This window comes from Mustela nivalis (genome assembly GCF_964662115.1).
Source record: "Mustela nivalis genome assembly, chromosome: 1".
NCBI classification, from domain to species: Eukaryota; Metazoa; Chordata; class Mammalia; order Carnivora; family Mustelidae; genus Mustela; species Mustela nivalis.
Window position 1 is genome coordinate 108,330,253 of NC_139020.1, and position 60,948 is coordinate 108,391,200.

Here is a 60,948-nt window from a genome sequence, read left to right on the forward strand (position 1 = left end):
CTGGCATCACGTGTCGGCCTACCAATGCTGGTGGAATCTGAGAACATAGATGCAGAAAGCCAGCACTCAGCGGCCACCTTTTTTTTTTTTTTTTAAGATTTATTTATTTTTTATTTGAGAAAGAAAGAGATTGCAGGGTGGTAAGGAGAGGGATTCAGGAGTGTGGGGTTGTGGGGGGAAAGGGGTGAGTCTCCTCCTCAAGCAGACTCCCCACTGAGTGCAGAGCCTGACACAGGGCTTGATTTCAAGACCCTGAGAGACCATGACCTGAGCTGAAACCAAGAGTCAGACACTGTATCAACTGAGACACCTCGGCGCCCCAAGAGGACACCATTTTTAAAGGTGCCATACACAAGCTGGTTTTGAATAAGCAAATAATAATAGACAAATCACTGGGACTCAGGGCATACATAATTTCTTCCCAGAAAATTCTAAACAATCATAAACATGTAATCTTATCTTCCTTTTCCCTGTTTTTCTATTTCTCACTTTCTGTTCTTTGACTCTCTTCCACTCTCTGTATTTTAACGCTAGCAACACATACATTCGTTTGTCCTAGTCACAGGCTACGAGAGGATGAAGTCCTCTTAGAGCACTTGTACTCTGATCTTATGAGAGAACACCAAGTCCAGAGACATGAAGGGATTTACCTAAGGTCACAAAATAATTTAATTTCAAGGCTGGATCTTGAGTCCAATGCTATCATACTGATGACTTCAATAATGTGGAAGAAAGTGGGACAAGTGCTCTATCTATAATTTCCATTTCTATGAAAAAATAAAGATATTAGAAATAAATGAAAATGCAGAGGGCTCCATGTCCACAGACCCTAATTAGAGAAATTCCAAAATAAAATAAACCAAGGAGGAATATCAGTGATGCAAAAAGGGATGATGATGAGCAAAGAAAATGGCAGACATAGAGTTTAACCTCCAAAAGTCAGGTGTGTCCTAGGAATATGAGGACAGTGGAACACTAGAATATAATTTATAATATTTTTTGCAACTTGCACAGAACAAAATAGAAAAATCTTATGAACATATCTTAATAGATGCAGAAAAAAGATATAATAAAATAAAAATACAATTAAAAAAAAAAAACCCTTAGCAAACTAGGAGTAGAAATTCCTTAACTGAGTAAAGACTATCTATGCAAATTATCCCAGATAGTGAGACATTAGAAGTAATTATTCTAAATTATAAATAAGAGAAAGATAATTGCTATCACCACTTCTATTCAGTTTTGTACTGAGGACTCTAGTCAGTACAGTTATACTAGAAACCTAAATGAAATTTATAAAAAATGGAATGTAAGAAACCAAACCGTCACCAATCATAGATGATGTAACTATAAGAAATTGGAAAACCAAAATGGGCAAATAATTGGCTCCAGAAGTTTAACAAGTTTTCTAGCTATCATGTTAATATACAAAAAATGCATTTTATTTCTATGTAACAACCACAAAAAGTTTGATAATGTATTTTGAATAAACCATATAAAATATTAACAAAAAATGTAAACCACCTAAGAATCTTTTTAAATGTAGAAGACCTTAGTGGAGGAAATCATAAAATTTTACTGAAAGACATTAAAGTAGATCTAAAGAAGTGGAAAGATAGACCGTACTCGAAGATAGGAATATATTAGAAAAATATAAATTCTCGGGGCACCTGGGTGGCTCAGTGGATTAAGCCTCTGCCTTCAGCTCAGGTCATGATCCCAGGCTCCTGGGATGGAGCCCTGCATCAGGCTCTCTGCTCAGCAGGGAGCCTGCTTCCCCCACTCTCTGCCTACTTGTGATCTCTGTCAAATAAATAAATAAATAAATAAATCTCTCTCTCTCTCTCTCTCTCTCTATATATATATATATATATATTTTTTTTTCTCCTTAAACCAATCCATAGATTAAATGGAATTCTAATCTAAATTCCACCAAATTTTTCTATTGACTTTGATAAATTGATTACAAAATTTCCCTGGAAAAGCAAACTCTAAAATACCCAAGACTTTTTTGAAGAACAAGGATAATTTTGTTTTTCAGATAAAACCTTACATAAAGCTGTGGTCATTAAGGCAGTGTACTATTTGTATAAAACAACAAATATACAATTGGACCATAGTTGAGAACCCTAAAACAAAACCATCCATTTATGCTTTACTTAATATGGGACATGGATGATACTGCAAATCACTGTGGAAAAGGTAGATGCTGAGATAATTGGTTTTTCATGTGGCAAAAAAAAAATAACATCCCATGCCTACCTCATGCAGACAAAATTTTGAGACCTATTAAAAAATCTTTATGACTTTCAGGTTACAAGGATTTCTTGAGCAAAATTTAAAAAAAAACATTAAAACTACAAAGAACTGATAATTTAGACCTCACTAAAATTAAGAAATGTTGTTAATCAAAAGATTCATAACAGACTCAAGGTGAAAAAAACTATTTGCCAGACACGAAACAAACAAAGGGTTACTACTATCCAGAATCTACAAAGAATTCCTAAGAAAAAGAGTAGTAGTAGAAAAATGGGCACAAGAACAGATATTTCATGGAAGGGGAAACACACACGGCTAGCTGACATATGAAAGAACATTTAAGTTAGTCATTAGAGAAATGCAAATTAAAACCAATGTGAGTTACCATTTTATATCAACCAGATCAGCAAAAATCTAAAAGTCTGATAATGTCAAGTATTGGAGATAATGTGGAGTAATGGTTATTTATATGCAATACTGGTGGGAGTAGAAGCTGTTAAAATCATATTGGAAAGCAATTTAGTAGGTCCCTGGGCTTAGTCGGTTAAGCATCTGCCTTTGGCTTAGGTCATGATCTCAGGGTCCTGGACACCACACAACAGGCTCCCTACTTGGTGGGGAAGCCTGTCTCTCCCTCTCTCTCTGCTCCTGCCCCTTGCTTATTCTCTTTCTCTCTCTCTCAAATAAATAAAATCTTAAAAAAAAAAAAAGGAAAGCAATTTAGCATTATCTAATAAAGATTAAGATGTACAAATCCTATGACCAACAATTCCACTTCTGCCCACATATCCCAGAGGTAAGTACGAAGATACAAAGAGCGGTACGGTTTATTAATGAGAAAAGCTAAAGATAACACAAAGTCCATCTGAGGCTAATTGGTCAGTAAATCATAGCATATTCCTGCAATGGGGCACTGTATAACTGACCATTAGTGAGTATGCTCTAGGCTGAGTAACTTGATATGGTCAGTGCTCAAAAATATAATATTAGAAAACCATTAGAAGAAATGGTTTTAAAGGATAGATATATTTCTATCATTTGTCAAAAAATTAAGCAAAACTAATCATGCTAAGGATCTCTATATCCATATTCCTATATACATACTGGGGAACAAGATAAAAGGAGGAAGATGTGATTGGTGAAAGACATAGGGAACTTCAGTGTGTTATTAATACTAGATTTCTGTAGTTGGCTTGTGGGTTCATGGACACATTATACATTATACCATGTTCATGATACATTATACCATGTGCTCTCTGTGCGTCTTAACAGTTCATAATACAATCGTTAAAAGAGAAAGGAAGGGAAGAAGTGCTTCCTGGTAACTCCCCTTTCTACTCCAATACAGAGTCAAGTGCCTAATACATCCTAGTGACTGATGCATCTGAGATTAAGGCTGCCTTCGGAAAGGGGCTAAGAGAAGTCTCCTCTCAGCACTTTTTATACAAAATCCTAGAACCCACTTCTTTAGTTGAATGTAGATGAGGATGAATGGAAAATGGAACCTAGAGCAAAGCTCTCAGTGCAGGCCATGCAATTACAGGATACTTCCCTTCCCATACTTGCCCTGACATCTCCTACAAAGACTTCTACCATCAAGTCTCCACTACTTACTTTATTGAAACTGACTAGTCCCTCTTCCAAGTTCCCTTTACAGTGCAAACTAGCATACCACCCTCCCTCGGTTGTGTCCATATCCGCATACCCAAACAACTATGGGTTGTTTGTTGGTTTTTGTTGTGTTTTTGTTTTTGTTTCTGAGAAGGGAAAAGTCTTACTAATTTAGGGGCTCCCAAAATATCCAGCACAGCCTGGCACATCACAGATCCTAACTGAATGATTATCCAGTGGAATTAAATTGGTCCTGTTTCAACTCCACCTTAGATTCATGTTGAAACCAAAGCATTTCACCTCTTTCTGCCTTGGCTGTTATGCTCAGGAAGTAAGTAAACTATTCATTACTTTCCTATGATGAGATAAAAGTAACAATGGTAGAGAACTCTGCGTGAAGCATCCCAAACACGATTCCTGAATTCAGGTGGAAGGGTCTTCCTCTCAACTCTCTTATTAAGGGCATGAGTCCAGTAAATAGGAAGAAGGAAGAAACAAACACACTACAGTCATGTCAACAAAGTCTGCCATGTTCTTGGAGTCATGCAGAACCCAAACCTCAATTTGGTCCCCAAATCCCCCTCTCATTTGCGCATCTTAATATCTCCACAGTCCTGCCCCATCCTCTTAAAGCCATCTCCCTCACCTTGTCTGCCCTGTCACAATCCAGGCTTCCATTCCTTTAAGAAATCATTTCAGAGTCCACAGTTTTCTCCCTGTTTCAGTCTTTCTGAACCTATCACCTCACCGTCCCTCTAAACCATCCTCCACGATGGCCCCCTCATCTCTAATCTACAAATGGGTCACCTCGCTCACCTGTAATCTTGACGATCTCTTCCTTGCCCCAGAATACAACACAAACCCCTTGGCATGACCCTTCAGACTCTGTAAGTTACCTTTTCAGATTTATCTGCTCCCACTCCTTCCCCCCAACATACCCGCCATTAAACCAGACAACATTTCTAAACTAACCATGCCTTCTCACTTCTCCAAGCTTTTGTAGTCCCTTCTTTGAGATTAGACTACCCCTTCCTCTTCTTGGCTGGCACCCACTGAGAAATACAACAGGACTCCAGCCAAAGGCCTGCACTGGGCTTTGACCAACCCTGACAATAGGCCTCTGACCCCTCTTTCTTAGAACATTGACTTTAAAAAGCTTACAGTTATAAGTCTATCCTCTGTCCTTTTCAGGGACATATGCGCACGTATGCACGTGCGCGCACGCACACACACACACACACACACAAACACACACAGGTTTCTCCTGAAGCCCAGGAATATCTTTCTCAAGGAACTGAAAGCCACTGCTTTGACACACAATCATCAGAAAGGATAGGGCTTTTGTCTGCCAGTCTCCGGGAGGATAGAATCCTGACTTCATGATTGCCAGCTAGCAGACACAGCTGGGCTAATCACAGTCCTACTGACCAACTCTCTTGATGGCTTTTTGTAATTTTTCACTTCCTTGATTCCAGTTGAGCCTCTGACTACTCCCATCCTTAGTACCTTCTGCTCCCTTTAAAATGCCCAACAGCCTCTGCACAAATGGAAGTGGAGTTTAGCCCTTTCCCCTCCTGTCAGTAGTTACAGAATCAAGTGTTTTCTCCACTGGAACGAATGTCTAGCTTTGTTTCCCTTTGACACTACTCATTCTCCAAGGTCCAGCCCCCCACGTTACCCACTCCAGGAAATATTCTTTCCTTGACATCCAGCATGGTGGTTCTAACTCTTCTATACGTAAGCCCATACGAATTAGAGCAGACATATACTGGGATATATCTTATATTAAACTAAAGTTTATTTTTCTTTCAGTCAAACTTCTATCCCAGACTAAAACCCCGCCTATTGGGAGTTGTGTTCTGTTCCTCTATATATACACTGAGCCAAGTAGGTAACAAGCCTTGAATAAATGTGTATTAAGTAGACATTGAATACATGAATGAATGAATGAATGAATGAATGAATGGAAGGGCTGGTGCGCGGGATGGTAAGGGTTAAGATGTACTCTCTGTCTAGATTTGTCCACAAGGGAAATGGAGAGTGAGAGAGCTGGCTGCTGAGTAAGAGGAAGGCAATTACACTTTTCCAGGAGGAGAGGAAGATGAACCCGTATAGACTTGTTCTTTCATGCTGCTGAGATTTTCCACTCCATTTTTTTCCCTTCTCAAATCCTAAATTTTTATGTGAAACTTCTTCCCCTCAAGGGCTGTGAGGAACCATTTTGTAGTCTTTACTGTAATACAGAGGCGAAGGAGGACCCGAATCCCTTCAAACACTGGACAAAATCTGCCAACTGAAAGGGCTTCTTCTTGGGCCATAACCAGATGCAAATGTGTGAAGTCAAGCCAACCTAAACTATCCCATTGTTTTCAAGTGTGACTAAGTACTGACTAATATTACTTCCTCTGGCACTTTTTTTTTTTTGACTCAGTAGAATGGAAAAGTTCCAGGCCGTTGTTATACGTTGCTGTCTGGACAGAATGACTTCCTGCACATCATAACCACTTGAGAGAGGGGAAAAAAAAATGGAAGGGGGAAAAAAAAAAAAAGAAAGAAAACCTCTCAAGAGTTCCCTTAAGTTTAGCAATGTTTTTTGTTGTTGTTCTTGAATTTTATTGTTTTTGTTTTAGCTGTTCTGTGTTATTCACAAAAGCAAGAATATCAAAATCCACATTAGAAAAGACCTTGTCCAGGTCATCTAGTGAGGAGCCAACCCTTTCCCTGCCCTTCCTGAGATCTGCAGTGTCACCATGACATCCTCGCCAAGCTGTTCAAGCATGATGTAAACACTCTTTCTTCGGGAGCGCCGTCCCTTCCAAAACAAGTCCTCACACCTTTGGGCTGCCAACAGTTGCTTCTGCCTCCCTGTAGACTATTCCTCATAGTTCTGCCTTCTGGGAAACAAGTTATGTTTGCAGACAGTAAAGAGATTTCAGAGCCTTGTTCCATGTGGACTAGATCACTAGAGACAGGATTGGTAATGACTTCTCTCAGGGAGAAAATGGATAAATGAGCAGAACCGAAGCTCTGGGAATATCTTCAAAGACAGGAGAGAGAGAAGAAGGACACCCATTAAATATACCTGTGAAAGGTCAGAGAGCCCCTCCTCCCTCATCAGTAGCAGATGACAGCATATATTGTTTAACAGAAGGCTTTCAGACCCAACAGAATCCCCGTGTTTCCTCTGCTGCTTCTTCTCTTCCAAAATCTTAGAAAATGGCAGCCCCTGCCTTACCCAGCTTCTCTGGATATAGACCCCATTAGGTTCAGCCTTTGTTCTGAACAGTTACAGCCTCAGCTTCTCCTCTCTCGCAGCCAGTCTGGCGGCAGAAAGGAGTGACTGACCCATGCTACATTCCAGAGAAAGCCTGCCGGCCAGGGGCAATGAAGAAACTCTCCCCTCTCTGAAAAACCACTGCCAAGGTTTTGGTCACTTTTCCCAGGTTGTGAGTCATTTCTATAACCTCTGAGTTTCTACCAATTTTAGGGTCAGATGAAAAGCCAGTCCCCACAGGGCCTTTTAGTTCCCTGGGAATTGGGAAGAAGGATTCATTACATGGCAGAGATGATTGCTTTTTTCTTTTCAACTGCGATTGGTGGCCCTGAAACCACAGCCATCAAATGCAGAAGCTCTGCTAAATCATCACTATTTCAACTGCTAATTAGTTCTAATGTTCACAGCAGAGGAGTCTGTGGGGGCAATAAAGTGCTTTTTCAAGTGATTAAACTTCCAAGTGAACACACTTTGATTACCACAAGAACCATTCCTTTGCAAAGGTTCTCCAAGGCAACCAACTGCATCCCCAAGACACAGCTCAGTGAATGGAGGATTAGTAGCCTGGACCATGGGTGTGCATGGAACTTAAGCCTGTCTCCTCTGGCCAAATCCCTGCTCCACCTCTGGTTCTGGTGAGATGCCTCAGGGGACCACATGTGACAAAAATAAAGAAGTTTCAGGGAAGAGCAAGTTCACTGGGTTGGCTGTGAGATGACACTGCCCAAAGGCCTGGGCCATCAGAGGGAGAATGACTAGAAGCAGGATGGGGGAGACAGTCATCTTCTGTGTCTGGGGTATCAAGGCTCCTGACCCTTGGTCCCGATTTAAAGGTATGGATTTGGAGAAAGGCGCTGTTATGGTCAAGAAACCAGAGGCACTGTGCCAAGTGCTTTCCCATGTCTTGTCTCATAGGAAAAATGAAGGCATTTATTTGATGCAGCTCTTTTTCAGAGATATTCATTTAATGTGCTTTAAGAAATAAAAACCAACAACTACATGTGGACTATAGGCTCACTGTAGAAAAAGTAGAAAATACAAATAAGCAAAAAAGAAAGTTCTAATATTCTGTTAAGCTCATCATCTAGAGAAGCATTTTTCAACATCGGCACTACTGACATTTTTAGTTGAATAATCCCTTGTTGCGAGGGCTGTCCTGTGTATTGTAGGATGTTTAATAGCATCCCTGGCTTCTACCTATTAGATGCCATTAGACCACCATTCATTCCCCCACCTCCCCGCCATTGGAACAACCAAAAATGTCAGGAGACATTGCCATATGCCCCCTAGTGGTGAAATCACTCCCATTAAGAATCTCTGCTCTAAAGATTACTAGGAACACAGTTTTCCAGTCTTCTTTCTTGCATACCTGCTAGTAAATTCCTATTTTTAATGGAGTTATAGCATGTATATTGTTTCCTATTTTCATTTTCACTTAAACATAGTTTCTCAACGTGTTGGTAGCTGTTCTACGTCATCATAACCTCTTCACGGGCTCCATTGCGTGGTTGTGCATTGGTTTATTTCATCCTCAATTTGGGGACAATCAGATTATCCCCAAGGGTAGTAAGAGTATTAAAACAAAAACAAATCAAAATTATTGTGGCTCTTTTTCTTTCTAAAATGGGAAGAGTTTGACATAATCCATTTGAGCTGGGAAACGGATTCTTATGCTCTGTCCTTCTACTTATAGAAACCACTGGGAAAATGTGAGAAGGACAGAAATCTTAGGACTTATCCATGCTGGGGTACCTGGTTGGCTCAATTGGTTGAGCATCTGACTCGATTTGGGCTCAGGCCATGATCTCAGGGTCATGGGATTGAGCTCTATGTCCGGCTCTGCTGAGTGTGGAGCCTGCCTAAGGTTCTCTCCCTCATCCCCTTCCCCTCCCCCTCCCTCTCTCTCAAAACAAAAAAGACTCTTTCATGCTGTTAATGAGTAAGACCCTGCATGGAGTCCACTCTCTAGTTAGGATGGCATACAAGTTGAAAGTAGAGAGCCCGATGAATTTGAAAAATATACGGGAAAGGAAAGAGCTTAGGGGTGGGTAGACAAGGAAGGCAAGAATGAGGGCTCCTGGACAACAAAGAGTAGAACAGATAGAAAGAGGCTTAGAATGAGGGAGGGTGGTGCTGAGAAAGGTGGTGGTCTCCCCGGCATCAACCTCCCCACTTTCAAGCTCTTAGGAATATTTGACCACACTTCTTGCCTATGGCTAAGGTACCCAGAGCTGTAAACGGCACTTGGGCTAGATTATATCGCACAAAGTGGTACATTGAACTAAAAGGACAGCATAGGCCTATGTAAAATATAGAGTGGAGACGGAGAATTCGACAGAACTTGGAGGCAGAGGCAAGTAGGAGAATAAGAGTATCAAGAGATATTGGGATCGGGGCCACAGGGTTTTCCCTGTACATGGGATCGGTGCCTGAGCCAATTTTGTTTAAATATTAAAGACCAAATTTAACTCAACAGGATAAAAATTTAAGGAATAACCAGTCAGCACAGACCTTAATTATACTTTTTTTTTGGCTCTTATAAACAACACTACATTGAATACTACTATAGTTAAATATTTGCCAAAAAATACTTAATTTTTTCTTTAAGCTAAATATTAGAAACCGAATTGCTCAATCCGAGAGAATGCACATTCCTAAGGCTTCTGATACATATTGTCAAGCAGCCCTCCTAAGTTTTAACGATTACTGTTTACCATAGCACTAGCACGGTACAGCAGTCCTATTTTCCCCATTATTTCACCCACATGGGTATATGTTCTTCCCGTCTCACAGGAGAGCTGAATAAGGCTTGCTCAGGGTCACCCGGGAGTGGAGCTGGAACCAGAGCCCACAGCTTTTGGACTCCAAGTCCTGAGCTGGTCTTTATCTACTGTGGGGAGGGAGGGGCGTGGTGTTGAATCTGTAGAAAACTCAGCCTGCATCAGCGCCGACCCTGTTACTCTTCCGTTTAACTCACCCATCTTAACTTAATGTCCAAACTCTTTCAGTGGCTTGGAAGTCCTTGGAATTCTAATCCCTACTTACCTCTCTATCCTTTCCCTACCTTGAACTTTAAATCCCCACCATAGGAAATTTAAGTTCTCATTTCTACTTTGCTATCTATCTTGCCTTTGGACCTGTTCTCCCCTTTCTCTCCACCCATTTTTCCCTGGGTAACTTCTGCTCATCCTTCAGATGGAACTTAAACATCAAGCCCTTTATGACCTTTGAACTCTGGTTTATGTAACCCTATCACTCCCATGTGCTCCTATGGTACTTTTTACTTTCCCCTGATAATATCTATTAACCGTGTTGGAATTCTTGTCAAATTATTTGACTTCTCCATCAGTCTTTAAACTATATAGGACAAGATCCATGCCTATAAAACCCAAGATCGGCTTTTGCTAAGTAGTATAATCCCCTTTAGACTAGACAGATACACTCCAGGATAGCAGAACCCCAAACATTTTTGAGGGTTTCATGAACAGCCTGCCTCACTCCTCTATGTTCCCTGCTTGGCATCTGTAAGCATTCTGAGTACACTATTTTTGCAACAGAAGTATTCCCTGTTCATGCCAGGAAGAATCTTCCAATATTAGGAGTTGTCCAACAATAGGGTGGACCCTCTCTTCCTTCATGTTGTAAGACGAGCTTCTGCAAGTGCTTCTTAGTAACACCCAACCCTCCCAGCATGACTGGAAAAGCCAGAGGTCAGGAATGAGCCTGCTGCCCAGCTGACCACCCCACCTTGTGCCATTGGTCTCTGAATGTGTGCGGCGCCTAACTGAACTAAACAACTGTCTTGGCAACTGATAACTTTCTAAGACTCAACAACCTGCTTCCAGCCCAGCCAAAGGCTTGCCACTCTGAGGCAAATGTCACTGTGGTGGAATTGTCTTAATGAGAAGGCATGCTTGCTTCTCTTCTGGGGGAGTTTCCTAGAGCGATGCTCTTAGAAACTCCTTGGCAGGAATCCTGAGCCAGGCTTGGCATTGACAGCGTCCTCCTGCTGGCATTAACAAGCCTCTTATTTAAATGTAAATGAGCTCTCAGTGCCAGTTTGTGAGCGAAACACATCGCTTGTGTTAAACCAGAGCTGGGAATGCTACAACACACCAAATGTCGGCTTGGTTTCCACTTCCCCACCACATCCGCAGTTCTGAGTGGAGCTCTCTGTGCCTTGTCTTCTGCAAGGCTGGGAGTCCTCAGACAACAAAGAGAATTTGTGGAGGGAGTCCAGGGCCCTATTTATAGCCCGAAATACTCTTTGACATGACCTTGATCAAGTTACTTAGAGTTACCCCCCAAAAAACAGCACATTGTAAAGTTGGGGTCCCACATCAAATTCCACTCAGCAAAGGGCCCCACGAGGTCCAACAGGCCCGGGGGAGGGTCTGAGCTGCCCATTCTGTTTTGCTGGCTATGTCAGTTCTACTTGCCCGGGGCCTACCTATGTTTTTAGCTGCTCTGATACTTATGTACACTCTCTCTCCTGGCTTGCTTCTGTTTCCACCCAAATACATACCGTTTGGTGATCTTGCCTGATGTCTGGTCTTATTTAGCCATCTGCTTCCCCACTCTGTTTCCTGGCCTTATTTGTCCAATATTATATTCCATTTCCTGTTTTGGCATTTCCCTCTTTATTTCAGATCTTGCTGGAGTTGACTTGTGCTCCTCGGATTTCTGGATCCTAAGCATTTCTTCCCCAGAAGCCCCAGTGGCTGGTCTTTTTAGAGCACATGTTATGCTGCATGTGAGATTGTTTCTGCTTGCATGGGTCCACTGCAGCTGGTCCATGCATGCATCCTGAAGCCAAGGTTTGGGTCTTATCTATGTTGGTAGCCCCAGATCCTAGCCCAAATCCTAAAGAGTGAATAAACGAAGGAATGGAGGAGAGAGTAGGGAAACATGAAGGCCATGTAAGTCTTTGTTCCATTTTACCATCCTTGGAACTGGCATAAGATTTTTAGCCAAGTGATCATTTGGACAAAGTCCACGGCATCAAAACAATTGACTTAGTTTCTAGGGTGTGCTATAAACATAAAACATATGTATTATGGGGGCCTTCCACGAGAAACCCAGCGAGCTACATTCTGTGAGAGATGCAAAACGATATAAAGGAAGCCCCAGAAAATAGGCAGTTTTACCTGGGACGTTTTGAAATTAGCAAATGTGCCTCTTTTACAGAGAACCATGGTCATCAGCCTTGCTGTTTGAATGTGTAAGTGTGTGTGCTGCCTCAGCACAGGTACTCATGAAAAGTTACATTTCTGACTGCTGAGCCCAGACCCTGTGTAGGTAGCATGAGCCTGCATCCCACTCCCCCAGTGTCGGTCCCCACCAGTGTCCCTGCACAGACTTGGCTGGGGGCTTGTGTTGGGGAAGATGATTTAGAGTACCAATGGTACCTGCTGTCCCTAGCTATTCCTCGGGCAGATTTGTGGCTCTAGAGGAGAGAAGTCTTAGAGGCTGCTTGATCTGGAGGATTTGCACATACTTTCATGAGACCGAGCACAGACAACAGTACATAAGGCATGGGGGAGGGACAAGATGCTTTCCTTCCTTCTTCAAGAAATCAGTGATAGTCTTGTATTCGCAGACTGGAAACAGTCGAGACCAAGCTTGATATTCTCCTGATGGTGGATGGAAGCAGTGGGTCTCCCAAGTTGATTCTGCAGGAATCCGGTTATGGACAAGTGGGAAGAGAGGCCTAAGGTAAGAGCCGGTGAGTTGTGGCTATTGCTGATACTGTGCTTTGTGGGTCCATGTGGGTATCTTCCCTGGGGACTCCCAACTAGAGCTGGGAGACATCTTAAGGGAAACTAATTTCCTTGAGTCGTCACAGACTGGTAATGTCTGAGGCATTTCTCTTACCCTCCATTAGGAAAAGAACAGCATGGAAAGAGCCTGGATTCTTCCCCTGGAGTCAGCAAACCTGGTGTTTCATTCTGCCTCAGCCTCTTAGGCCAAGTGTGATGCTGAGCAAATTTTTTTCCCTCTGGAGTTCAGTTTTGCTCATCTGTAAAATGAGGCAATTGGGCTAAATAAGGCCCATGAAGAATATACCGAAGAGCAGAGTAGAAGCCAAGGGTTCATTAGTTCACTCCTGTAACCAATATTAATGCCTGCTCTGCACCAGGTAGTGTGCTGGGAGAGCAGACGTGAGGCTTGTCTATATGGAAGTTTCAGTCAAGCGGAGAAGACAACCATTAGTTCGAGGATTAAAATGAAGATAAAATTGTGACTGTGGTAATGCTAGAAAGGTGTGAGAAATGGCTCTCCAGGAGTATTAAACAGAAAAATGTAGGGGACTCCAAACAGCATGTGAACACCATAGTTCAGGGTAACAAGAATCTAAAGAATGGCATGAGGAAAGTGTTTAAGGGTGTGCCATAGAAGGTACGTGGGCAGCACTGGGGGAGCCCCAATCCCAGACACAGAAGGTGGCATCCCACAAGCCAAGAGAGGAGAGTTTTAGGGATTTTGTCATCCAGTAGGAACTTAGTAGAAAGGATTGTGTTTTGCTTATCTCCTTGCCCCTTTTTCCCCACACACGTGGTAGCTAGCAAGAAGCCTGGTATGGAGTGGGCACTCCATGTTTGCTTGTGGAGTAAATAAGTTTTTCTCAACTGTGCAGACAAGCAAGACTCAAGGAGTTACCTGGATCACACAAGGTCACCTAGCCAGCGGGTGGCCAGCGACAAGACGGAAAGCCAACTTGAAAATCATGCGCTATTGAAAACCAACCATTTTCATAGCTGCGACCTCAGAACAAACTCCTTAGCAACAAGTTAAAGTGTCAGTGAGGCACCAAGAGGAAGGGATCATCAGAAAGACAGTGCTCCAAGAGGGGTGCACATCCACAGGTGTGCACGCACACATTCCCCCCGCCTCCTACTCAGCCTCCCCCACCCCCCATCATCTTCTCATTGCTGTTAGGTTACAACTTTGCTTTGTTTGCAGAGACAGAGCAAAGCAAGAAAAGGACTTGCCTGAGACAGTCTCCCTCTCTCCCGTTGTGCACCTTTTTCTTCTCCTAAAGGGTCACTGGAGAGAAATGCTGTTGGGAAGGCTGACAGCCAAGTGGTCAGCAGATTTACTGTGGCAGTAGAAGAGGTCAGAGGCTAAGTGGAAAACTGTGTAGATGTAAAACATCCGCTTCCTTGAAATATCGTCTTCCTCTGTGAAGGGGACCTAGGAAGTGATCTATTGTTCTCTGGTTCTCTTCTTTCCAGGACTTTCTGCCTTATCTTCTAAGGGCAAGACCTCCACTCAAGACGCTGCAGACACTTGCCAGGCAAGCTGGTCTGGCCAAGGCCCTCAGCGCGCTCCTGTAAACAAGGGCAAGAGCAGGCCAGAGAACTCACCCCCACGGGCGTCTGAGTGCAGCTGGGGCTCAGGCTGCCCTGCGAGCCTTTGACCTGAGTGTTTGGAAACAGATTTCCCCCTGGTGGTGTGCAGGCTTGGAAGAATACAGGACAGCCTGGTGCCCGTTCCATGCCCTTGGAGCAGCTGATGCTTCTTGCACTTTTCAAGATCAGAGAAGAAGCACCTTTAACCTCACAGCTGAAAAATCTACCCCATAGTTAGCTATATTTTCCCGTGGCCTGCATGGCCCATCTTAGCCATGTAATACCTGTGGAGCATATGTGTGTCTGTAATGTGGCCATCCGTGACATGGGAGTGTTGGCCTACAGCGAGGCGGAGTCCCTCCCGCGGTGGACGTCTGTCTGCAGAGAGCTGGAAGCTCTAGGGGGTAGGTCAGCAGGTGAACTTTTTACGGTGGCGACTGAGAAACCTGCTAGAAGGGAACATTCCTGGGGGGCAAGAGAGAGTGGAGGCGTCTACCAAAGGTCCATAAAAAATGGCTTTGGGGAAAGGAGGAGAGCCATTCTCAAGATAATGTGCCTATTTTTGTCTTGGTCGGCCTGCTGTTTCTGTGGTTTTGTTGAAGTCTGTAAGGATTAGGAGCCCTTGGCAGCTTCACTTTGGGGCCCATGGAACATCAGAAAGGCAGCACAAGGTAGCTCTAATGCTTTGAGGGTGTGTCTGTGAGTTGGTGTCGGCACCTTTGACAGCCTCATGCCCTTCAGTTTGGGGCGGCAGCATGGAGGGTGTTTCTGTGGTCTGTTGCCAGAGTCAACAGAAGTAACTGGAAAGAGCAAAATGAAATATGCCAAATGATGCTCTGCATGGGAATGCACGTGAGTCACTCCCGTAAGCTGCTCAGAAATAGTCCGAAAGAACTTTGTAGGGAATTGTAGATGTACACGTGTGGACAAGGACCAGGGCAGGACTGCTTGGGGACTCAGATCATGTCCCCATGCTTTCTGCCAGATGAGTGTGGTATGTGGAAAACATGGGATTTGTTATTATTCTTATTATCATCATTAATACATAAAAACCTTCAGTATAGTGCCTAGTATAGAATAGTCAATAAATGTTATATATAAAAATTTCTCATACTGACCCCAAAACACTTGTAGATTGATTACTTTGTCTCAAACTATGAGGCGTTTTCTTCATTTAAGAACGATTTACCTTCTTTTCATATAAAATGTTCATATAAACATTCTCATGGATATCTCTCTACATATTTACACAGGCACATGTATGTAGAAATTCATATATCTATATATACTCTTATTGTTTCTGGAATGCATGTGTATATCCTCCAACTAGAACAGAAATCATGGCTCCTTCAGATGATCTACGAGGAAGATCAGACATGCTGTCTTGTATTTCCTTTTGGAAGAATGTGCCTGAGGCTCATAAACTAAAAACTGTTGAGCCTCATGGAATCACAGCTCTCCTGTGCCTCTGCCTGACATCCTTACACCATTTTTGCTTTAATAATATTTAGGGTAAAGAGCAAGAAAGGATGGTTTTCATGATAGCCATATGGTTTTCACCATTGAGGGGTATCGATCTCCTTTTACCCAACATCTGCCTCTGGTTTGGTAGAATGAAGAGGGGTATAAACCTTCCCCATACATCAGAGATAGCTTCTGCACATGATTAGAAAATTTTCTAACATCTTCCCTTCTATTTCCCACATATCAAAAAGAGTGGAAGGTCATGGGGTAGAACTATACAAGGAGTAGTGCCTGAGTATCACTCCAGAACCACCCTTTACAAACTCTGGCCACAGCCCCATCATTTAGCCTCTCCAAGCTTCAGTTTCTTCCCCGATAAGAGGAGGTAATGACCCCAGCCCCCACTACTTCCCTAGACTCTTGTAAAGACCAAACTCAATAGGGAATGGGAGCGTCCTTTGAAAGTTATCGATCAATACAAATTACTTCTGTTGGAGAAAATGCTTTAAGAACTTTTGTTCATTGTCTGATATTACAGGAGTGTGCTTCTTCCTTTCTGATGGAGGTGTTCCTCCCTGACTGTCCTGTTCTTCTTGTCTGGCTGAGCAGGTCAACAGGCAAAATCTGATGACAAGGGATCCACTCCTGGCAATCTCCCCCACAGCATGTGTCCGAAAGCTAGGTCCCAGTTTTGAAGTACATGATACATTCTCAGAGCTGGAGGGCCCGGTGCTTCAGGAGAGTCTGAGGACTGGGCTTTCCCTCTTAGTTTCCATGTTTACCAGTTCCTTCATGCTTTCCCAGCTAAGGAGAAAAAAGTCTCAGTTGGGATCCTGACATTGTGTGATCCCAAATGAGTCACTTCCTAACTGGGTTGTCTCGACTTCCTCAACACATTTCTGACCTTCATAACTCTACCTCTTCTTTCTACAAAAAAAAAAAAAAAAGAAAAAAAGAAAGAAAGAAAGAAAGAAAAAAAAGGAAAAAAAAAGAAAAAAAAGTTGTATTGCTAATTTCTCTGAGCCTTTTGGACTAGATCTTTTTTAACCACAGCTGATCTCTGAGACACTTGGTTTTTACATGTGTGGATTTTATCATCTCTTCTGGATGATAAATGGGGGTATTGATATATTTTTAATTAATAGAGTTTTGAAGTAATGGCTGTGTAAGTACCATGGGAAGGATTATTCTTGCCAGTGGTTTTCCCATCATGTGCTTAGGATGAATTTCAGTCTGACCGAGTCTTGCCAAGAAAACTCACAGGATAAGCTCTGCCTTCCCAGCAAATATTGAGATTTGTTGACCTTAGATGGGTGGTTGAGCTTTGTCTTTCACTCAAAGTCTGGCATCAAATCCATTTAGCTTTTTGAGGCTTAGGCATTATAAACACTTGGAAGATTTTACTGGCCACTGTGGCAAAGCCATAGTCCATCCCAGAACATGCAGATTTTGGTATAATGAGTTAGTGGCCTCGTTACTGGTGTCCACGTTCTAGAAATGACTTATCTTCCAAGGAACAAGCAAGTAAATAAAGTTCCAGCAAAGCCCACTATGGATCGTTTTAGAATCCTTTACGATTTTATTTTATATGAAAAAACCCAGGAGGGCAGGAGGCCCACTCACTTGCATTTAGTCTAAACTCAATCTATGATTCTTTTTAGTGTCTCCTGGAAGTCATGGCATATGGGCATAATGGGGCACTGCAGGTGTTAACCCAATGCAAAGCAATAATTCAGAAGGAGAAAGGCCGGGATCTTCAAGGTTAGTACATCTGGGTTCATTTTCCTTGAAGCAGACACAAGTCCTTACATGTCAATTAGGTGTCTTTGGTCTTTTCCTCATGCTACAGAAGGAAAATTACCATGGTTAGAATTATGGAATTTCACTTTGGAAAAGACCCAAGAGGTCAAACTGTTCAACTTTTGCTGGCAGCTGGGATCCACTCTAAAACATCTCTTCCAAATAGTCATTGAACCATTGCTTGATTATCTCCAGTGATGGGAAACTCACCTCTGATGAGCTCTACTGTTGAACAACTTTACAAAAGGTGACTATTTTTATGCTAATAAGCTATAAGTGACTTGAATTTCTACCCACTGGTTCTAGTTACATGCACAGAGAAGTCATTTCAACAAATCTATACCCTCTCCCAAAGGAAGAACATAGCAAAGACTCCCTCTTAAGAAGGGAATGAACCTTCCATTTACTCCTACCCCATGCTAGATTCTACCATTACCTCTCACCATCCTCCTTGTCACTGCATGGGATTAGAGTCATGTATATTCATTAGCCCACTAAAGCCCCGAGAGGTAGAATTCTGCAGGGCCACCCAACTGGAAAGTGATAGGTTGGGAATTCAAGATCACCTTTGGGAAACCCAAGTGATGCTACCTTCCATTGTTTTCTGCAGCTGCCCAGCACCAAGGATCCTGGGAAGACGTCTGGATGTTCCTTCTCCCATGATCCACCCTAAAACAAGGAAAACTAGAGAAAACACGTAGCATTAAGTGGCAGTCTTGACTGCTGATCTTAGGTGCCAGAGACCCTACAGTGTGAGATTCCTTCCCAAACCCGAAGACCTAGAACCAGGCAGGAAATTCAGACGCAAAACACTGCTCTGAGGCAGGCTCACAGGGTTCCATTTCTGAGCCGCACTGCTGCTCTACGAGGCAGCAATCACTCCGTGGCAATATATTCAAGAGACAGTTAAAAAATATCTCTTCCCCATTTACTGCTTTAGAAACAGAATCCACTGCCTAATTGAGAATCCTTTCTGCCTAATTACTCCATTCCCGATTTTTTTTTAAGCAGCAGAGTTGCTGTGGAATTATGTACTGTATAATTTCATCATTTAGCAATATGTAAATCAGGAGAAGAAAGGAAGAGGAAGGGAGCGACAGGAGACGTTGATCATCGTCTGAATTTCTGTGTGCAGAAATGGGCAGCAGGGTGTGGAGCAGGCAAGGAAAGACCCGCCCACTGAGCAGAGCCGGGCAGGAGTTCCAGTTGCCCCCGCAGAATCGTTCTGCACTGCTCGGCAAACCACACTGGCTTCCTGAACCTCAGTTTCCCCTGCTGTCACATTTGGTACCTGCATGGCCAGCAGCCCCCATCACGGCTCCTGGCAGAGTGATGCCCTGACAGTAACCCAGTGCCTGAATGAGTGAGAACCTGGTTTGCCCCCCCCCCCCCCCCCCGCCGCAGAACTGTCAGTGGAGTGAAGTGAGGTAGTCAACATGCCCACTTTGAGGGAACTACAAAATGCTGATTATGTATAGAGAGCCTTAAGCGCTAAGGGAGAACACACGGTCTCAGGCCTTGAATCAGAAAACACCTTCCCTTGCCTTGTTTGTTGGTCAAGGGGTCTGCTTCTTTAGAAGTAAAATGAGATTGTTCCAATGTGCTAGCGTCTGTCACAGCTAAGTCCCTCTTAATCCCCATGGCTGTCCCGCCACGCTCTGCAGAGGAGAAAATGGCAGACTCGAGGTGATCTTTTTCCGTGAGTTTAGAGAAAATCAGTCTACGCAATTTGTCCCCTGGAGGCTGCCTGGATCTGGGGCTCATGGGCTAAGTTTCCCTGTGGGGGCGGCTCTCTCCCTGGCACCACTCTCCTAGGGTCTCCCTTGTTTCCAGCCCAGATGCTCAGGTAGAGGCATCCTTTGGCGAGGGGCGGAGCCTATCAGGTTGTCGCGCTCACTCAAGGGACTGTGACTTTAATTTCACAGCCCCCACCCACCTCCTGAGAGCATCTTTGCTGTGGGGTGTGCTCTGAGAGACCTAGGATTGTATTCTTCTCCACTCCCTGAGAGGAAGGGGCTCTTATTCTGTGCTGTTTGTGGATTCTGATTTTCCCCCACCAGGTCAGAGGAAATGCAGACAAGAGCCACCCCTTTCTAAAATCAAAAATCCAGTTTTGAATGCCCCATTGTCTTCATGGTACAGGGAGTAGTTAAAACACAATGATTTAAAGGTTTAGATTCAGGAGAACTGGATAGCCCCCTCCTCTTCTGGCTTCAATGTCTCCATTTCTTTGCAAAAACACTTAAAGTGGTTAATATCTCACGACTCCTTCTCTATCTTCCACCATAACATTCTCTGCCTCGGTGACCAGAGTCCTGGGCCTCACAGCCCAATGTTTTGGCCCAGCTGGACTGATCTTGCATTTGCAGAGGGAAGAATTGAATACCAGCATGGAAGACTCAGACACTGCAGACTGCAGAATTTGTCTTACAACCACTGTTTTTCAGGATAAGTTCAGCAACTACATCAAAAGGCAGCCGCTATAATAATTTTGGGGACTTAAATTTATATTTCATTTCAGAATCTCCAAGATCATCAGAGGTATACAGAATTGAATGTGCAATTGTATAGTTAGGAGGACAGAAATTTCTTAGAAATCATAATAAAAATCATTTTTATTAGAAATCATCTAATCAACTTCCTTAGAAATCTTACCTACCTCTAGCTTATAGATAGTCAAACTACTCAACAAATATTGAGTTCCTAGAATATGGCAAACCAAAACATTGATGAACCAGACAGGCAGAGCTGTGGTCTGTTTGTGCTCTCATAAGGGAAACAGAAAGAAAGTGCTAAGCAAATGCGTTCAGATTTATGTAGGCTACTGTTGCTGCAACAAAACTAGAAGAAGTTGATGGGGATGTTTGTAGTTTGAATGGTCAGGGAAGACCTTCCTCCAAGAAAAGGTGATACTCAAGTAGAAACTTGAATGATGAGGAAAGGTAGTTGCGGAACAATTTGCTCGAGTTCACACAGCTAATCAGAAATTGACCCAGGCCTCACATCCAGGACTCCAGACGTCCTGTCTTGTGCTCACTGAAAACCATGCTGGTTTTCCCCCTGAATCCTCAGTCCACACATCTGCTCACTTTGCAAAGTTCCACTTGCTTCTGGATCCCATTCTCTTCTCTTCAGGGTCTAAGATGCCTCACCTCGCCCAGCCTTGGGGCAAGGCTGAGCTGTCCTCAAGCTCTGTGGTCTATTGATTCAAAACAATCATACCAACAGGCCTCATTATTCTAGATCTCTTTGCTGTGAGTCCCAAGTCATCAACATGGCTGAATTCAACAATGATTGACAGTGCTCCAATCACACGGGAGGTACTCTTAGACTTTAGTAAGAAGAAGTCCCTGTCCACAGGAAGGTCCCAAAACATCTACTTATTATAAAGTAGGAGAGAGAGGAGGGTGCCACGTAAGTGCACAACCATTCTTATCAATTTATCCTGAATTTATAGATAACCGGCTGTGTGCAAGACATCATGTCAGGCTCTAGCATGCTCACAGAAATAAATCAGGCAGTACCTTCACTCTCAAAAAATTCTGGGTTTGGGAGGGAAGAGAGCCTTAAAATACATAAGTGATTATAATACAAAGTAACAGATACTTCAGGCAAAGAATCCTAAAAGAAATACAATCAATGGTAAGGGGCGAGTATTATTTCCTTGAAGGTGAACCATGGAGGGCTTCCCAGAGGAGGGGACATTTGAGCTGAGCCTTGATGGGAAGGAGAAAAGGGCAATTTAAGTGCAAGGAGGAGGAGTAATAAGTCATGGAGAGACAAAGTAGGAGGGTTTGGCTGGACGGAAGTAACCCCGTCCCCACAGAGCTGTTTCTTAGCTTCTCTTCTCTGCTTCGGCTCACAGGCCTGAGTCCCACACATGCCAGCTTCAGTCACAGGTATACAGGGGCACTGTTCTTCTTCCTTTGAAGAGACACGCACAACTGCTCCCTCATTGTGACATGAGGAAATGTCATGTTTGGGAATCACTTGCCTGGGGATAGCGGTAGGTCTTCTCGTCATGCTTCCTTCAATCTGAAGAGCTGGAATTTCTGCCACTTTAGATAGAATTCTCAGAACTTTTCTTTTTTCTTTTCTTTTTCCTCTCCTCTCTTCTCTTTTCTTCTCTTCTCCTCCCTCTCTTCCTTCCTTCCTTCCTTGTAGAGATATAAAGTGCTTGGAGCAGAGGGAGATTGGGAGAGGGAGAGAGAGAATCTTTAGCAGGCTCCATGCCCAGCACACAGCCCGACTCAGGGCTCAATCTCCCGACTCTGAAATTATAACTGAATAGAAATCAAGAGTCGATGCTCAACGTACTGAACCATCCAGGTATCCAAGAACTCATTCTTTTTTAAATATTTTATTTATTTATTTGACAGACAGAGATCACAAGTAGGCAGAGAGGCAGGCAGAGAGAGAGGAAGGGAAGCAGGCTCTCCACTGAGTAGAGGGCCGAACGTGGGGGTTGATCCCAGGACCCTGGGATCATGACCCGAGCCAGAGGCAGAGGCCTTAATCCACTGAGCCACCCAGGCGCCCCTCCCAGAACTCATTTTAATCACTCATGTCTGCTGTGACCTTTATACTAGACAAATGGATGGCAGCCAGATAGAAAGGGCAATGATCTCTCAATTAAGGTTCTAATCTGAAATTCCACCGACCTACCGTCACCTGTACTTGGAAGCCCCTAACACCTTGGACTCAACAGCCTGTGCTGAATGTATCCCCTTCCTTCCTCAAATCTGCTCCTTTGCCCGTGTACTGTTTGGGCTAATGGTTCACCTAATTAACAGTCGACACAAGGGGATCAATTCAAGCACTTATATCTTCATCTCTTCCAGGTTTCTCTTCTCTTCCGTAGAGTCTTCATATCCTGACAAATTGACTTCTCTGGTGTCTCTAAATCTTGCCCTCTTTTCCAGCCCCTTTACCAATGGCTTAACTCGTCATCTACTGGCTTAGGCTATCATACTCGTCACCTTGCCCTCTCGTGCACAGCTTAGCTCTCTTGTACATTGTCCATGCTGTTGCTAGAATAATCTTTTGGAAAGACAGGACATTTCTAAAAAGTGTTTGAGGTCTCCCTATGCATGAAGAACGCAAAAGCTTTCAGTTTGGACTAGATAGTATCCTCTGCCATGCCTCCCAGTGCTTCCCTCCCACATAAACACTCATCCCATTTTCACCAAATTCTTTTTCACCATTTCCTACCCCCCCCCCCATAAAATCCTATTTATCCTTCAGGACCAGTCCAAATGGTGCCTCCTTGTGAAGCCCAGCTGAGCCTCCTGATGGCATTCACCATGGTTTTCTTTGTAAACTCCCAAAGCTTCTAACTAACTGTTCCTTTACCTGGTGGCTTCCAATGATGCCCACGCCCTACTCCCTAGAACCTGTAACTATGTTACCTAAGATGGTAAAAGGAAATTTGCAGATACAATTACGAATCTTCAGATGATGGTGGAGGGTGCTGGCTCAGTCACTTAAGCATCCAACTCTTGACTTCAGCTCAGGTCAGGATGTCGGAGTCCTGGGATTGAGCCCTGCCTTGGGCTCCCCACTCAGCAGGGAGTCTGCTCCAGGATTCTCAATCTCTCTCTCCCCACCCCTCCCCCTGCTTGCATGCATGCTCACACCACCCCGCCCCCCCCCCGTCAAATAAATAAATAAATAAATCGTTAAAAAAAGAAACTTGAAGTGGGAACATTACACTGGATTATCCAGGGGGCCCCAATGAAATCACAAGGGTCCTTATGAAAGGGAGCTAGGAGGTGGGACAGTGGGGCAAACGCTATACTGCCGACTTTAAAGGATGGGAGATAGGCCAGGAGCCAAGGAATGCAGCCAGCCTCTAGAATCTGGAAAAGGTAAGGAAAGAGATTCTCCCCTAGAACCTCCAGAAGGAATACAGCCCTGTGGGCCTGTCAGACCTCCAGAACTGTTTGATAGTCAGTTTATGTACTTTTAAGTCACCAAATTTGCGGTGAATTGTTAAAAGCTGCAATAGGAGATTAATACGCTCTACTTAGCATTTATTTATTTTTTTTGCCTGGTACTATCTTGTGCTTCATAATACTGTAAATTCTTGAAAGCAAGAACTAATCGGATTAATTGTCCTATCCCCCAGGTGCTTAACACAGGGCTTTGCACATGTAGACCCCCGCTACGCCTTTGAATTAAATGCTCTCTTTTGGGTATTTAAGTCAGTGGTCTTTTTGGTGAAGTCTCCGAGGTAGACTGAAATTGTTGTACATGTGAATCTGGTGGGCTGGAACTGATCCATGGCCATGGTTTCCGGTGGCTGGTATTCTTTATCAGGTTAGTAATGCTACCAAGGCCTGATGGGAGGAGGAAGGCAGCTGTGCGGTTTTATTAAGCAGCCCCTCGCAGTGATACTTCGGGGTTTATGCTGCTGTTTGACCTTCCGTCATTCAGACTCCACATTATTCTCCCTGAAGTTTGCAAAGACGTAAACATTTGTGGTAAATATTAACAGGAGAAGACACAGAGAGACCAAGTTCTTGGCACAAGGAGCAGGTTATTTGAGTCAGGGCTTGTCCTCCCTGTACCCCCCAGGCTCGAAGTCAGTCATCTCTTGATGTATTCATCTCTTCCTTCCTTTATGCACACATGGATTCAACGTGGATTGAACAACAGCTCTGTGCCCAGCAATGTACTAGGCACCATGGATGCAGAGAAGAAAGAGATCAAGTTCAGGATATCCAGAAGTTCCCACCAGAGCAGGGGCCGCTGGGGCCGGGGAAGGAAGGACAAAGAAGAGATCTCCGTGTGACCTTGAAGAGCAATGCTGGACATGTGTCTATGCAGTGGCTTATTTTTTTTCTCCTCTATTGGTTCTGTGGCTTCTGTCATGTGGTTGAGGACCAGGCAACTGTGAACATTGTCCACTCTAGGCCCAGAGACCAGCATCTCCCTTTTTAAAGTGTTCCTTATGAGTCACATTTCCCTTGCACAGCTGGATCTCTGAGATTCTAGATGCCCCATTCAGCAGTGTGGCCTTTCAACGTTACTTTGCCCAGAAGGAACAACAATAAGCATACCTTCCAAAGGGAATCAGTATCCTTCTTTGTTAGGACTTGGCAGGACCAAATTGTTCAGCTTTCCTCCTCTACTCTCCCACCTCTGAATCCTGGCTGTGCTGCCACCAGATTATGACTTGAACAGCCCACTCCTCCTTTCTGGACCTTAGCTGCTGCTTCTGTAAAATGGGTGTGAATGTCTTTCCTGCGCTGCCTATCTCCTGTAGGTTTTGTGAAAATCAAATGCAATAACAAACAGTAAAGAATTCTAGAAGAATCAAAACTGTTTACGTCTGTGAGCTGTCCTTAATAGTAGTTATTCTAATATTTATACTTATAATTATTGCTGCTATCCTTATTATTTTTATCACCATTATTATCGTGGGAGAGTTGTTAGCTGCTTCTAAGAATCAGGCATCTGTCACGGCCAAGTGTCTCAATCACCATATGATCAAAAATCGGCTAAATGAGAATGCAACGAAACCCCTTATACAGCACCACAGTCTCACTTGGAGCTGCATTTTCCACTGCTTTCTCCCTCTCAGGATCACTCTAAGCCAGATTTCTCTCTATTATGAAAGTGTTCACTGGGGAGGAGATGACCCAGGCCTGAACCTCCCCTGGCCATGGTCCTCTCTCCCCCACCCAGCGGGAGCATATACCTAGGGCCTATAGACGACCAGGTTCTTCCAAGAGCACGTCCTCAGCACCCTGACATCCAGTCTTACCTGCACTGCAGGCCTGCTGGCTCTAGCGCCCACCACGCAGCTTTGCCTTTGTCGCTTGTTGCAGGGCTGGACCAGACATATTTACCTTCTCAGCACCTCAGAAGGCAGAAGGCGCCAAGTTGGGGCTTCATGGAGTCCTGACCCTCTGCTCTTCACAGATCCCTCCAGTTCCTGCTGGTTTCTCATGATACCTTGGCTCCTCGTTAATTGCAAGTCCCAGGTTGGCCTCCTTAATGACTTCCATTCTCCCTTGTTGATGAACTACAATCAAGGAAGTTGCAATGCTATGTGTAATCCGGCAGCTTAGCAACAGTGGTTCTCTGTTTTCACCACTGGAACTGAGTCTGCAAAAGGCAACTGATGAGAGTGTGGGTGCTCTTGGGATGAGTGATAACTCCTGGTTACAGGGGCCCCTGCATGGAGATGCAAACACTGAGACAGCTGGTTCTTGGCCCTCCCACTGGGCCAAGACAGTGTGGCTATTCCTTTTCCTCTGTGTCTTCTGTAAAAAGATATGCACGGACCTTCTTCACAGTTCTCATGGGATTATATGTGTAACTGTGAATAAATAATTAGAAAGAACCACGCAACAATCAGGTAATATTAAAAGAGTCTATTTTGTAACATTTTAGGGCTGAAAATAAGACAGATACACCTACTTGTATTGGAGCCTTCCTCTTCCATGTCCCTTCCCAGTGCAGAGCAGGGAGTGGGTGGCAGTGGGCTTGTTGTGAAGACCAAATAAGACCGTCGATGTGGAATATATGCTTGGGGTTCCATGAGCTTGGTGCTAATCACACCTTGTCACTTATTCTGGCCTCTCGTCCAAGTGCTCCCCTTTCTGAGCCTCTGCTCCAGCTTGTGGAAAAGGATCTTCTACTAAAACAAAACAAATACTGGTCAGAAAACCATTGGCATAGGAGGCTATGTCTAACGTCCCTTCCAGCTAGATAATAGACTGAAACATTTTTAAGAAATTAATATTTTCTATGAAAATTCCACCCCAAAGTAAAGTTACTGACCAGTTAGTCCATCATCTGAGCAAATCTGCTCAGGAAGCTCTACTGGTCAGCTTCTGATTTTAGAAGCTCAGGCCCCAGCTTCACTCCTTATCCACCCCCACAAAGGGCAGAGGACAGGCCAGGAGACCCACACCAGGTGCTCCTAGTGGAATCCGGGGCAAGAGTAGGCCTCATTTTCCATATCAAAATAAAGGGCACGCACTCAATGTTCCCTGAGGCAGTTTTCAGTTAAAAAGCCTACGAATCTAACTTCTCTGTATCTCACTTCTAACAAGTCCTGGGCACAGGGAGACGGGCTGGCCTCGTGTGTGTACTGAGAGGCGCCTTGTTAGAGCAGATGGAGTGTGTCTATCATGGCGGCGGCGTAACCAGTCTGGTCACTTCAGATGTCTCTCCAATTAACACTCATGGCGGCGGCCAACTGCTCAGGCAACAGAACATGCTGGTGGAGAAGATGGCGGGAACTTCTGGGCCCGCTGCCACACCTATTATCCAAGCCTCAGAGTGGGAGGGGCCAGCCAGACTTCGCAGTGTGGGGGCGGTGGGGGGAGGGGAGGTAAAAATGGGAGGTGAAATGTGTGCAGGGAGATTTCTTTAGCTGTAGAGTCCTAGAAAGTTAGAAATGGAAAATGTTCATCTAGTCATGGCCCTGCCTATATACTTTGGTTTCACTTCCTTTTCTTCATTCCCATCATGCCTGATGCCGTTTATACCACCATGACCTCTTGCTCTTGCTTCTGGAGCAGCAATCTCCCTGCCTTCCATTTCTTTCTCCCTCCAGACCATCGCCTATAAGACAGCCAGAGCAAGATTCCTAAATCACCCTGCAGCTTGGTGTTTCCCTATTGCCTTCAGGGCGAAGAACCCAAACAAACCTGAACCCCATCGCCTGAAGCACACAGACTCCTGGAGATCAGATTTACCTAATCTCTTACTTCCTCTTCCCTTTTCACCCCACAGTGTCTCATCATAGAAGAATTACTTGAAACTCTTGAACCTACCAAACTCCTGTCCATATTCCTTCCTTTGCTTCTTCCCTTCTCTTGTGTGCCACCTTTAGAATTCAACTTAGCTGTCCCCTTTCCTGGGACACATTGTGGAGCTATCCTCTCTGAAACCCCATGACAGCCAGGTAACTGCTAGTAAAGCATTTCCACATTGATCAGTGATTATCCTTCCATGTCCCTGTCCTTCATTATTCTGGGAGCTTTCAGAGGGATGAGGATGTGCCTAATCCATTTCTTTTACAGTCAAAATTGACATTGACATCAGGTGCTTTAGTGATCTCCAGAGTTAATTTGTCTCATGTGGCTTCTGTGCCATTCCTTGAGTTGCCACCTTGGTCATGGAGAACCACTTCATCAGAGAGCAGGTTCATGGTAAATGTCAGGTGAGTGAATGAAGGACCCCTCCCCTCCTCATTTCACAGCGAGGAAACAGGCCTGGAAAAAGGAAGTGACCTTCTAGCGCTCACATGGAGGGAAGATCAGTTGGTGTTAGCTCTAGGGAATTCTCTCTCGACTTTCAGTCCAGTGCTCTTTCCACTGGACTCAATGAGTTTCAAATAGTTTCAATGACTCCTCCTCTTGTGTGAGAGAGCAGTAGAGTGCTCTCTCCTGGTGGTGTGTGTGCCCATCAAGGAAACCAGCAATATAGTCTGGATTTGCTCTATCTCCAAGCTCATGTGGCATGTCTAACCTTGTGGGCTGAATATCGAGTGCCAAAGTACGGTCAGGTTGAGAGATGGTAGAGCAAAACCATTTAAAGAATGTCAGGAATCCCCGAGACTTGACAACACTTGGAAGCCTGTAGAGTCAAATGAAATCACAATTGTGATCCATACATACTGATTTGGGCGTGGATGTTATCTGTGTGTCTCCATGGCCTGGCATCGGCCTAGACCGGCCCAAAGCTGTCATCTCCCAAGCACATAAAAAATCGCTGCCTGTGTTGTTCTTGGGAAGGAAGGTTTGGCTTTGAGCAGTTTTTCCTGAAAATTCAAAATAACTCCTCTGAGTGGGCCCAGCTTCCAGGGGCAGCCTGGGAGCTTGGCATGTTTCCCTCAGCCTGGGTGTTAGTGTGCGGGTTTCTGGAACCCCGAGGGGCATCTGAAGGTCACACAGCAGGGTATCCAAATCTCTGAGCCTGATTTACAGCTCAGGCCCTCAGACCTCCTCCCTCTTAGCCCACATCGGCCCCCCAGTTTCCTCCTCTTTGAGCCAGCCGCTCTCCAGAGCTGGAAGATGAGATTTAACCACTGGCTTGTTCTGGGTTTATGTATGGATTCTTCCCTGAGAGGATAGCAGTAAGGAACAGGAGTGGTTCCTGAAAATGTGGGCAGGAGAGCATCCTAGTGAGTCAGAGCCCAGCAGGACTGAGACTGTTGGAGACCATCTAGCTCAGCACTCTCGTCTGTCTGCTTTTATTCCTTTTCTTTTCTGTTCTTTACTACCCCCCACTTTTCTCTTTGTCTGTTTACCTTTCTTTTCTTTTCTTTTCTTTTCTTTTCTTTTCTTTTCTTTTCTTTTCTTTTCTTTTCTTTTCTTTTCTTTTCTTTTCTTTCTTTCTTTCTTTCTTTCTTTCTTTCTTTCTTTCTTTCTTTCTTTTTTTGGCAGCTCCTCCCTAAAATTCTATATGGAAACTCAAAATGTTCAACTTAAAAATGGAAGTGCTCTAGGTGGTGGTGAGTTGGGGCTTCTAGTCTCTCTTTCTAAGCCTCACTCTTCTCTGATCCCTGGGCCCATCCTTAGATACCCTGGCTTCACGGACCTCAATTGTGGACCTCCAGCCTCATTTCATGCATGGGGCCACTAAGGTCCAAGGAGGTGAGGGGATTTATTAAAAGTCATATAGGGATTTAGTGATGGGATCAGGCTCTGTAGGCCCCTGTTGGCTCGCTAGCTTTCTTCCAGGAACTTATGCCAGATTTCGTGTAGGCCCTATGAAGACTCAGCCTGGTCCTAGGTTCTGTAGTGGGTGAATTTTTTTATGAAGAAAAAAATCGTTTAGAATTTAAGGAGCCCTGGGACGCCTGGGTGTCTCAGGGTTGAGACACTGGGTTGGGCCTCTGCCTTCGGCTCAGGTCATGATCTCAGGGTGCTGGGATGGATGTCCATGTCACGCCCTCTACTCAGTGGGGAGCCTGCTTCCCCCCACCCCCCGCACCTCTCTGCCTGCCTCTCTGCCTACTTGTGATCTCTGTCTGTTGCCAAATAAATAAATAAAATCTTAAAAAAAAAAAAAAAAAGAATTTAAGGAGTCCTGGGTCAGTAGCTTGGGGAAAGAAGTGTCATGTTAGTCTTGGCCCTGGTGCTATGATTCTCTGCCTGTGCTTAGCAACTGGGTCCAATCCTGCTCCTCCTCTCCCTGAGGCCCTGCCTTTATACACTCTTGGAATGGGATCCATCTTCTTACTAATACCCTTGACTTTCTTCTGTTCCCCACCCTAACAGGACCCAGCCTGCTCCTAAGCCTGGCCCAGGTGTGGGAATGTAGATCTGCTCCTAGGCCCCCCAACCCCTGTCACTACTGAGTCTGTGTTCACTGCTGGTCCCCAATCATGCTGTCATACTCCACTTGCTACCCAGGACCCTCCTAGAACCTCCCTGAGTTAGCACCTGGCCTGGCAGTTTTCTCTCTTTGACTAGACTTAGCTCTCCTGACAAGTTGCTTGTGCCCAGGAGCCTGGATGTTCTGTAGACCCTGGGGGGAGGGGATGTGGAAATGGAAATGAAAGGGGGTACTCAGGACCTTCCAGGCTCCCCCAGTCTGGCCAGGACAGCTTTAAACCACACTCTTCCAACCTAGTCCTTCTACTGTAAACTCCTGTGTTTGTGCCAGAGGAATCTGACATCACCCTGTCCATCCACAGCTTCTCCTGACTGATCTCAGAAAGCTCAGAAGGCGAGACTGTGAGCTCATTTCCAGGGACTGCAGGGAAGGAAGTGGCTCCTGCAGTTCTCCAACCAAGTCTGACCATGCTCCAGGCAATACCAAATCCTCTTCTCTTTTCTCAGTGCTAAAATATACACCAAGTCTCTCTGATCCCTGCTAGTTCAGTTGAGTGTCCAGTACCCTCCAAAACACCTTGGATTCTGAGGCCTGAAATTCTGTGTCTATCCTTTCTTCTGCCTGCAGCCTCCATCCTGCTGATAAAAAGGTCCTACCCATCTCCAGCCCCAGGTATCCCTTACTTTCCTTTCCTTTCCTTTCTCTTCTTTTTTCTTCTTCAGTCTCCATACCCAATATGGGGCTTGAACTCATGACCCTGAGATCAAGAGTTGCATGCTCCACCAAATGAACCATCCAGGCATCCCCTCAGATATTCCTTTTGAGGGCTGCAGAGAGAGGCCCAGACAGGATCTCTTCCTTCCCTTTCAAACTGCAGGTGTCAGAATCCGATCCCTACCAGCCCACTGCCAGGGGCCAGGGCAGTCAAACTGCTTCCTCTCTGTAGGCTCTGAGATGGAGGACAGTAGGAGCCCACATAGTAACTTCTAGTGGACCTCCTACATAGCAATGCTGAGTGGATCGCCCCATGCCCTTAGCCCTCCTGGAGCCTCTCCCCAACCATATCTAGCTCCAGGTGGTGGGCCCAGGCCTGGGTGCTTTCCTGCAGCTCTGCACCAGAACCAGTTTGCCTAAGGGCCTAAGGTTCCGACAGCCACAAAGCCTCAGTTCCCCCAAACCCAGATCAGGAAGCCTCAGGTTGTGGCCAGAAAGGCAGGAGAAGTCTGTGAACTGTGAGGTGCCCTGAGTCCCACATACCCCTGTAGCCCAGAGTTGGAGCTGGAGTGCCTGGGGGCTGCCAGAGAGCATAATTGTAAAAAGTGGAGGCTTCTGGGGAGATCAGGAACACTTACTCTAGATGTCCCCAGGCACTTACAGGGCACTCAGATGAGACCATGGCTAGCTGGGGCTCTGTGCAGGCCATGCCCACTCTGCCTGGGTGAGATTGAAGTGGGCATGCCATCTGGAGAGGGTTCCCTACCCTAGGGAGCTCCTGGACCTTTGTCATGAGTTTAACAATCTTCTGAGAGGGTATCCCAGAGTGGGAAGCCAGGAACACATATGAGAAGGCAAAACCTTTCAATATCTTCCTCTAGGCTACTAGTCCTGTTGTTATTCGGTCAAAGAAGCTCATCCTGGAAGTTTCTAGAACCTCGCTGGAGAGTGAATGCTTATTGGGAGTGAGGATGGTTTGTAATATGTCCCCTCACTTGGAGCTCATGTTCTGACATCTTTCAAGTTGGTTTCCTGGCCCCACATCCAGTCACCATGAAGCTACGGAGCTCAGGCAGAGACCAGGTCTTAAATTGCCTGCAGACTTGCATAACTCCCGTCAACCGTCTCAACCTCAGTCCTCATCTTCAATATAGGGGGATAAGAGTGCCTGCTTTACAAGGCTAGTGGGATTCAGGTAAATGCTCTAAGATTTCCCAGAAGTAGGAGGCCCTCAGTGCTAATTTTCTGCCTCTGTCTCTGAAAGGTTAAACCTGGAGAGAAAACATAGGTTTCAGAGAGTCAGCATGACATTCCTCTAGGGGCTCTGCAGGGAGAGCCTAGAGGGCAGCACGTGGTCCCCTCTGGGTTTGCTTTTAAAGATTACATCTATGTGATGCATTCTATTCTACAGCACTGTGCTGTAGATTCTGTTCTACAGCACTGTGCTGATTTTAACAATGGGGACAAGAGGCGAGAGGCCAGAAATCCTCCCCTAGGTCAGCCCCCAAACTGCTGAGTTAGCTGCTTTGTGACTCAAAGTTCCAGGCCAGGGGAAAAAAAACAATGTCTCCGTCTCTTTCCAGTCCCATGTATGATAACAAAAATCTTGTAAAAATATGCAGAACCTCAGAGCCCCCCAAACTTTTTAATGCCCAGTATCTCCTCCAATAGTCACTCTATGAGGCTGGTAGGGCAGGATTTTGTCCTCCTGTCATTGGGGGAACAGCCTCTGGTCCAGACAAGTGACTCATCCAGCCACTGGGTAGCAATAGGCAGGCCCAGCGCACACATCTCCTGCCTTCTCCCCATGATCTTTGTCTCTATACTTTAATTTCAGCCTTGAATACTTATTTTGAGCTGTTGCTTAAATTGTGTCATTTTCAAAACAGTAGCCCTCACACTCACCCTTGGTGCCAGAAGAATTGGACGTTCTGTGGGCATGTCCTGGGCTCTTTCTGTTCGATCAACCTGGAAAGCTGTCCCCTCCACCCACTGCATGAGATGGGGCGGGGGGGGGGTGCTTTGGGGCTCTGGTGTACTCTGAGTACAGGATCATGATACAGTTGGTGGGGAGAGGTGTAGCAAATCACCCTGAAAGACACAGCGTTGTGTGTGTGAAAGGGCAGTGGGCTCCCCTGTCGCCACTTAGTCATTTCTTCCACTTGGCTTCGTAATTTTAAGCTACAGGAAGGAGGATTGAAGAAAGGACTCTTGATAGAGGCTTTGGGTCCTTTGTGCATCTCAGAGACCACAAGACGCAAAGAATATAAACCGATTTGTAAAATTTATTTGATGTTCGGATTTTTATTAAAGTAATAGAGCCACGTGGTTAAAACAGGTGTGGACACAGGGCTTTGGTGCTGGGGTGCTTCTCCGTTTTAAGGTGGGAGGGTGCCGTTTTTGCAGGTAGGAGCACTGAGAAAAGGCTTCCCTCGGATTAGGCAGACTCCGCCCTGAAATCAAATACTCCAGAAGGCACATAATTGTAGGCAGCAGTTTCCTGATTCATGTTCTTCCCACCGTGAGTCACTGCACTCAGAGACAATGACTTCTAACCATCCTTGCTCTAGTTTTTATTGTGATTAGTTCCACGACTCTAAGTAATACGCTTATTAATATTATTTCTTGTTTTGTTTACTTTATCCAACAGTCAATATGTCTTGAACAGCTTCTGTTTGCCAAGCTCTGTTCTGGGCAACCAGGGAGCTTATACTGTGAATTAATATTTTACTAAAATAGATGAAGACTCAGCTCATTTAGAACAACCCCTCCACCAAGTGTCACTGATTTCATTTTGAAAAAAGATCTTTGAAAGAATCAGGCAGTTTACTGTGTAAGGGGAAGGTGAGGTGAAGGAGTGGTTTAGGATCAGGGCATAGTTATTTCTTAAAGTCAGGAATTTAAAAAAAATAAAATAAAATGAAGGTAAGTCTCTGAAATGTCACCAGAGATCACCGAAACACTCTGGACTGTTCTGGAACCTGAGATACTCTGGAGTGAGCTGAGGCACCTAACTTGTACTTCATGAACTGTGGCTTGAGTGATACAGACCCAGACAAGCCTTCCACAAGGACACCGGAGGCCTGGAGAGGAAGCTGTTCATCTGCAAACCTTATCCTGAGGAAGCTCCTGAGACCCTGGGCAGGGCAGCGTGTCTTAGTTGGTTCGGGCTGCTGTAACAGACATCGACTGAGTGGCTGAAACAACGTACATTTATTTCTCCCAGCTCTGGAGACTGGGAAGTCTAAGATCAACGCAGTGGCAGTTTCTTTGTCTGATGAGGACTCACTTCCTGGTTTGCAGAGAGCTACGTCCTCACAGGGCAAAAGACATGAGGGATCTTTCTGTGGCCCCGCTTATTTTTCCCCCATAAAGGCACTAATCTTATTCATGAGGGTTTCACTGTCATGACCTAATCACCTCCCAAAGACTCACCTCCAAAGACCATTGTAGTGTGGATTAGGTTCCAACACATGACACAGACATTCAGTCTGTAGCACTGTGCCCGGGAGAAGAGAACCCAGGATACAGGCAGGGGTCCTGAGTCTGAGACCCAACTCTGGCACCGCACAATTTTTTGTCTCTTTGCCTGCCTTGTCCTCCATTTTCTGTTCTGCAAATTGGTGACGAGTCCAGCTTTTCTGTATCAGTATGAGAATGAAATCACATTGACATACCAACTGTAAAGTGCTACTGAGTAAATTTTTATTATCAGGGCGTATGCAAAGGATGCCTGAGAGTCTCCAACTACGATCCATGATGCATTATTAATTCTCCTTTCTAAAAATCAATGGTCCCTGCCACTAATTGATCACTATAATGATTCTTATTCATACTCTGAATAGTAAGAGAAATCACAATCATACTTTCTGGTGGAATGATGCCTTCAGTTAAGTAAAACTTCAGATGCTTAAATCTGAGTTTTCCCTCTGACTCGCAGAGAATGATGGCTTGTGCTGTCTTAGAGTCACTGTAGGAAAAGTTCATTGGCTGGTTTAGTTTTTGGTGTGGGCTCTCCATTCAGAGCACAATCTTGAGATGATTCTATTCTGCTATGCTCGAAGCTCAACTCAAGTAAGCCAAACTTGACTGAAAGTTTGCTCTCACCAGGAATTGTTGATGGACTGCGGGGGCATTCCCAGATGAAAGTCACCTTCACCCTGCCAAATAGGGGCTCACTTTTGGTGAAAGGAGCAGACGCACACACACGCACAAGATGATCAGTACTTGGTTCTAAAATAGCAGTATAATTCTACACAGTGGGAAACTAAAGCAAAAAAAAAAAAAAAAAAAGGCTAATTCTGAATTGGGGAGTATCTGGGACATACATGTGGGGAAAATGTGGTTTGAAAGGCCTTGAAAACTTGCTGGCATACTGGCAGAGTGAAAGGGGAAGGGACTGGCTTATGCAAAGGCCCCGGGGAGGGAGTGATTGGGGAAGAGCAGGGTCTGAAGCGTGGTAGCAGAAGTGGTCTGGAGTCAGACCAGGGTGGAGGACCCTTGAGGCTTCACTGAGGTTTGGTTTCATTCTGCAGACACAGTGCCTTGAGAAGAGTCAGGGTAGATCAGACCAGAGTACAGTTTTTGTGAGAAGAATGAACCAGCCGTAAGCAAGTGTTCACATGGTGCTTTCCTTCCCTGCCCTAAAGTTGGGTGGTTTGGTAGGGAGGCAAGGCTGAGCAAATGGTCTGGAATGGCTCTGACTGACTAGCCCCTTCCAGGAACTGCTCCTGACCTTCTTCTGTAAATACCCAATTACCTGTTCATTTCCCCAATTACCCAATCAGTGAAATCAACTCAATCACTGTTAATTCTAACCTTAATAAACATACTTTGGTTTACACATATGATGCCCTTAAACCATAAATAACTGCGTGTGAACTCTGCAAAGGTAGTTTAGGTGGAGAAAAAAATAACTTCCAGTTAACAAGCTTGTTAGAAGCTGACTCATTACAAATGACAGGAAAGCATATTTTCGATATTTAAAAAAAAAAAACTCATTAAAATATCTATTTTCTAGAAAGAGATTCTGTATTAAGAAGAAGATAAAAGCCTATGTATCACATCTCAGAACAAAGTTAAAGGGACCCTTGTGGGTTAATATCCACAATCACGGGAGGCACTGAAGCCTCGTGGGTAAGTGGAGTACATCGAGAGGCCGGCTGCCACCATCGTTTCCTGATCCGCTCCGTGAACTGCGTGACATCCGGTGGGTCCTTAACCATACAGAGCTTTAAACTTACCCACCTGTGACGTGAAGATGTAAATAGTTGTTGTGAAGGCTAAATGAGCCAGTAGAATTAAAGCTGCAAGAGCAGGCGCCTTCTGTGACAAACGCTGAATAAAATCGCTACTGTTACTACTGTTATCATCACTTCTCCTCTCTGCCCCTATGATGAAGGAAGGAAACCCATGACAAGGGGCTTGCTGCATGACAGACACTTGCACAATTATTACTTCATTGGATTTCCTCTTGAGAGCCCTTTTCATAGGTTGGTGTTATTAGCCACATTATATTGCTATGGTAGGTGACCTTGTTGGGGTCACCCAGCCAGGGAGTGGCCCACTGGGACTGGAACTTGGGATGATCTGGCCCCAAATTCCCATCCATCAGAATGAACTCTTTATTTAGAGAACATTCCAGGCAAGGTTGGTTGCTCCAGTTTTCCCAGACCAGCTTGGCTGTGCTTTGTTAAGAAGAACCGGCGGTCGGGGGCGCCTGGGTGGTTCAGTGGTTTAAGCCTCTGCCTTCGGCTCAGGTCATGATCTCAGGGTCCTGGGATCGAGCCCCACATCGGGCTCTCTGCTCAGCGGGGAGCCTGCTTTCCCCTCTCTCTCTGCCTGCCTCTCTGCCTACTTGTGATCTCTCTCTGTCTATCAAATAAATAGATAAAAATCTTTAACCAAAAAAAAAAAAAGAAGAAGAAGAACCGGTGGTGGGAAGAATTTTGCTTTCCTTGACTATCTTATGTGCTCTAACATATACAGTCCAAGTTGCTCTCACAGACTGGAGGTGCTCACAGGCCTTGTGCTCCATAGTTCTCCTGTTGACACAGGCGGAGAGCAGGAAGCCCACAATGGCCAGTGACAGCCTCTTAACACACTTCATGAACCTCAAGGAAAATAGAGCAGAAATTGAGGTAGAAGAAAATCTACCTGATGGGTTTAGTCAGATGCTAATCTCTGACGTGTGGAGAGCTCAAGAGTACAAAGCCTTTTCCTCTTTGCGCATATGACCTACTCCTCATAACAACCTGAGAATACCCAAGCAACTGTCATTCCCTCGTTTGGACATTTGATGAAACTGGGGCCCGGGGAAACCAAGAGGTCAGAGGAGCAGGTTTTGAACTCCAGACTTTTCTCATCCAAGTTTTGCTGCCTCTGGCAATAAGGAAAAAATATCCATACCAAAACCAAAATATACAATTTTGAAACAAAAGATAGGCATTGTTTAGAGAGGTGGAGGATAGTGCTGTGGTCCTGTCCCAGGGCTATTCACACAGCATTAATATTCTTGCTCCTGCAGAAAGGCTCAAGCTAGGCACTTTGGGATATTAAAAAGAACAAATGGCCTTGTGTCAACCCTCAGTCACTAGGCACTCCTTAACCTCCAAAGGTATCTCCAGAGGGTCAGAGTGTGGGCTAGGGTTCAAAATCACTCACATCTGATAGTGGAACTCCCTTCTTCCCTGAGCTTCTTTGACTTAAGTGGAAAGTAATTCTAGAAACTTCTGACCCTATGTCCTTGTAAGTAGTAATTTTAAAAGCTTCATTCTTGGCGGATCTGTGAGGGGCTACTTCTGCCACAGCAGGCCCCCTGAAGGAAGCAGCTGGTAGAGTTAACATCCTGCCTTTGTCCTTCTCCTTCAAGGAAAAACTCCTTGAGAGCTGAGCTTGTTTCATCAGTCTGGCCTCACCCCTCTCCATGCCTGACTGTGGATGACTGGTGAGAAACAATGTTCTCTCTGTCAACTGTCATGACCAAATACCCATGTGGTACTCTTCACCTTCAGAAATTCTTTCATATGAGTCTGACATTTGGCTGATTTTCCTCATTATTTAAGTTTGGAAACACTTAGGAGCATAATCTTACTGTCAGTCAAAGCTAAGGTTTCTACCATCAGGAGATAATTTTTTTTTTTTCCTAGCTCTGTGTGTGTTCTTGTTTCTTCCCTAAGTCCATCATATCCTTGATGAGGACACAGGGTGCATTGTGGCCAGGAAGAATTCAGCTTTGGATACCTGGAGTGTTAAGATCGGAAAGAGTTAAGGCAGGGTAAGCTCAGGCTGTAGGCACTAGTTGGGAGAGCACAGTGGAAGGAGAGAGTATCAAGAAGATTTTCAAAGTAGAAAGGCTAATTTCCAGGATCCAAGAGCAATGGTTACTTGTGTGCCAACAACTGAATGACTAGCAGGGTGTGCCTCTGCTGTCCAACATCCAGCAAAGAAGGTGGAAACAGGGTGCTGGCACCCTGGCAGATTCTGGAACCCCTTTTCTGGGCTCACTGTCTGAGGCTCAGGCTGAGATTTTGTGCAGGAAAAATGGATGTGTTCCAGGAAGTTCTCATCTAAGGCTCACCAACTCTAGTCTACACTCCTGGCAGGTGTTGCCAGGACATCTTAGTCCTGATCTCTTTCTTTCTGCTTGGTAGTTACCATTAATGGCTCCTCAACACCTCAGACATCAGAGGTCCACATGAAGTTCTCTTACTTTGCTCATTCCCACACTCCTCCTTGCTCTGTTGTGTGCGCAATCTTTGCTCATAGCTCCCTCCCCTCCCCCCCACTCTCCCAGGTGGGAACTTGAGGGTTATTGTTGAATTCTCCTTCTCTTTCTCCACACATATAATTCCATTCACTCACATGCTACCGTATCTTTGATCTTTTCACTCTTACTAGGGCTGCCCCAGTCAGACTGCCTTCATTTTTTTCATGGGTCACTAGCAGCCTCTTAATAATCTCTTTCTCTCCAGTTTCTCTTTTGATCAGTCAGTCTTCGTATAGAGCTTCTTGAGCCAGCTTTGTAAGTTCCAGCTCTGGTCATTTTATTTCTCTTTCTTAAAAACCCCTGATGGTTCCCACTGCTATTCCTTAGCCCGTCACCTGTGGCAAACACTGGTCTGCTCCTCGTGACCACGTCAGTGTCTCCTGTCTGTACCTTTCCTCTTCCTTGCTTCTGGTTATGCTGTTCCATCCTCCCGGAATTCTCTTCTCCTACATTTCTCTTTGTCAGAACTTTTTTCAAGGTCCTGGTCAAATTCTGCATCCTTTGTGGAGAGTTCTGTGTGTATCCCATGAACAACTTAAAAAATGTCCTCTGCGTTCCTGAGCACGAGGCACCGTACTAGGTGTTGGTGAGATACCTGTGAAAAACACACACACTGCTGCTTTTAGTCTTGCCCGAGTAGACTTCACACAAATAAACACACATATAAAAATATAAACAATGAGCTGTTCTATGTGTTTTGAATACATAGAACACAGGGCACATTGGTGCCCTGAGGCAGAATGATGCAAAAGAGAGGGAGTATTACTTAGCAACTGTGGAGTCAGGGAAGACTTCTCTGGAAGGGATGTTATGAAGATAAATAGGATTTAGGCAGAGAGTAGCAATAAAAAAAAAATGGGTGTGTGAGGGCCCTACAGCAAGGAGGAAAGAGCTTTGCCAATTGCAAAGGTCAGAATTGACTGCTGTATCTCTTCTGTGCTCACAGAGCCTCGGTGATCACATGTATTAATACCTGCTCTGTGTTAGAGAAAACTACACAGTTTTCTGTCCTTCACTGGTCTGAAGATTCTGTCTGGGTAAGGACTGTGTGTTACTCATTTCATTCAACAATTCACTTATCCAATAAGTATCTCTGCTCACCTACTGTGTTGGTACAACCAGTAGGTAGGTACCAGAGGCAGAGGTCAGTACCAGATATACAGGGGTGAGCAAGGTATGCCCTGCCTCTTCCAGAGACCCAGGATCTACCTCTCCAAGACTTGGCATCGTACCAGTCACACAGTAGGGACTTGGGGAAAATGTGGAATCAAGTCCCCAGGAATATGTGCTTGTATGATAACAAGATGAGCTTGACTTTGCATTGAAACACTTTCTCCAAATGCTCCCAAACTGTCTCTACTTTTCTAGGTCATCGCAGAGACCAAGGCACCTCTAACCCAACACCCTACGGAGACTAGAGGGCACACCCATCCTCCATTTCAGTCCCCTGGATGCTTAGACACAAACCATCCTCCTTTGAGAGCAGACTCTGCCAATTTTGAGTCGTTTGACCGTGTTCTAGTCTGAGCTAATTTTGTAAGTCAAATTGCTTAAGAGTGAATATGAAATCTTTGACTGAAGCCCAAATATATAAATACCCATCACATTTCCTTCCTCCCCAATTTTGCAATCATCCAAAAAAGCTGTTCATGTTGTCCAGCGTAATTAGTTATTTATACACCCTCATGTGGTCCATTGTTCAGAATTAAATTGTCTGGTATACAGAATTTCTCTTGCAACGCTTGTTTTGCCATTTTACCGCTTTTTGGAAGCTGTTTGTAAATATGTCCTTGTGGAACCCTTCGGGATACTTCTGAGCAGATCCAGGATTGACGGGGGGAGTAGGTGTGGGATAAGCTAGGTCATGTAAGCAAATATGCCCTCTGAGGTCTCACACTCTCCCCTGACTTCGAACACAAAAATCACCAAGAATTATTCATCCTTTCCTTGAAGAACCCAGAGGAATTAGAATGAGCACAAAAATAGCCACAGAGAGGTAGAAGTGGAAATCATCTTGGAGGTCTCGTTGTAGGTTCTAGTGACTCCATTTTGCCCAAGAGGAAGCTAGTTCCCAGAAAGAGGAAGTGAAAGAGACAGGCCCACAGCCTTTTGTGGGTTAGTGGCAGAGCCATGCCCAAACCTTCATCAGCTGACTCCCATGCTCTTTCTACTAAACCATTAAGTATGCTAGTGCAGACTGCTTCATTTCTGGGCATTTCTGGGCTTGTTACAGTTTGCACCTGAACTAGATGGATCCAGACTGCTTGCTTTGGGCCCTTGAGTCTCTATTTTATAGGTACTTTGTCTCCTTCGGAATGGTTTGGCAGGCAGCTATTACTGATGAGTATTGCCCACCGTGAAGCAATTCTGCTTTCTCTTCGGCCGTGCTATGGTCAGAGACTCCAGATGGTCTGTCAATTTTAGGTAAAATGAGACTTTTTTTGGAGTGAGGGTCTGAAGGTTCTCTGCTTCATGGGAGACATCCATAAGGTTTATGACCCAGGATATGGTCTATCTTGGTGAATGTTCCATGTGCCCTTGAAAAGACTGTGAATCCCACTCTTGTTGGGCAGAATATTCTATAAATGTCAGTTAGATCCCATGGTTGATGGTGGTGTTCTGCTCTTTATCCTTGCTGGGTTTCCATCCATGAATTTTAGTTTGTGAAATTTGTAACAACTCTTTTAGATTTTCTTTCTGTATTGAGAGCATGAGATCCTGATTTTTATCTTAAAATGGGACTTTCTGTTCAGCCAGGTCAGAAGTTAATAGTTGAGCATTTCTGGAATGGTTGGCCAGATAGTATGATGTGAAGGATCCTGAAATCTTCCTCCCAACATACATATGTGGACTGTCAGTATGTAAATCTACCACAGTGGTCTTACATGAATTCTCACCAGAGTGAGACCTGTTAAACCTGAGAAATACCACATCCTGACTTTTAAATAGCTAACATCAGAACACTAAAAACTCATTATGTTTCTATGTTATGACTCATAAAATCTCCAGATTTTCTGTAATGGTCACATGTTAATATTATACACTTAATTTAAACATATATTTAATTATGTTTTAAATTATTAAACATGTAATCATACAGAAAAGATGTAACGAATGTCATGTACTTACCATCAGAAAACAGATGCTAGCATTTTGCCATATTTATTTTTTTGTTCAAAGAAATCAAATGTAATGCACATGGTTAAAGCTCCCACCACTATTCGGAATTTGATGGGTATCCTTCCCATGAATGTTTTGGTGTCTTCACTCTAAGCAAGTGTATCTATAATTTATGGCCAGGGGAATTGCAGGGTTATTTATTTTTATAATCAGGGGAGGAAAAAAAAGACTCATCTGTCATGTTCAGAAGAGCTAGGTCGATTTTAATCACTATGCCTTTCGACTGGATTTTACTTTAATCCTGGCTTTTATGTTCTTTTTCTGGTGACCTTCCTAACCAGCTTTATTCCCTCCTAGATAAAGTCTTATTTGGCTTTTGCCAGAAGTGGTGGCTTGGACTCCTGTGATTTGGACTTTTGGAAGCCATGGTGTCTCTGTCTTAGACACTGCCCACTCTCAATCCCTGTACTCCAGCCCCTAGGTAGGAAAATCTGTCAGGCTATTGCATGTGGATATCCTGTTGCCTTCTGCTCCCCTAGCCTATGAGTGGATGTAGCTACCATTGCTAGACCTGAGCTGTCTGCTCAGCATTCCAGCACTGACAGGCAGATTTAGTCTAAATCTTCCATGTTTGGAACACAACACCTTGAAAGGACACACCAGGGGAAGCTAAGGCTGGGATGGTAGAGGCTGTTGAGTATGGTGATGATGACTGATAGTTGCTACCATTTTTGAGCAATATAATCAAAATTGTAAGACCTGGGGTATAACAATATTCAGAATGCAATGTTCAAAATAATAGTAGAGTGTCTACCGCATGTCAAGAACCAAGCTAGGTTCTTCTTCTCTCATTTATTCTTAAAAATAATCCCATGTTTTGTAGGTGAGGAAGCTGAGGTATAGAGAAACAGTATGCTATAGTAGAAAATTATGGGATTTAGAATATGATAGACTGGGTTCAAACTCTGGGTCCACCACTTATACCGTCTTGGGCCAGTTTCTCAACTTTTCTGAGTTTAGCACAAAATAGATGCTTATGGTGATGGCTGCTGTTACTGTACAAGATCTGGCTTCTTGATTCCAGTTACACAGCTAGTGTACAGTAGAAGTGGGATTCAAACCTGGGTCTGCCTCTCTCAGAGCTACCCTCTTCTCAGGGACATGGGAATATTCAATGTTATAATATGAACATTACTCCATTAAAGGGAGTGTCATGACGTTTGGAAAGAGCAAATTTGAAATCAGAAGTCTTGGGTCCTGTTCTCCATGACAAATGAGCTGGGAGACCTTGGACATTTCATTTCCTGACTCTCTTTCCTTTGTTTTCTAATTTATGACACAAAAGAGTTGAATTTAAGTGCTCTGTGCCTTTGATCAAGAAATCCAGGAGCAAATGGTCTACCCAAGGCAGATGAAGAAAGGCAATGACAAATTATTTTAAGGATGGTGAGGAAGGAGAGTAGGCAAAGCTTCTATCAGCTAGCTGCTTGTTCTATACCCTTAACAGCCGAAACGAATTGGATTTCTTTTCTGGAAAAATAGCAGACGGCTAGCTAAAGAAACTAAATAAGAGATGGAGGGCTACAGGTGGAAATTTATTTCATCCCCAGGTTTCTTTTTTTTTTTTTTTAAGATTTTATTTAAAATCAGACAGAAGTCACAAGCAGACAGAGAGGCAGGCAGAGAGAGAGGGGGAAGCAGGCTCCCTGCTGAGCCAAGAGCCTGAGGTGGGGCTTGATCCCAGGACCCCAAAATCATGACCTGAGCTGAAGGCAGAGACTTAAACCACTGAGCCAACCAGGCGCCCCACCAGGTTTCTTCTTTTAACTTTCTTCCCAGCCCTTTCTATTTTCTAAAAATAGAATTTTTTAAAAAATTCCCTGGCAGGCCTTAGGGACAAGGAAGAAATACTTCATTCCCATCTTTTCTGGAGCTTATATGTCAGTGTGAAGAACAAAGGGACACATGCAGTGATGGAAGCTGAGAGGTGCTGGCAGAGGAGCTGTGGAAATCCCCAGTGTCTGCCTCTCCAGTTCTGGCCCTGGAGAAACCTCCCTCCTCTCTGTCTCCACTTCCACTATCTGAGATTTTGCAGTTTGACCATGAATCACCAGCCCTCCATGTCATCAGTAGGGCTCACAGGGCCCCTGGGGCTCCCTGGGACTCTACTGCCTGGTCTCCTCCTCTGCTTCCCCTTCTCTGATGGTCCAGGCATTTGGTTTACAACATCACCCTCTGCCTGATGTTCTAGAATCATTTGTATATCCAGCCCGGGCCTGACCTCCCTAGCCACACCTTGATGGCGCAGATATTATTTATCTCTATCTCAAACAGGACCAGGCACAGTTAGAACACCGTGGTTGAATCAACACCCCAACATTAAAGTTAATAACAAAACATGTCCTATATAGTTTTACAGAGAGTGTCCATCTACGTTTATCTAAAATAATCCTCAGAACAACCTGTGTAAGAGAAACTATCATAATCCCATTCTACAGATGAGGAAATAAATTATTTCCTGAGTGCTGACCCTCTGCTAGGCATTATGCTAGGAACTCCGCACACATTACACCATTCAATTCTCACTTAATTCCAATAAAAACAACAGTCATCTGTACTGAATGCTTACTCTGTGCCAGGCACTATTTTTAGCCCTCTACACCTCCTAACTCATTTAATTCACACAACACTATAAGATAGGTATGCTTAGTATCCTTGCCTTATACATGAGAAAGTGGAGGCATGTGGAGGTTAAAAAGCTTACCCACGTTCCATAGCCAGATTTGGTTTCCAAACTAAGTAGTGACCACAGAGACTACCATTCACATTTGAACCCATTTTCCTCCTTTCCTGGCCCAGCACTGCCAATACCACTTACCATTGACTCTGTGAGGTATAATTATGTCCATTTTGCAGATGAGAAAAGGGAGACCCAGAGGGATTAAGCAACCTGCCAATATTGCACAACTGATCAGGGCAGAGCCTCATCCTGCAAGTGCAAAGTGCAGATTCTGACCAAACATCTGTGTTGTCAGAGAGACGTGACAATGGCCAGCCTCGGTATATGCACATTTCCTCAGCTATGTGAAAGCTTTATGATTCTTCAACATTTCTGTGTGTCTGCTATGCTAGTGCAGTCGGCTGCACCCTTGTATGTCTGGTTGACATACAAGACTCAGATACACTCCTTGCTTCAAAGAGACAAATAAAAGAATAATTAAAATATCCTTCACATCTATTCCTTCTTTTTTCAGTGTAGTATTTGATGCTCCCAGGTAGACATCTTGAGGGGAACACAGGGAAAGAGCTAGGCCCAGGGGGATCAGCTGAGGTAGGAGAACGTAAATAGGTCCAGCAGATGAGTGGGATTGGCCTTGTTCTTTGAAGTCTAGAGCAGTGAGGGGTTTGGAGACTTCCAGTCCCAAAGAAGGCAGCTGTTCACGCCTAGTTGTCTACTGTGGCTTAGGATGGAGGAAGGGGGCGTGGGAGCCTCTGAGGAGAGAAGGCCAGCAGCCAAGTGGGAGATCACCAGACTTCTTAGCGCAACCTCTCTTTAGGACGAGATGGATCCCTGCCCCCTGTTGCAGACCACAGCCTGAGAACTGGGCACAGCGCAGCGTGCGGGTTGGAGTCCTGGGTTTGGCTCTCAAGCTGGCTACTACAAGCAGATGACCGAGAGCAAGTCTCCTCCACCTTCCAAACCCTCGGTAAAATAGTGATGAGACTTTTTGCTGTGCTTGCCTGGCCTGGGTTCTGTGGTGATGTTCATGAGATCATGTGGCATCTGAGCACTGGGTGCATGTGAGATGCTGAGGAGGAAGAAAAGGCTGCATTTTGCCTCCTCTGGAGTTCCTCATGACAGGATTATGCTGATGGAGGGCACATCAGATTGACTCACACATAACCGACAGGAAAATGGGCATAGTTTTCACTTCACCCAGTTTCCAGGCCCTGAACTTAAACCTCCCAATGAGAATCAGCTAGCATTAGCAAGTTTTCCTGGTGGCAGTGGCGGGGTGGGGGGCGGGGAAGTAGAGGAGCTGAGGCAGGATAGGGAAGGGGATGATCCTATGCCAAAGATCCATGCCTGGAAATGAATGTCACTGAAGTGAAATCTGCTTCAGGTTCCCACTTGGTAAGGCAAATAGCTCACACTGACTCACCATGCGCCCCAGGATGTGTGCATGCGTGGTGGGGGGGGCACATCCCTGCTTCTATCCCAGCCTCAATTTCTCCATCTGTAAAACAAGATACTACTTCCCAACAGCTTGAAAAGGCGTGGGGGTTCTTCTCACCCACGGGGAGATTTGTAAAGATGGGGGGAAAGAGATGGGGAACTCCAGCCTCTCTCCGTCCGGATCCCCAGATCCAGGACTCTTAAAACCAATAGTGGAATCCACTTCTGGGCAGTGGAAGGGGAGAACTAGAGGATTCCTGTCGTCGGTGAGTGTGCTCGCGGGACAGAGGGCTTTTAAATGAATCACTTTGTATCTAGCAGGGCAGCACCTGCTCCTCAGCCTCCAAAGGCAGCACGAGCAACGCGATCATTCACAAGCTGCCGCTTTCCATTCACGTCTATAATTAGCGCGCGGGCTGCAGCAGCTCTGGAACTGCGGGAAGGGCTTTGGGGGCGGGGCCTATCTCGTAGCTCCTCCCCCTCCCCTGTCCCCCTCCCCCGTTCTCCCCGCCCACCCGGAGGCTCTGGGAGGCCCCCCGCCCCCCAGGGTGCGCTCGCCGCAGGATTCCTTCAGTTCTTTCCCGGACCCCAAGGCCTCCGTGCCCTTCCTTGGGGATCACTCTAGTGCAGTAATAGGCACCTTGGCCCTCCATCTCTAGGAGGGCAGCTATATTTAGGGTGGCATCCCCTTACCCCTCCCTCGCCCCTCTGGCCGCTCAGCCCGCCCGCTCCCGCTGCCCCTCCCAGCCACCTCTCCCTCTTTGTCGCATTACATAGTAATCTGAGATGCATTGGATGAGCTCCAGGGAACAGAATGTACTTGGCAGAGACGCGGGGCTTGATGTCTGCAAAATGTCGGAAACGCAGCCAAGAGCTGCTAACTGGGTCATTAACCTCCAAAAGCTAAGCGAGGATTGTAGGCCCGCTCTGCCTCCCTTCATCTCGCCAATAAAAGTGCCTCAGTGTGAGGGGAAGAAAAAGCCCAAGGTTGGCTGCTTTGATTTCTAGGCACCAAAGGCAGGCCCGGCCCCTCCTCCTGGCCCGGGCCCTTGGCCGCCCCTGCTGCTTCGTCCCTGTATACATGGGGCAGGCCCAGGAACACGCCTGCAGCCCTTCCCTACCGCACAGCCTCGGCCTGACTTTCTTGGGTACGGAAGGAAAAAGGAGAGTGAGAAGGTACTAGGCCCATCTCTGGTCCCCGCAACTAGATGGAAGGGTTTTGCCAAGCTTCTACTGTAATTGTCTCCCTTCTAACTTCTTCCTTCCCTCCCACTGGCTCTGCCTTCTATGCCTCCTTCCCCTCCGGTTTTGCTCCCTTGTCCCCCTTCTGAGAGCAGGCTGTGGGGTTGGTGCTTGCCTACATGGCCTGGCTCCAGTAGCGGCCCTCCTTCACTTGCTCTGTGACCTTGGATGAGTCACCCATGTGTCTGCACCCTAATTCCTTTATATGCCACTCGTTCACAGTAATAACACCTTCCTGACCTATCTCACGAAATGTGGAGCCCACATTGGAAAGTCTCTTACCAACTGCAGAGCTCTGCTCTGTGTCACAGATAGTCTCCCGGACTACCTTGACTTCTATCCTTCAGAAAGCCCCGAGGTCCAGACTTCCTCTGGACTTGAGTGTGCTCTCCTGGAAATTAGGAATGTGAAGTGGTCTCACCAGGAACTTCAAAAGTTTGAATATTTACCAGGGGATAGCCCCTAAATTCCACCCCCCCAAGCTGTCTAGCCCTCAGGATTGCCAAACAGACACTTCCCCCCGAATGTCCAAACCCACTTCTCTAGCAGCTGGATGGAGAGAGAAAGTGCTTGGTACTGAAACTAGAAGAGGTCCCGCAGTTCCTCAAATGATCAGACTGCCTCACTTGTTGGAGGGAGGATAGTCGGCCTGGAGAGACCAGCAGTAGCTTATGCGATGTGTCTGGACGTCCGGGTCGTCTCAACTGATGTCCGAGACCGTGGACGCTGATACGTGCCACCCCGCTTATGCTCCCTGGTGATATCCACAAAACTAGAACCAAGTCTAACAGGGCCTCCACACTCTTCCTGCCTCATCCCTCCCTGGTCTTACTATACCTCCCTCTGCAGCCACATCAGATCTACTCTGCTCCTCACCACGCTTCCTAGAGGCCCCTGGTCCCCTGCCCTCTCCACCCCACTGCATTGGTTCAGGCTGCCTTTTTTATTTATTTATTTATTTTTAAATACCTGGAAGGCTCTTTGGCTTCTCATTGCCACACATTCAAATCTTTTGCATCCATCAAAACCAATTCTCATCTCTAGAGGTGTTGTGTTCTCTTTCTCCTTCAACTCTTCTTGGGGTCTTCCATAAGGTCTCAGTATAAGCAGCTAGCTCTGGGTCACGGCACTGATGTGATTATTGTATCCTTCTTCAGGAGGGGAGATTTCTCCATGGATAGGGATCCTTTTTTGTTGACCTCAACTCTGAACCATATACCCTGCTCCACCTTCCGAGTTTATGGCTATTTTGCTGGAATCATTCTTAATAGCTCCCTTTTCTCCCTTAAGTGCTCTGGTTTGGATGATATATGGTCACCTTACTGAGGGGCTCTATTCTAGTACCTGGCCCATTAATAAGACTCAGTAATGTGGTGGGTTGCCACAAAGAGCATGTCAGAGTTATTTCTCTACCCAGGTCCTGGGTGGGGGAGTGGGGGGTGGGGGAGAGTGGCGGTTCTTGGCCCTACCTTTTTTCTCCAGCCTGGAGGCATATTCCCAAGTGTTCTTCTTTCTCTTTCCTGGGGAAGAACTCTATAAGCACCCAGTACCATTGTCTTTTTGACACGCCTTCCATTTCCAAATGCTCTGACTCTATATGAAGTTGCTCACTGAAACTCTTCCTGTTCCTCTGAGTCCCTAAACAGTAGGACCACCACTGGAGGTTAGAAGTAGCTATTAAACTTCGGAGATGGTCATCTGGTCTGCTGGGATGACGTGCTCACTTTTAACCTCAACTGGATTTTTGGTCTTGTCCAATATCTTCCACAGTTCAACTCTTCAGCATTACCTTCAGATAGTAATGTGGTTGTCTTAGGAGGAGGTCACAACCTGGAAAGCTTAGAGCTGCTTTGTTATAAACTAAGTAGTTAAGCTTCATCACAATTTTTCTCAAAAGTAAACCTCTTGGGGGTATTTGTTGACTTATTTTCTGAAATATCAAGCATCTGGAAAGAAGAGCAGGCAAGATGCCTGGCCTTGTGAATGGAGCCCCAGTGTCAGGAAGCCTGGGTCTTCTTTCTACTTCTCCTCTGACTCACTAGTTTCTGGAGGATGAATCATATGCCCTTTCTTGGCATTGGGTCTCACTTCCTTTGTCTCCCCTATAAAATGGGTGTATTTGCCGTTCCTACCACATAAGAGGGGGCTGAGGCTGGAAGAGGCTTTGGTTATTATGTAAAAATATTATTAAAAGTAAGAATGTGCTATAAGTATGTGTTTATAAGTGTGAGGCTATTTTATGGTTCTGCTTTAGTTTCTGGAACACTTCCATTCACCGAGAACAGCCTCTCAGAAACTAGAAAGAATCAGTCTTATGACAGGAGTTGGAATGAACCCAACCTGAGTGGGAGCAAGGGGCAGATGAGGAGCACACCAGCTAGCGGTCAAGAAAGGGGACAGGGAGCCAGCACAAAAAAGCAAACAGGACCATTATCAGCAGGGCTCTGATGCTCGGTGGGACACTCGTATTCTCTCCTGGGGGCCGTGGGAGATCAATGGAGGCGACTGAGCAGGACCATGGCAATACCTATCTTGTGTTTTGGTGAGACGCATCTGTTAGGTGGAGGGATAGACTCTGGAGCTGGCCTCTGTTATATCCCAGTTTGTCCCTAAGCAAGTGGGGGCTCCCCTCCGTCTGAGCTTCAGTTTCCATCTTTGTAAAATAAATGGGTAAAATGGCCCTGAATCGCTCTAGCATGCTGTGATTCCACAGTAAAGACCACGAAGAGCCAGCTTGCCTCTGTGTGTGTGTGGGCGCATGTGTGGGGATGGGCGGAAGAAGTGGGCATGGAGTGACTGCTCGGTAGACACAAAGCCAGGTCTGACAGGCTCGTTCTTCAGGGAGGAAGCCTGACTAGTCTCAGCCTCTCAGGCCTGAAAGACTCCTTGTGTGTCCAGAGCCTGGAGACCTTTCTTTAGGCCCCAACACGGCACATCTGAACTTCAGGCCTGGTCAGCAGGCTCTGTCTAGACTTGTCTACTCTCTACTTCCTGGTCCGGCTGAGACAGCTGATATCTGAGGAGACTGCACTGAGGTTCCTGCTAACCAGCTGTTCTTCAAGATGCTTCAGCTCTCCCCCTATCCTGTATTAGGTTCCCAGGAAGCCTCACACCATCCACGACTACATGGCTTGGGGCGTCAGAACTCTGCCTTGGCAGTATAACCCGACAGTATATATTTGGCATTTCCCAAGGTCTGCTGTAAGATTGGCATGAAGAAGATTCTTTAGGGGCGCCTGGGTGGCTCAGTGGGTTAAGCCGCTGCCTTCGGCTCAGGTCATGATCTCAGGGTCCTGGGATCGAGTCCCACATCGGGCTCTCTGCTCAGCGGGGAGCCTGCTTCCTCCTCTCTCTTTACCTGCCTCTCTGCCTACTTGTGATCTCTCTCTGTCAAATAGATAAAAAAAAAAAAAAGAAGATTCTTTATTATGAAGGTGCTATTGGCATATTGTCTGTTAAGTTATTTGATAGCTCTTATGTGAAGACCCACATAGCAAATCCCTCAGTGAAGTCATATAGTACAGAACGACATCATTAAAAACTGTTTTTGGTCATTTTGGGGTTATAATAACAACTTTAGGGCTCAAGAATAATCGCTTTTATGTTCTTGTTTTGTGGGTAGGTTTATTTTTTATTTTTTAAAATTATTTTTATTAACATATAATGTATTATTTGCCTGGGGTACACGTCTGTGAATCATCAGGCTTAACACATTTCACAGCACTCACCATAGCACATACCCTCCCCAATGTCCATAACCCAACCACCTTCTCCCTACCCCCCACCCCCAGCAACCTTCAGTTTGTTTCATGAGATTAAGAGTCTTTTATGGCCTGTCTCCCTCCCGATCCCATCTTGTTTACTTTTTCCTTCCCTACCCCCCAAACCCTCCATCTTGCCTCTCAAATTCCTCATATCAGAGAGATCATATGATAATTATCTTTCTCTGATTGACTTACTTAGCTCAGCATAATATTTGTGGGTGGGTTTAAAACAGTACTTACACTTTTTACTGTAATCTTCCTTAAATATTTTTCCAAGTAGGGTTATATAAATGAATGAATAAAAAGGTTTCAGTTGGACCTCAGTTAGTGTTTGAAGTGGAGAAATAAGCCCACTTATGATTGATTAGTGAACCCACAGAAACCCTCCTAATTATAGTTGAAGCAAAATGTCCAAATTTCATAGTATCACTCGACTTAGTGCTTCCATGTCTGAGTTGTAGTTTTGTGTGAGAGGGTTTGACGGGATTGTGATTATCTGTAAGCAGTGTGAAGACAAGATGATAATTGGAAGAAGAAAATTTAAACAGTCCTAGTGGAGTAATGGGATTAGTGAGTGTGGAGTTTATATGGTGGAAGTTACAATTAGCCTATAAGGATACCATAATCCAGATTTATTCTACCAATTACTGTATTGCTTTGAAATGTGTGTCTCAACATTTATTAAATGATATAGAGTGCAGTTGAGCTCTGAGGATGCTTCTAGTGCTCATGTTCTATTTGCTGAAACTCAGAGTTGACTGAGTTGACTGATCAAACTCCATGATCCACCTCGGAGCCCACAAACCAATGAAGAAACCAATGCCCTCACACCCACATCCCGAGTGCTGGTGGTTGAAGGGCATAAATGAATGGGGGATGGGTTGTGGTTGGAACTTTTGGATTCAATCTGTTCTTCCTGATGAAGGATGTATGTGTTCTTTGAATAATGATTGAACAGAGTTACCCTTAACCTTCCTTACACAAATTCCCTAAAGAAAACTCAAATTATAATTCTAAGATATTAGCAACCCATAGACTCAGGATATAGAATGAGAAATGAATCTGGCAGATTGTGTAGTTCAACTCCCTCACTTGACAGATGAGGAAACCGAGGCAAAAAGACTTGCCCAAGGGACTTGGCCCAAGACACAGAGCCACGAAATCTCAGAGCCAGGCCTGGAGCCCAGATATGCACTGTCCCTTAGTGCTTATTTTTTTGGTAAGAGCTGGAGCTTTGTCTCTAGGTTTCAATGGGTAAATTTTTTGCTAGGCAGCCCAGTTGCTAAGCTTTGATTACATCATTCTTGGGCTCAAAAATCTTTGTGGATTTCTGCTCCCCATTCTTAGTTCAAAGTTCATTTTGTGTCATTATTGGGCTCTCTCCATGTTATCTGCAACCACTTTTTTAAAAAAAAAATTCATGAATTCCCTTGTCGAATGTAAGGAGAGGTAGATTGGTGATCTTGCTTATGCTGGTTTGATTGTCTCTGACATACACCTCACCTGGTTAACCTTCTCCTGATTTCTCAGTTCTCAGCAGGTTTTCTGTGCAACTGCCTGGGTAAAATATTTCTTAACTCATTTCTTATCTCTTGAGGATCAGTTAGTCCCTTTTTTTCTTTAGTGGGAAGAGAGGTAGGACTGGAAAACAAGATCTTCAGTAGAGTTGAACTGGACTGGAGTAGAATTCTATAAAGCAAGGCAAGAAGGGCCAAATATCAGTCTTTCGGGTCAGAGCAGTAGGCTCAGATAATAGGAAGCCAGCCCTCTGGTGAAGGAGGTTGAGATTGTCCTCCCAGTTTCCCATGACCATCACCAATTGTACTCCAAGAGCGCCCTCTGCTGGATTGGAGCAGGACCCAACAGTCTCAACCATCTTGGAAGCGGGGCCAACAGAACTCTGAAAGGATGAAAAGAAAGATTGGGGTTTCCTTGAGAGAGAGGTTCCCACTCAGGGAAGCTCTGAGCCGCCCCTACTTAAACACAAACTCAAAATAAGATGGTTCCATTCCATGAGGTTCTCTCGCCTTCCCACTCAGGGACGCTCTGAGCCACCGCCATAGAAACAAACAAGCTCAAAACAAGATGGATCCGTTCCATGACATTCTCTTAGCTTCTACGTTTCTGATTTCCTGTATTCAGTTTCTGTCTTTTGCCTCATCGTACTGATTAGTATTTGTGGAAAGAGTTCATGGTGGCAATTAAACCCAAAAGATCATCTTTGAAGAGATGAAGAGAGGGGGTTTACAGAGGGGAAAGTGGGCATAAAATATGAATTCGACCTTCTTGAGGCCTAATGGGTGGGTTACAAAGAGCGATTTCTCGGAGCAGCGATTTCTAATCTCAGTTAGTATTGTTTCCTAGGTTAAAAACGTTCATCAGCCATTCATTGCCTACTAAGCTACGTCAACATTCTTTACCTCAGCATTCAAAGTATATTTGTAAATTCATAATGCATTATTTTGTTTGCATTCATATATCAAGGCTAATAACATGCTTATTTTAAATAAGAACCTTACCTTGATCTAGTTTTTAGAAAATGAAAATGTACTGAAATCTTTAAAAGTGTATTTGAATATCAAAGTCATACATTTCACATTAAAATCAGGTTCGGCAAATACTTAATCTGCTTATAATTTTGAACAAGGCCAAAGACCCTACTTAATTAGTTTTTTAAACAGGAGCAATAATTGATAGATTGAATGCTATCTTTAGCATTGAAGTTAGTCCTAACATATTTTTTAGGAGAAAATCAAGGTGAAACTTACTTGACATAAACAAGTGCTGGAGGCTGATAACCTTTCAAGTGCCCTGTAGGCAATGGGAGACACAGCGGCAAGGAATGTACTTATTAAATAAACAGAGACAGTAATATGGTAACCACTGAAATTGTGCCAAAAAATTGACGGTTAATGCTGGATGAAACCTTACAGAGGACGCCACCCTTTGTAACCCAGATGGTAAAATGAGACCTAGGAAGACAAATTTCCTCACAGGTGCACAGGCAGTTGGTGGAGGAGGCCAAATTGAAATCTGGGTCATCTAATTCTCAGTGTGAAGCTCTCACTGCTCCCCAACACAACTTTCCTACAATGGCTAGAAAAAGGACTCAAAGGTGAGGGACCCTAAAGTGGTTTTGGAAACTGCTGCCCGAATCTCAGTGAAATTAAAGAGTGTCCTAACTTGGGCTCTATCCCATTTCACTGTATCCTCAAGGCTGAGAAATGGGGCATTCTCAGGTCCTTTCCTCCCTCTGAGCCTTCATTCTGTTTACACATGGGTGAACCAGATGTTAGAGAAATAAGACAAACATTTGCAGCTGTTATGGGGGGGGAGGGGTGTTGGGTGGAGCTCATGAGGTTCCCAGGTTTTGATCTAACACATCAGAACACATTTGCCTTTTATTGCTGGCCTAGTTTATTGCCTTCAGCTCCCTCCTCAAAGCCTGGAGTTTGCCCCTTCATGTTGAAGCCCATACCAAGAGATGCCAAGGGATTCTGGAACTAACTTGAGCTCACTGCCACAGCAATCAAGGTGGCTAAGGCAGCTACTGCTCCATGACAACTTTGAGGGCCCTTTTCTCCTCAACCCCTGCATTCCTTCATGCAAGGTTGACCTTACTACCTAGGAGGCCGAGGCCAGGAGGGGCTGTATGAGAGACCTCGCCTTCTAGGGAGCAGAATGTGGGCTTCGTGATTATGTAAGACCTAGTGTTGACCCTGACCCAGCCATTCTCTGGCTGTGTGATTTTGAGTTAGTAGCTTAACTCCGAGCCTTTGTATTCTCGCTTTTTCTTAAAATATGGATACTAGTACTTATTTTTCAAAGTGAAAGTGTTTAATGACGCGATGTATTTGGACTCTACGGTATGCAGGAGTCTCCAACATACTGTATCTGTTACAGTTATTTCCTGAGGTTTTTATCATCTTCCTGGAGCCCATATGAATGATGTAGCTACTAATTGGTGACGATCGAGGGGAGAGGATTAGGCGTCCTGCTTTATGCTGTTTCCTGAGGGCTCAAAAATGCGATGACATTGTTATTATCAGTAGTAATCTGTTGTATTTATATGTGTTTAAAGCTTTTCAAAGCATGTTTTCCATTTTATTGTGAAAAGATTTTAAATCTATGTCAAAGATAAAATGATTGTATAACACTTGTATACTCACTTTCTAGAGTCTACCATTAACATTTTACTGAACTTGTTTTATCATTTATCTGTCCATTTATCCATTCTTTTATCCATCCACTAACCCATATTTTAATGTATTTCAAAATAATTTACAGACACTTCTCCTTCAATTCTTCAGCATGAATATCATTAGCTGGAGTTCAATATTTGTTTGCTATTTTTCTTTTCAAATATATTTATATGGAATGAAATGCGGTCTTAACTATGCATTCACTGAGTTTTGACAAATGCCTGCATCTGTGAATCCCAAGTTCCTACTCAGATATAAAACACATTAGCGTCACCTTGTAAAGTTCTGTCATGTCTCTTCCCGGGCAATCCCTGTTTTCCCCAAATAGAGGGAAACTCTATTCTGATTCTTTTTTTCATCACGGATTCTATTTGGCCTGTTCTAGAACTTCATATAAATGGAACGATATATAGAATGTACTTGTCTGTGTAAGTCTTTTTTCACTCAACATACTATTTTTGATACTCATTCTTATTACCGTATGTATTGGCAGTTTGTTCATTTTCACTAGGCTGCTATCTTTAGTGAGTAGTTTTACATACCTCCTTGAGAATGCTGAGTTGGTAAAAACAAAAATCTTATGTGTGTATACAGAAAGAAACAAATCTGGAAAGATAATCCCAAAATGTGTGTAGCCTTTACCTCCAAGATATGCAATTGGGGCAAAAGGAGGAAATGGGGGAATTTTGTTCGTGGATGTATATACTTTTATATTGATTAAATTTCTGCTTTATAGAGATTTTAAAATATAGACAGTATTTTATGTATTTTCATGTAAATAAAAATAGTTAATATTTTAAAATACTAATTAAATTAGTTATTATGTAATCACTACATAATTACATAATCATTATAAAATTATTAATTAAAAATATTTAGTACTTTAAAAATATTTTAAAATTATTTTTATGTACTTAAAAATACATAAAAGTATTTTAAAAAAACCGGCTAAACTAAGCTCCCTGTGGGATGGGAAGAGGGCTGAGGGTCTGGTGCCAAGGAACTTCAGGCTTCCTCTCTGCCAGAGTTTTCTCCATGCTACTGAATAGACAGAGCCTGGACAGTTAGTGGAGATGACAAGCTCTGGGTGAGAAGAATATTCGACAAAAACATACACCCAAGACATAAAATATGGGTTTTGAGAAGGGAAAAAGGTATAGCGAGAGACATTCTGAAAGAAGACTCACAATCAGTAGTCCTAGAATCCTATAGCCGCAAATCCATTAAGAGGTTTCAAAGGACATTATTGTGACTCCGTTATTTTGAAAAATGCAAAATGAGGTCTTACTTAAGAACATGACAGGTGATCTCATTTAATAGGTCTTAGAGATCACCAAAGCTCCTTGAGGTCTGGTACATTCCTTTGTTTCCTATCCAAGGTTCCATGTACTTAAGTGCTATTTATTGGAAAAGGGAATCTAATCCTAGACCCCATTTTAAAGATATGGAAACTGAGTCATGAACTGACACTTGCTAAGAAGAATGTATATCTTCCCCAGAGGAAAATAGCCAATGACTACCAGTCTTCACTGGGACTCTGCAATAAGAGATAGATTAGAATTGAGAGCTGGTCGTTAAATATAATCAAGACTTTCTTGGAAGAGAGGGTTGTGAAACGTGTTTCTTAGAAATATTTAAAAATGCAATACAGTCTCACATGTTGAAAGACTTTAAATGTGGCACTACTTGCCAGGCTAGAGGATCTCTTGTTTCCTTTCAGTTGGGGGAAGGTTGGGGGGTTGAAGGGTAGCCAAGATTTTGGTTCCTTCTTGCAAGTCTGACCCCTAGTGGTCACTATCTCTGGGTTGTACCCAAGAGGAAAAAAAAGCCAAGAAAATGAGGACTACCAGACTTTGTTTTTAAAATTGGAAACGAACCTTAAAATTTCCTAGTCAAATGATCTAATTTCATAAACAAGAAATCTTAGACCAAATGAATAGAAATGATTTCTCAACATCAGTGACTTTGTAGTAAAACTTGAAGTGGAACCCAGCTTTTGCTAGCTTTGTAGGTTCAGGTTCCAATTCCTTCATCTCCCAGTCTTTGACCTTTGGTGAATCTGGAAGCTGGAGCCTGGCTAGATATTTAGGCTCCAAGTATGCTCATGGCCCTGTTCACTGGCCATTAAAAAGAAGTTATTTTCCTAATCCAATAGATCATAACAGATAATCTGTTTGAGTACCATGTTATGGGTGCAGATGACCTTAGATAAACTGGAGCCATCTCTGAGCCTCAGTGTATTAAAATGGGGAGACCATGTGATCTATAAGGGCTTATCCTGCTCAAATCTTTAAGGCTTCAACCTTATATTGTATCTTGGTTCAGAATTCCTAGCAAAGTGATGGAACTATTACCATTAACAAAACACTCCTCCCCTTTAGAATAGAAATCCCTAATCTAGGATGGACAGAATCCTGTAGGATCAGGATTCATGAGAAGATCCATGAACTTTCTGAAGTTGCATGAGGTTGCCAATGCAACTCCTTAGCAGAACCTCCTTCAATTTCATCAGGAGGGTCTAGGACCACCTCCAAAGGTATAAATATCACTAAGTTAAAATAGTGGAATGATTTTCTGCAAAGAAAACATCCAAATGGCCAACAGATGCATGAAAAAGTGCTCAACATCACTCAGCATCAGGGAAATACAAATCAAAACTACAATGAGATACCATCTCATGCTAGTCAGAATGGCTAAAATTAACAAGTCAGGAAATGACAGATGTTGGCAAGGATGTGGAGAAAGGGGAACCTTCTTACATTGTTGGTGGGAATGCAAGCTGGTGGAGCCATCCTGGAAAACTGTATGGAGGTTCCTCAAAAAGTTGAAAATAGAGCTACCCTACGACCCAGTAATTGCACTACTGGGTATTTATCCCAAATATACAAATGTAGTGATCTGAAGGGGCACGTGCACCCCAATGTTCATAGCAGCATTGTCCACAATAGCCACACTATGGAAAGAGCCTGATGCCCATCAGCAGTTGAATGAATAAAGAAAATGTGACACACACACACACACACACACACACACCAAAATATTATGCAGCTATCAAAATTGAAACCTTGCTATTTGCAATCATATGGCTAGAACTAGAGGGTATTATGCTAAGTGAAATAAATAAATCAGAGAGAGACAATTCTCATATGATCTCACTGATATATGGATTTAAGAAACAAGGCAGAGGATCTATAGAGGAAGAGAGGAAAAAATGAAATGATGAAACCAGAGAGGGAGACAAACCATAAGAGACTCTTAATCTCGGGGCGCCTGGGTGGCTCAGTGGGTTAAGCCACTGCCTTCGGCTCAGGTCATGATCTCAGGGTCCTGGGATCGAGTCCCGCATCGGGCTCTCTGCTCAGCAGGGAGCCTGCTTCCTCCTCTCTCTCTCTCTCTGCCTGCCTCTCCGACTACTTGTAATTTCTCTCTGTCAAATAAATAAATAAATAAAAATCTTTAAATAAAAAAAAAAAAAGAGACTCTTAATCTCAGGAAACAGACTGAAGGTTGCTGAAACAGACTGAAGGTTGCTGGAGGGGAGGGGGCTGGGGCTGGGGTAACTGGGTGAAGGACACTGGGGAGTGTATGTGTTGTGGTGAGTGCTGTGTGTTGTGAAAGACTGATGAAACACAGACCTGTCCCTCTCAGACAAATAATACATTCTTTGCTAATAACAAAAAAATAAACTTTAAGAAAGGACTTAAAAAAATAGTGGGCTGAGGTGTCCAAGAAAGTGAAGGACACAGTCTCTGACACTTAGCTCTAATTCCTCAGAGTGAGACTAATGTCTTCCCATCTTGTTGATGACGTTGGGACAGCAGATAACATAAACCCACGTTTATGGGTTCTGCATTCCGGGTATACGAACTCAGTTCACATTCTCTTCTTCTCTTCCAGGTTGTGGATCAACTGGTTATTCCGTACATGTAACTCCCACCTAACTGACAGAAGTCCTTCATTCACTTTGCAAAGATTCTGAGTGATGCCCTCAAGCACACTAAATACTCATGGATGCCATCCTTCTCTCCAGTGTCCTGGTACCCATTTCCTCCCACCAGTTGAGCTGCATGCTTACCAAATATTGGTTGAATTCCCCCACCCCAAACCTATTTATGTCAGTTGTAATACTTCATATAATTATGTAACTTAAATATTATGCAAGCAGATCAAGTCTGAGTGTGAAAATAAAGAGATTTATTTCCATGAAAACGAAATTAATTGCTTTGGAAAGGCTCAAAGGAGATGAGTTACTGAAAAATACTCTAAAATGCATTTGTGGACCAGGCAACTGTGAAAGGAGGACAAAAATTCAATATCTGGAAGAATTCTGCAAGTTTTAAAGTCTTCCTTTATTAAAGCAGCAAAATGAGGGAAAAAAACACATGCAATGGAAATTGGGATTTGGGACATGCATGCTTGAAGAGGGGATTTTGCCTGTTGAATGGCAAATGAGTGCCTTAACTTAAAATACGTGCATTCATATGAACCCCATGTTTAGCCAACTTTTCTGATTAGTTGACACTGGTGACTGTGTTTCTTTAGTATTAAGATGAAAATAGCACAGTGAGATACAAGAGAACTGGTTTACTGTGTCTCTCCAGTGTTATTCTCTTGAGGGTAAAATTCCCTTAAGATCTCTCTCTCTCTCTTTTTTTTTTTTAGAAGATTTTATTTATTTATTTGACAGACAGAGATCACAAGCAGGCAGAGAGGCAGGCAGAGAGAGAGAAGCAGGCTCCCCGCTGAGCGAAGAGCCCAATGTGGGGCTCGATCCCAGGACCCTGAGATCGTGACCCGAGCTGAAGGCAGCAGCTTAACCCACTGAGCCACCCAGGCTCCCCCTTAAGATCTTTTTTTTTTTTTTTTTTTTTATTCTATAAGTCAGTTTCTTGTAGGCACTCCTCACAGACCTTCTCCGCCTTTTCCCCCCAGTAAGTAAGCTTTGTCTCAGAATCCAGGCGCCAAAACTTCAGCATTCGAAACCTCTATTAAACTAATGTTTGTTCACCTTAGCAAAACAGTCACATTTACTCAAAATCTGGAACCAGAGGCACTGTTCAATGTCTTAAGATTTCAACAGTACAGGGCCATTTGTGGTCAACCATGAATATTACACTCTCCCTTTTTCAGAGTGTGTGAGCCACAAACACGGACCTGCCCTTTGCCTTAGCTTTGCCTTCTGGGGAATGCATGTTCTAGAAACAGTGACTGAGATACAAAGTGAACTGTGCAAAGACATTTATTGCAGGTTTATATATAATAGTAAATACACCTAAAACTACTTAAAGTTCAACAACAGGTCATCAGTGAACCTGTAGTTCACTGATTGTTGTAGTTGTTGCTGGTTTTCTATGTAGTCACGAGAAGGGTAATTATGAAGAATTTTAGTAATAATTATTGACAAAATGTTTATGAGAGTAAATTCAGTGAAAAAAGAAGGGTGCAAAATGAAATGAACCCCATGATTACAAACTTAATAAATGTATATATGAAAAGGGTAAACTGGAGGAGACTTGGAGTTTTTAATCTTTTGCCAATTTTTCACTTGGGGTTCTTTCAATGATTAGAAAACCCCACATTATGCAACGATTCACTAGTTTTTCAACCTTGGTATCTTGAGAGGCCTTGTGATGTCTGAGGTTTGACATAGAGTTGCCCAGAACCACAGAATTACCCCCAGAGGAGGGAGGATTAGGCAAGAGTGCACTCAATTATAGATGGACTGAGTTGGAATGTGCCTTTGAGGTCATAGTGGTCCCATCCCCTCAATCTACAAATCAGACTTATCATCACACTTACCAGCAGTTTGACCTGAATGAGTTACTTATCCACCATACCTCAGTTTTCTCCTCTGCAAAATGCAATGACAAACATATCTATGCCCATGGGCTGTTGTTAGGT

The 60,948-nt window shown here is 44.3% G+C and overlaps 2 long non-coding RNA genes across 3 annotated transcripts; one reads left to right on the forward strand and one right to left on the reverse strand.

The window, feature by feature from the left end:
- Positions 1-17,516: 17,516 nt before the first annotated feature.
- Positions 17,517-25,803, reverse strand: LOC309846030. 2 transcript variants are annotated; one of them, XR_014301702.1, is made up of 3 exons: positions 25,529-25,803; positions 18,352-18,444; positions 17,517-17,803 (listed from the first exon to the last, which is right to left on the reverse strand). It is a non-coding gene; the product is annotated as an uncharacterized lncRNA (long non-coding RNA). The 2 variants fall into 2 exon arrangements; XR_014301703.1 differs by having other exon boundaries at positions 18,327-18,444; positions 25,529-25,793.
- A 19,371-nt stretch (positions 25,804-45,174) lies between these two features.
- On the forward strand, positions 45,175-59,256 carry LOC309846050. The gene is made up of 2 exons (XR_014301708.1): positions 45,175-45,377; positions 58,945-59,256. It is a non-coding gene; the product is annotated as an uncharacterized lncRNA (long non-coding RNA).
- The last annotated feature ends 1,692 nt before the right edge of the window (positions 59,257-60,948 follow it).